Source organism: Cervus canadensis, chromosome 1 (genome assembly GCF_019320065.1).
Source record: "Cervus canadensis isolate Bull #8, Minnesota chromosome 1, ASM1932006v1, whole genome shotgun sequence".
Taxonomy (NCBI): Eukaryota; Metazoa; Chordata; class Mammalia; order Artiodactyla; family Cervidae; genus Cervus; species Cervus canadensis.
Genome location: NC_057386.1, coordinates 113,402,348 through 113,473,774, shown reverse-complemented (window position 1 = coordinate 113,473,774; position 71,427 = coordinate 113,402,348). Strand labels below are relative to the sequence as shown.

General features: G+C 50.1%; 1 long non-coding RNA gene across 6 annotated transcripts; it reads left to right on the top strand.

Moving 5' to 3' along the window:
• The first annotated feature begins 30,019 nt into the window (after window positions 1-30,019).
• Window positions 30,020-51,956, top strand: LOC122421625. Of its 6 annotated transcripts, none has more exons than XR_006263538.1 (4): window positions 30,020-30,212; window positions 30,610-30,789; window positions 37,413-46,640; window positions 50,485-51,956. It is a non-coding gene; the product is annotated as an uncharacterized LOC122421625 (long non-coding RNA). The 6 variants fall into 6 exon arrangements; XR_006263535.1 differs by lacking the exon at window positions 50,485-51,956 and having other exon boundaries at window positions 37,413-45,234; window positions 45,490-47,477; XR_006263539.1 differs by lacking the exon at window positions 50,485-51,956 and having other exon boundaries at window positions 37,413-45,598; window positions 46,060-47,477.
• Window positions 51,957-71,427: the final 19,471 nt, after the last annotated feature.

The following is a 71,427-nucleotide window of genomic DNA, read 5'->3' as shown; positions in this document are numbered from 1 at the left end:
GGCAGAGGTACAAGAGGAAAAGTGGAAACACACATGGTTTCTTAAGGTCTCATCCCAGAACTAGTACCTTGGCCCTTCTATTCCAGTATCATTGGCCAAAGCTAGGCATGCGGTCAAGCTCCGTCAGTGGACAAGGATGTATCCTCTAAGAGGAGAGGTTTCAAAGTGTCAGGGTAGAAGGTATGGATATATCGAAGGGTGAAGGATCAGGGTCCATACATCTGTCTACTCCAGTGACCACCTCCAGCATCTAGCTTTGAGCTCATGGCACACAGATGCCCCTCCCTGTGACTTCAGAGACAAAGTGACCATGGTGACCCGCCTCCATCTTCATGACACTAAAACATCTCTGCACTTTTTGTATCTGACACCCTCTTGCATCTCTCACCCTGCAGTTTTCAGCAGTTTTTCTGGAGGCCACCCTAAACAATCTCTGGGTCTCTGCCCGTCGGCACTGCTGTGCCGGGGCATGTCACAAGCACAGCCCCCAGCTGGCCCTCCTCCCTGTCCTTCTCCCAGCCCACAGCGCTTGTTGTGAGGGTCCCCTGATGTTTAATGCATGAGCGCCTTGTCCTCCCTGCGGCCGTCGCAGACAGATTCTCTCAGCATGGGAACGGCCATGAAATCAGATGACTGTACAGGAAGCAGCCTTCCCATGCCCCCCACCCCCGCCCTGCCTCCCGCCTTCCAATTGTTGTGAGGCTGCCTTGCTTCGACTCACTTCCAGTTTTGTAATCTCTTTTATTAATGTGCCGGAGGCAGAGAAAAATGCATTTGTAATTTCCCCTTAATGGCTGGTGGAACTTCTTTTTGCTTCCTTTCTGAGCATTTGTTTGTGGCGCGCATGCACACACACACACACCCACACACACACACACCCCACTCCAGGTCAGAATGAATTGGGTGGCCAGGCAGTGACTGTCAAAGCACAAACACATCATCTTGGACTATCCCAGCAGGAAGGGGGTCTGAGTCTCATGGCTGCCACGTTGCGTTCCCAGAGCCCTGTTCTTCCTCAAAATAGTATCAGAGGGTGCTGCAGGGTGAGAAAAAGTGTGTGTGTTTGGGGGTGGGGGTGGTGGGATGTTTGGCTCTTCCATGGACCTTGCTTCAATCAGAGCATCTCTGCTTTGCACGATTTGTATACTGTGGTTATACACAGGCTTGTTTGGAGTTAAGGCAGCCACTTCTGTACAAAATATTCAATAACCCCTGCTTTCTCTGCCCCTGGGTTCATAGAAAGGGAAATAAAATCTCAGAGAGCCTGTGACTTATCCAGAGTCGCAGAGTTGGGCGGGAGGGTCCGGGGTTAGACCCCCAGTGTCCTGATTCCAAACTTGATGCTTTGGCTTGCAAACATGTTGTTCCTCACACTGATGAATATTTTCCTCAAAATGGTTCATTATGTCTTCTAAGTACATTGACCATGGAGGCCTGTGCTAAAGGGGAAAAAGCCACGGTGAGGAGGGTCTCCTTTCGCTTGCTGTGCAGGAGCTAACATTTACTGATCACCTAGCCTGTGCCAGGCACTGAACTGTGGGTACTTGACACATGCGTTGTCTAACCAGAATCCCGCACCTGCTGGGAATGATTGTTTCCTAGTGGTAAAGAACTCGCCTGCCAGGGCAAGAGACATAAGAGAAGCAGGTTCGATCCCTGGGTCGGGAAGATCCCCTGAGGAGGGCATGGCAATCCCTCCAGTATTCTTGCCTGGAGAATCCCAAGGACACTGCAACCTGGTGGGCTACAGTCCATCGGGTTACAAAGAGTTGGACACGACCGAGTGGCTAATACTTTTTTCTCCACATGTTAAAGAGATGACAAAGTTTCAGAGTGCTTAGCTTTTTGTGAATCTTAAGAGTCATAATGATTTAGATAATAATGTATGATGACAGTGACCGTAACTGCTACCCAATACTGAGTGCTAGCCCTTGAACCTGGCCTCCTGTGGGAGCTCTCCAAGCCGGGCTGCCAGCTCCAGCTGTGCGGGGTGTGTCCTACAGAAGAGCTCCCAGCCAAAGGGACTAGGGAGAGCTGACCCAGTCTACCCTGCTCCCCAGACCCTGGGGTAAGTTTGCATTCACTTGGAGGAGGGGCTGCTGATCTCTAATCTCTCTGCCAGAAAGGGCTGCTTTTTCCTAATTCCCACAAATGTGCTCTGTGCAAACTGCTACCCAGCCTGCATATGTGATTGCATCCTCCCACAGCCTCCAGGGTAGCTTTAGGGTTGTATCCATTTTAAAGATGAAGAAACAGAGGCACAGGTAAGTTAGATTTCTTGCCCAGCATCCTGCTGCTCTTTCAGTGGCAGAACCAAGATTTGAACCGGAGGTTGTAAAACTCCACGGCTTAGAATTTGCAGTTGGTGGCTCAGATGGTAAAGAATCTGACTGCAGTGCAGGAGATCTGGGTTCACTCCCTGGGTCAGGAAGATCCCCTGGGGAAGGGAATGACAATCCATTCCAGTATTCTTGCCTGGAGAATTTCATGGACAGAAGAGCCTGGCAGGCTACAGTCCACGAGGTTGCAAAGAGTTGGACACAACTGAGCGACTAACACACAGCCACCTGTACTCCTTGTCCCGTCCCCAAAGACTGTTGCGTTTCACAAGATTCTAAGGATGGAATCTGGGGGTGCAAGGTTTGGGGGCTCCTGGGGGCAGGTATTCTCTGCTCTGTGTAATAGGAATGAAGAGAGATTCTGAGATAGCAAATGAAACTCAAAGATCAACCCAGTTGAGCTTTTTCAACTAGTCTCTCTTTGTATCACATGTCTGTGGTCTTCTCTGCCACCCCTCTCCCCAAAAGAGACTCCGCAGAGGGAGTAAAAAGCCCCCAAATCATGTAGGTCTGACCTCCCCCCACCCAGTACTCTCTCTGCTGGAATACCCAAGAGCTGGAAGCAGACTCCCTGGAGATAAATATCTACACAAAGCCAATTGTCACACGATGTCCCAGAGCCCATTAGTCATTCTGAGGGACCCAGAGGTGGCTTGAGGAGTTGACAAATAAAGAGGAAATAATTTGCAATTTGCTGTTTACACATAATCAGAGTGTACTGAGGGGAAAAAAAATAGTGTTACAGCTTATGGCTTCCCAGGTTTTATTTTGATCTTCTTCTAAATCAATACATAAGTGGAAAGGCAGCTGGAGGAGACAAACATTTTAGAAAAAGAAAATGTTTGGGTGTGTTTGGCTAAAGGAAGGACTTTCCTAAGGACATTAAGGACATTTCTTAAGGACATTTCTGAGTTCGTAAAATCAGAGATGTGGCAAAGAAGTTTGAATGAGGCTGTGTCCCCCCTGACCTCCAACAAAAGCCAGGGGGCTGGCAGTGAATGGCCATTACAGTATTCTGACTCTCTGCCACACACTGAGGCAGGCACTTGACAAAAACTATGGCTGTGGATCCTCACGTTCATCCTGAGGAGTAGGTTCTATTTTCAGGCCCATTTGACAGATGGGGAAATTGAGGCTCCAAGAGACGAAAGCTCTGGGCCAAAGATATGTGACCTGCACAAGTTGATCCCAGGACCCAAGCCAGGCTGATGTTGGAGTCCTTCCTTCAGCTTCCAGATTAGTTTCCCTGAGTTTTGATGCTGGTCTTTTGTTTGGGGATCATTAAGGGGCTTAAAAATGGGCTCTCCAGGTGTTGCTAGTGGTAAAGAACCCATCTGCCAATGCAGGACACATGAGAGACCCGGGTTTGATCCCTGGATTGGGAACATCCCCTGGAGGAGGGCATGGCAACTCACTCCAGTATTCTTGCCTGGAGACTCCCACAGACAGAGGAGCCTGGTGGTCTACAGTCCACAGGGTCCCAAGCAGTCAGACATGATGGAAGCGACTTAGCACGCATGCACACAGGGTGCTTAAAGCAGGGGTTCCCCTCTCAAGGGGAGGATCTTGGAGACGGAGATGCTGTCTCTGGTTCCTCTCCCGTTGTCTTTGCTGATCACTTTGACTGCAAGGCTCACATCCCCTCTGCAAGGGGGATGGGTCTCTGGGGACTAAATACTTTCTGGGTAGGAGACCTCAGAGATTGGGGCGTGGTTACAGGTGAAAGACTTGCTACAGATATTCCAAGCTCTAGTACTTTTTTCTCAGTATTTCTTAGAGTTCTTCCTTTTTCTTTCCCCATCTCCTTGAGACATTGGATATTTTTGCCACTGTCTACCTTCTTTCTCTCCCACATCCTCTGATATGGAGGAGCCATGATCCCTTCTTAGAACTTGTTCTTCCTCTCCTGTTTGGACATATCCTCCCCTCTCATTGGCTTTGGATCTGGAGCCACAAGGGACCTCCACGGTAGATATAACCCAGCCCCAGCGTCAAGGCAAAGTGATTTCAGTCTCATTTTATAGACAAGTCCATGGAGGCCAAGTGCCCACTTCTGAGCCACAGTATAAGAGGGGACTGAGATCCGTGTTAAAGCCCCTCAGGGCTCCCACTGGCCTGGCTTCTTGTGTGTGGGGGGAGGTGAGCGCCCGTCCTTTTCTTTTGTTCCCCACCCACCCCTGTGTCTCCGAGCTGTGTGCAATTTACATCCACACACGCCCACATTTGCATGAAACACACAGAAACACACGCAGGACTGCTCCTGGCTTGAACAACGCGCGATGCCAAATGCCGTTCACATCTTTCTGGGGAGAAGCGCATCCATCCCCACTCTGCCTTTGCCAAAGTGCCATACGTACCAGACGTACATATATTCCGCGTGAATTTCCTTAATCTCCTTCACAGCTGTCCCTCTCCACGGCCTCTGCTACAGCATTCCCAAATTACTTGTCTCCTGACTGGGGATAGCAGCCTGATTCTTGATTCCTCCATCCCTTCGACAACAACAACACGACAATAATATTAACAGTGGCCCCCTACTGTGTGCTAGGCACTGGGTAGATGATGTTCCATCCTGTGGAGCTCTGCAATGGGAAGCATCATTAGCCCCATTCTACGGGTGGGAAAAATGAGGCTCCAAGCTTTGGTGCGCTACAGAGAGCTCGGGACTGAGCTTACGATCCGTGGCTGACTCTGAGACTTAGGCTGGTCACCCCTGCCCCCTGATTAACCCATGTAGCCCAGCCCACCACAGCAATGATCACAACACAGGGGAGGGCCCCGGAGGGTGCACTCTTTCAGCCTCTGACGGTGCTGTTTTCTGCCTGTGTGAATTCAGGTGAGTCTCTTCATCTCTCTGAGCCTTACTGTCTACTGTGGTAAAATTGGGGTCATGGTTGTGTGGAGCCATACCGTGCTACTATGGAAGTGGATACCACGATTGCAAGCAGAGCACTCAATGTAGTTCTCAGCACCCAAGAGAAGTTGGGTTATTAGAAGCTTGGGGTATAAAGAGGTGGTTTTGGTGTCTGACACTCAAGGCTTTCTTGAGCCAGGCTCTGCCTTTCTTTCCACCACGAGGGCCCTCAACCAGCATCTTGCTTCCTACTCTTTGACTAGAAGGGAGTCCCCTCTGATCTCCACAGTCTCCCCACCATTTCTCTTTTCTGTTGGTTTGTCCAGATATCTGTCTGCCCATCTGCTTTTCACCTTCCCTGCAGACCCAGAATTGGTTTGTCCTTAATGCCTAGTTTAGAGACTGACCCGACCTGGGATCTTCTCTTTCTTGCCCATTGAAGGCCATCTCTTCTTCCTTCGGACAAGACCTTGGGTCCTAGTACATGTCATTCCTGAGGTCCTACTGTGAGTTGGGGATAAAGATACAGCTACACTTACAGGACATGGTCCTACTTTCTTTAAATGCCACTTGATGAAAGGAGCCCTGGGTTCCTGATTGTGTGGAACAATGGTTTGGATCATGTCAACTCATGTGACTGTGCTGTGAGCAAGACATAAACCTTTGGTGTGCTCAGCCATTGAGAATTGGAGGCTCTTTGTTACAGCAGCTAAATTGCGCTAACATATCTATCTAGTTAAAATCTTTCTTCCTATCCCCATACCGTTCCAGAAAGAATGTATTCACTTAAATATATATATTTTAAAAATAGAAGGAAAGAAAAGCACATGAGAGGACATAAGATAATGCCAGATATAACACTCAGGAATGTGTGCTATGAAAACCAACATCCCTACTATGTGTGGGTCAGAAATACAGCTCAGAGCTTCCTAGCAGCCAGGGTAAAAAGCAAGAGCTGTTCAGTTATATACTATCTGTAGCCTTTGAGATAAATAAAAACACTGTTGCTAAAGACAAATACAATAAGAGTTACAGAATACCTTTTCCCTCAACATCTTTGTTAAAAAGATCATTGAGTGGCTGCTGCTTACCTTGATATTCTCCAGTACTGTTTCTGCATCCAAGCTCTTTCCCATGTTTTACCTTGTTGAAACACATGAAAATATGCATAAATGCCAAAACACAAGCATGTAAATGATGGAGAGGAGTTCTCTTGCTGCATCTCACAGGGAGGTACTAAGGCTTTGTGGTCTTAAGATAGCCTGGAGGAAAGAGACTCGACCCTCTTCCTTTCTGTTTTCATGTCTTATTACAGAGTCTGAAACCTGGTGGATACACAGAGTGTTTTTCCTATTGACACAAAGTGTGTGCATGCATGGTGTGTGTGCTGTGTGTCAGGCTAGAATGCTGGGAACCGTGAGCTCTATTCTGGAATTGTGTGTGTGTGTGTGTGGTGTATGCTCATTGCGTGTGTTCTGTCTTCAGTGTGTGCTGCAGGTATGGAAGTTTTGTGTGCATTGCACGTGTGTTACATGGCTGAGGTGGGTGGGCCCTGTGAACATTGCATATGGCATATGTGTTTTGTGTGATGTTGTGTGGGTGATGTGGCTGGTCTGTGTGCATTGTGTGTGGCTGTAGGGGATTTTAATGGCCCAAGTATTGTGTGTTGTGTGTGCATTTTGTGTGACGTGTGTTCACGCGTGTCCTCTGACAGCCTGCACCCCGAGCGTCTCGCCCAGTCCCTGCAGATTGGGTGCACGTTCTCTGCATGTGACTCTTAACCACTGTGTGTCCCTTTCGTGAGCTCAGGGCATGCTCCTTGGTGCTGCCTGCAGGCCTATCAGCTTGCACCCCCCTCCCCGTGCAGTCTCCATGCGCACATCTTTGTGTGTGCCCCGTGAGTCATTGTGGATACATCTAGAAGGCGGCGACTATTGTCTTCCAACAGAGAACAGCCATTAACACATTCATTAATTAGGATCGTGTTGACACTTCTATTGCCGACTAAAAACATCTGTTTGTTTAATCAGAGTCTCCTTAATGCCTTACACTTACTCTCTCAGCGAGAGAGGATGGGCTTGCTTTCCCCAAGTGTGTACACTGGGGTTTTACGAGGTGGGGGCACAGGCTCTGTCAATATTGTCAGAGGGTGACAGCTCTCGGAACAGCCCACAGGCTTCTTAACAAGTGGGCGTCCCTTTCAATGGTGAACAAGGAGTCATCTCAGGGTCAGTTTGCCAGCGACCAGTGCCTGTGTATCGGCGTTGCCTGAGTGACACATTATAGATCAGATGCAAGAACTCCGCCACGGCACTGGGTCTCAATGCTACTGGCGTGGTGTACTGCTGAGCGTGCCAGCTGCTCCGCTACACTCTTCTCCCAGTCTAGGTTTGTACGCTGAACCTAGCAACAAGCAGCTGGCAACCTCATCAGAGTAAATCCTTTCTCTTCCAAGACCTCAGTTTTTCTCACATGTAAAATGGGAGAATACAAGGACAAAACGAAAGATTCAGGGAAAACACATTGAAAGGAAATAACCCAGCACAGCGTCTGGAACCAAGGAGACGCGTGACCACGTCACTTCTGTCCCCTCACCCTCCCACCCCACAAGAATGCACAGGGTCAGCAGAGGACAACCAAGGAAAAGACTCAAGGTCAGGGACTGACGCTGGTCACAGTCCCCAGCGATCACACCACTGGGCATCCGGAACAGGTCCACTGCCCCCCTCCTCTGTTCCAGGCGGGACTGGGGGCTGGGACAGAGAGGCTGATGAGGATTCCTTTGAAGAATGTGAAAAGAAGGGCATTTCCAGCAGAGGGGCTGGGTGATGAGGAGGGTTTCCCAGGGCTGGAGTGTGGGAGAGGGGTGCAGATGAAACTGACAGGGAGGAGGTGGTGGACCGTGGAGGGGTTTTTGCTTCGGGGTGTTTTGTTGTTGTTCTGCATCTCGTTTCATTTGCTAACATAGCTGGATATCTTTTCATAGTGAATGTGAACAGTTCTACTTCAGTTCTTGGGAACAATTAATAGCTTCTTGTAACATGTATGTCCCTTATTTTAAAATCAGGACCACATTGGTAGACCTGCTAAGCTGTTTTCCAGTTTGAGGACATCAGCTTGATTTTTCTCAGGGTACCTTCCAGCAGTGGGTCAAAGGATGTGTCCATTTGCGCTCTTAAAATGTTATTTTCCTACCATTTTTACATTGTGGTAAAATGTATGTAATACGAAATTGCAATTTACACCAAATTCAGCAGTGGGGTCTTGGATTCCCGCTCTAAGCATACTTGACACCTAGCTCTACTGTTTTTTCCCCCATGAAATGGGTCCCGTGCGGTTTTCAAAAGGATGGTAAGAAGGCTCAATGGGGAGATGCTTAGCGAGGCTTGCTCAGTACATGGTCAGCATCCAAGACCTGGGCTTCATTATAGGAACTGGCTCAGCCCAGTGCCAGAAGGGGCCCAGACTCTGGACTCAGGTTTGCCAGCTGTGTGACCGTAGGACAGTTGCTGCACATCTCTGAACCTTGGTTTCCTCATAGAATTATGAAAATTATGTAAGATAACACAAAGAAAGGAGATGGTGGCATTTGGCTGTTCAACAAAAGTTTTATCTTCACTTTAGCATCATGACTTTCCTGGTGGCTCAGATGATAAAGAATCCACCTGCAGTGCAGGAGGCCCGGGTTTGATCCCTGGTTCAGGAAGATCCCCTGGAGAAGGGAATTGCTTCCCACTCCAGTATTCTTGCCTGGAGAGTTCCAAGGACAGAGGAGCCCGGTGGGCTACAGTCCATGGGGTCACAAAGAGTCGGCCGGGTGACTAACACTTGCACTTTCGCATCATGATTCCCTCCAGCTAATTCGGTACTTGAAGAAAAACTGTTACCTCAATTAAACTTCATAAATTTCTGTTTTGCAGGATGGGGCCAGTTGACGCTGCCACACATCTTTTTTTCTCCACACTGGAGCAGGCTAGCAGATCGTTTGCTCTTGCAAATGGTGATGAAGGTAAGTGATGGGTCTTTGCAATGACATTTAGATACTGTCTTATTTAATCCTCACAACAATTCTTATGGTGGTGGCCCCATACCCACTTTACAGATGAGGAAACTGAGTTTCAAAAAGCTGAGGCAATTTGCCCAAGATCACACAGCCCATAGACAGTGGAGTTGGAAGCTGGACTCTGAATCCATATCCATCTGTGCCTTTTCCCTTTACATTAAGCAACTCACTGATTGGAAGGGTGGACCCAGAAGGACAAAATGAATTTTTCAGGACTCTTTAATATACAAGGAAGAAAATTTCATTCAAAATAATTTAGGCAAAAGAGGGATTTATGAGGTCTTATAATTAAGAGCCTAACCTGGATTTTTGTGTGGCTGTATTCAGAGGCCCACCGATTTTGCCAAGACTTGGTTGACTTCCTTTTTTCCCCCCGCATTTCCATTTCTCAGCTTTGTTTTCCAGCGTGCTGGCTGGAAGTCATTTTTTAAATCCACAGTGACAAGATAGTCCTCAGTAGATTCAGGTTTCTGTCATCCAACCCCAGCTAAGAGAGGAACAGTTGTAGCAAAAGTCCCAGAATTTACCCAGATTGACTTAATTCAGGTCACATGTGCATCCATCAGCCAATCCTTCTGGTCTTGAGAATGAATAGGTTGCTCTTACTGGTCAGATCTGTCCACATGACCACCTCTGGATTGGGGAGGTCATGTTCATCCCATGCTGGACCAAGTGACCCTAAGGTGAAGTTTTTCCCAGAGGAAGAGCTGTAAGCTTAACTTAAGGATGGAGACGGAGCTGGTGGGTAGAGAATAGGAATGGACGTCCACTCCAGCCAGCTTCAGGTAATGAAGAAAGGATTGAGAGGCTCTTAAAGGGCACTTCAGCAAGCCTAAAAATGGCAGCATTTATCCCCCAGCCTGCCTCCAGGCAGGGGGATGGACCACGTGAGTTTACTGAAGTCCTTCCCCAGCCAGCCTTTTGGGGCAGCTCCAAACAGGACTTATTGTTCTAGCAAATCCGCCAGAGCCTTGGGAACCAGAGAGCTAGGGAACAGGCAGGACCATCTGCCAGGGTCCCTGCCTTCCCCACCCCCCTCCTCCTTCTCCTCCTCCCTCTTCCTCCCCTTCTTCTTCATCTTCTTCGTCGTCTACTTTTAATTATGAAATGTCTATTGCTGGACTATTGATCTCCTGCTTGTAAGAGCAGCTGGGGTGATATATGGTGCAAGAGTCCCTTCACGCCACAGCACGACTGAATATTGCCTTCGATGAGGCGCTGATTAGTCATGCATTCCAGGAGGGGTGAAATAGCTTGTGATTCAGAGGGAGGGCTATTGGGAGAGGATTGTCAGTGTTGGGGTGCAGTGAGGAGGTTCCCCTTTGGTATCACTAAGGAGAAGGAAGAACACTGAGCCCAAAGGGACAGATTGTCCCTACTGAAACCTTTTGCTCCTGGGTCAGCCATCACTCCCAGATTTTCACTCAAAAATATACTATCCCCTCTTCTTGATGACGGGCTTCCCTGATGGTTCACTGGGTATAGAATCCGCCTGCAATGCAGGAGACACAGGAGATGTAGGTTCGATCCCTGGGTCGGGAAGTTTCCCTGGAGGAGGAAAATGGCAACCCACTCCACTGTTCTTGCCTGGAAAATTCCATGGACAGAGGAGCCTGGCAGGCTACAGTCCAAATGGCCATGAGGAATCAGACACAACTGAGCAACTAACCACACACTCATGCTTCTTGACAACACGCCTGAAACTCTACCATTAATTTGGTCATCCTTCTTGGGCTTAAGAAGGTATCCATAAGGGCTGACGCAGATATGAGTTCTAAAACTACTATTACTATTCCACTAGTCACCAATTTTTGAGCAATGATTCATTTTTCTTTTTTTGCACATAAAGAAAGAGTTTCACAGAAAACAAGTATAAATAAATTAGAGGTGCTCAGATTGGAATTCGCTTGGGAAAATTGACCTCTTATTCCCCCGGGCTGAACTATAATGTTCCCTTTAAGGTAACGTGTCAATCCCTTAGAACAGAGTTTTAGGGGGTTGGGGGCAAGCCGAGTAACCAAAAGGTGCCTCCAGGGTAGGGATGGAGTAGACAGCTCTTAGTTCACCTAATTGATTGCTTCAACTCCCCATGTCTCAATTTTCTCATCAGAAAAGTGGAAAGGCTCATAGGATTATCATAAGGATTTAGGGAGATAATTCATGTAAAACCCTTAGCAAGGGGACTGGCCCTTAGCAAATGTCCAATAAATGTTAGCAGCTCTTGATGTTAGCATCCATATTAGCTCACTCGGGGGTCTGTTTCTCTCCATTGCTTACAGTAGGCATTCTGTAAGCACTTATGGGATTAAATACACTTGTCCTTGACTTCATGGCAAAAATTTGACCTAGACCTTTAAGGATACTGTGGTTTGCTCCTTGCATGCATCCCTATGTCAGTTAGAGCCCCAGAAGTGAGGATGATGGTGATGGTGACTGTAGTGATGATAGCCACCATACCTGAGGTAGGGCCCTGTGAGGGGGACTAGGTGAGTCAGAATTGCTGAAGCCCTGGTGGGGTGGAGTTGGAGAAGAGAAGGGGAAAGGTACCACTTTTAAATGAACCTCTAAATCCAAGCCACAACTATGAAATGATCTGTGTCCTCATGTCCACTCTTCACCATCCTCCTGCACTCAGGGACCAATGACCATGCAAATAAGATGACAGGCATGCCCCAACCCCAAACCCATGACATAAAAAATAAAATACAAATCCTGTTTTGCCTACTCCAAGGGCATTCAGAGTCTGGTAGTTGATATCTCCAACCTCATCTCTTGATTTTTATTCCTTATTTCTGTTACTCCATTTACATGAGCTTTATTCCTGTTGTTTGACTGTATCAAGTTCTTTCCAGGGGCAGGATCTTTGCATTTGCTGTGCCTTCTGCTTGAAATCTTCTTTTCCTGGCCCTCAGCATGGCCGATTCCTTCTCATCTTGTAGGTCTTAGTTTAAATGTCAGTTCTTTGGAGATATGTTTCTCTGATCTTTCAACCTAAAGTAACCCTGTTCCCCTCCAAGTCATCTTCTATCCTGATATCTTGGCCATTATCTTAGTGACAAAGAATTAAAATCAGTGTCTAAATTCTTTGCTTATTTTTTGTTCCCCTCACTGGAAAGAGGGGAGAAGAGGTCAGGCCACCTTCATGTTTGCTCCGTTCCCAGAATCTTGGACACAGATGCTCAGCAAGAGGCTTTTGATTGAAGGAATGTGTCCCTATTGGGAGGGGCTGCTAGGAAGCCATTGCCCCACTGGATTATGGAAGGCCACTTTCCCCAGTGGTCTTTCTAAGGTGGAGGGTTGAGAAGGAAGGGACATCTCTGGCTCCCAACCTCCTTCTAGAATCATATGGAGTAACTAGATTCTCCAAAGGGCTGGGTAAGGCTAGGGAAGGAGAACTTGGGCTGGAGGTCAGTGTTTGCTGTTGGGGAGGCAGGCAGAGGGACAAGGACTGGCTGAGGAAGAGATTCAAGTCAAGGGTCCTGGGGAGCAGCTGGGAAGATGGAGATTTGAGCCAAGAGAGAGGGAGAGAAAGGGATGGAGGGGGAGGAGGAGAGAGAGGCAAAATGAAGAGAAAATAGAGAGAAATGCAGAAGGAAACAGAGAGGTGGAGAGAAAGATAAAACAAGGAAGAGATGGAGGGAAAGAGAGAGAGAGAGAGAGGGCAGAGGAAGACAGAAAAAGAGAGGAGGAGCAAGAGATCTGTTGTTCAGTTGCTGAGTTGTGTATCTGACTCTGCGATCCCACGGACAGCAGCACACCCCGCTTCCCCAGGGAGGAAGAGATACATCTATGAAAAGATAGAGGTGGGGAACTGAGGGAGAGAGCAAATTATCTGTGGAGAGAAAGGAAGAGAGAAGACAAGAGAAAAATGTCTTTTGTAGGACAAGCAATCTGTGCGAAGGTGAGCGTGAAATCCCAGGAGTGCACGCACTGGACTCAGGCCGGAGTCCCCAGACCGCCCATTTCAGCACGCTGGACAGAGACCCTCGCCTGTGTACCTGTGACCTTGGGCAGCTCATTTCCCTCTCTGGGCCTCCATGTGCTAGCAGTCCAATGCCGCTACTTAACAGCTGCCACTCAGAGGCATTGCTCCAGGGATGGTACAGAGCAGCTACTAGCTAGAGCCACTGGGAGAGTCTTGGAGAATATTGATGGCTGAGCCAATCCCCAAGTACTTTTCTTCAGGTGTTTTGGGACAGGGCCTGGGCATTGACATTTCTTAGATGCCCCGCTGCCCCAGTCTGAGTAATTCTAATGTTCAGATGGTAGAAGTTAGAAGCTCTAACCAGTGGATAGGAACTTTTGAAGAAGTAGCAGTAGCCGGCACCGCTATCTCTCAGCCCCGATGTATATGTTACGCTGATAGAGAAACTCGTGCCCAGAGAGGGACATGGCCTGCCCAAGACCACACAGCTAGTGGAGCAGGCACGTCAGACAGTGAGAAAATCTGGAAGGGACCTTCTGCTGGTGCAAAGGCCTAGCAGTGTCCCCTCCCTTCCCGAGGGCCTCCCCGTCACCAGGCTGGCTGACACCCCCAGCCCCAGGGGAAATCTGTAGATTCAAGTCACTTCCTGCATGGATGATTCCCAGCCACGGAGGAACCCAAACACGCTAAATGCTCCTTCTCCATTTGTTCTCTGACCCATTTCACATCTGACTGCTCCTCAGCAAACCCACCTGCCGTCCTCGGTCCCAGCCAGGGGAAAGGCAGCAAGAATTAAAGCTGGGCCTCCCGGGATGCTGACCAAATGCTTCCTGCTTGGGCTCAAACATGACTGCTCTGGATTGTGAAACCAAAAAGAACACCAGGCGAAGAATCATCACTGGTGTTTGCAGGGTCTCCTCAGCCAAGTTCTTCTGTGTGGGAGGAGGGATGGGCAGGGGTTCAGGTTGCTGACTTTCCTGCCGCCCAGGTCCAAATGCTGGTTGCCTCTCTGGGGACCTTATAGTGACGCAGGAAAAGCAAATAAATCTTTCTGACCCTCAGTCTCATCACCTGGAAAACAGGGTAATGACTTCTTCCTAAGCTTCTTACAAACATTTTTTGAAATATGTCTTGCGTATGGTGCAAATGTTTAGTAAATGAGAGCTGCAAAGAAAAAGAAGAAAGAGGAGGTGGGGGGGGGGGGTGGAAATGATGCTGCGGATGATACTTCATCCTCCTGATCACTTGGATGACTTGTTATGATTCATTGTAGTTGGAACAACTAAAATTCAGAGAGGGAAAGTGACTTCCCTGGGTTCACACAGCAAAGTGTAGACAAACTCACCCTCCTTACTCCATCCACCAGCCTGAGACAATGAGCCCAGCTGGAGGCCCTCAAGAGAGCCTGTTTCCCTTGGAGTTGTCTGCAGCCCTGAGGATGGGCTGGTTCTGACCCACTCACCACTCCCAGTACTGGTGAGGAGGTGAGGGGCGCCGCACTCAGCAGAATCCTGGCTCTTTGCCAGCTGGCTCTGTGTCCCCTCTGTTCAGTAGGAAGGGGGTTAGGCAGCCATAGAGGTTCCTGAGAAACCGATGTTCTGGGGCTCTCTGAGATTCTGCCTGTGATCGACACTTCACAGTGGGTCCCAGGAGCTCCAGGAGTCCCTGGGGGGCCTTTAACAGCTTCTGGATGCTACCAATGGGGGATTTGCTGGTGTCTGGGGAGTGTTCTGGTGGGAAAGCACATTTCAATAGATGCAGACTCAGGAGGGTGGGTTCTCTGGAGACTGCAGAGCCTGGCAGGATGAAGAGGGGGGAAATCTCCAGGGCTGTGTGAGACCCAGAGTCTGCAGAGGGGAAAGCTGGGCAGGCACATGTATCTTGTGAGCCTGCTGGACAGCCCACAGAACACTGGAGCGTCTGCCTGGCTTGTCTTAGGGGATCTGCCTGTCCTGTAGAGCCTGAGAGTGGGGTCCATAAGAAGAGGCATCAACAGCGATGGGGACCCAGGCTCCCATGATGTTAGAGGCAAAGGACCAGGCCAGCAGACACGGACAGCCAAGAAGGCCCAGGGCTGGCCATCGGTGTGCTGTGTTCACGTCCTGGCTCTAACACTGTCTGCCCTTTGACCTTGGGAAGACCCCTGCTCCCTCTGGGGCAGTACTGATTTCTTTAGCACCCCCCCCCCAACCCCCATTCCAGTGCTCCTGGTCTCTCCTGGGCTCTTTATTTGGGAGGGGCACAGGACAGGTAGGAGCTGGGTTTTTTCTTTTTTTTTAGGTGACAGGATGGGTAAAGACTAGTGAAAAAAACAGATTTTCCTGCTGTTCTCTTGTTCCTGTCCTCTGGTGGGCACCATGTTTGCTCCTCAGAGAGAAGGAAGCAATGTACTTATTCACACACACACAAAACAGGGGTGTGGGAAAAAACATGGCAAGAATGGAGGGAGGGAGGTAAGGCTGCGCTTGTTCTGGGCACTTACATTGCAGACTCTGACTTTTGCATGATAATTAGAAGCAGGAGGCTTGGCTTTGCAACTGCAGCTTACCAGCCTCTAGCCGCATGACCGGGGCAAATAATTTGTCTTCTCTGAGCCTCAGTCTCCTCGTCTGTAAAACGGGAACGATCATTTCTGCTCTGTGGATGTCAGGCTCCCCATCTGTATTGAGAATCAGCAAGGATACTGATAATTACTGTTTTATTTATAAACTGTGTCTTTTGTTTGGCTTTTAAAAAATCGCTGTAGTTAATGTGTATAATGTGCCAGGCATTTTCCTAGGCAACTTTGCACGTATGAAGTCACTGGCTATTCTAGCACCCTGCGGGTTATTGTTATTATTATGGCGGCTCCCTGATAAATGAGGAAATGAAGGCTCTGAGAGGTCAGTCTCTTGGCCAGAGCCACCTTGACCAGTTTTTGACCTTGGTCAAGGCCACCTGTCCTTAGAGGGGCAGAGCTGGAGTTGAACCCAGGTTTTGTCCACTTCAGGGTCATGTCTAAGGTCTCGCGACACCCAGGCCATGGCTGCTGTGGGTACCCCAGCTGTCTGCCATCCCCACATGGGTTTGTTAGTCCAGCTCAAGGATCTGTTCCCCTTCACGCACTCTGCCCTCCTCTCCCCCTACTGTGGAGTGATCTTGCTGAGCCCTCCCTCCGTGGGGCACTGGCCAAGGTCCCGACTGATTATTGACAAATTAAAAATATAAGCTATTGACCAGACACTGGGATGGAGTCCCAGAGCAGAGGACCTGAATCTCAATGAGGCAGCTGAGCGTGGAGATCGATTCTGCAGGTGGAGGAGAAGGCGGATAAATTGCCCCCTGCCTAATGCAGAGTCTGATGCTCTGGTTAATAGCTGCCCAGTGGGAAGTGGGCGGGCCTCTGCCTGAGTCAGCTCCCTTCCCTCCCAGCAGGGGCCCCACAGCCTACACTTCTGATCCAGCCCTCAGCAGCCCACTGGTGTAGGAGCCACTAGCCCTGCTTCGTAGGTGCATCCACATTCAGTGATACACAGGTGTCGCCCAAGGTCAAAGGCTAATAAGTGGAGGGGTGGGGATTTGAACCCAGATTTCTCCTAACAATAAAACCTGGAGCTCAGAGACCCAGGCAAACTGTGCTTTCAGTCCTGGCTCCATCCCCTTTAGCTGTGTGACTTTGGGAAAATCACTATACCTCTCTGAACCTTATGTAAAAGGCAGATAACAAAATCTACCTTGCAGGACTGTTGTGGCGGTGGAACGAGAAGACGAGAGACAGTGCTTTCTGCCCTTGACTTCTTCCGTACGCCGCTCTCGATCTCCTTTACCTTCTCTGTCTGTGGTTTGACTCACGTGACTGACCCACACCTGTATCCTCAGGCTCCCTTGCTCTCGGGTGCCCTATAGGGTCTGGCCAGTGGGAGGTGATGTCAGGAAACTGGAGGGCAGGAGGAGGGTCACACTGAGATATTCCTTCCCCTTGCTCCCTCTGTTTCTGCAGGGTGGCTGTCTCCCCGGGGGCAGCCACAACTCTCCCCAGGAGCCAGCACCATCCCGTGGCTCCTTTAGGCCGAGGGATGGACGGGCTCTTGGCTGTTGGTCACCCTCAAGTGCTGCTGCGTCATCCCTGACGGCTTTTCCTCTCCCTCCCCTTGCTTTCAAAGTACCCCATTCATAAACTCTCGTAGGTAACTCCACCAAATGCTCTATTGGTTTCCTGCCAAGACCCTGAGGATCTCCTTTTATTGTTGCTGTCCAGTCACTCAGTCGTGTCCGACTCTTTGCGACCCTACAGACTATAGCACGCCAGGCTTCCCTGTCCTTCACTGTCTTCTGGAGTTTTGCTCCAACTCATGTCCATCGAGTTGGTGATGCCATGCAACCATCTCACCCTCTGTCACTGCCTTTTCCTCCTGCCCTCAATCTTTCCCAGCATCAGGGTCTTTTCTAATGAGTCAGCTCTTCACATCAGGTGGCCAAAGTATTGGAGCTTCAGCTTTAGCATCAGTCCTTCCAATGAATATTCAGTACTGATTTCCTTTAGGATGGACTGATTGGATCTCCTTGCAGTCCAAGGGACTCTCAACAGTCTTCTCCAACACCACGGTTGAAAAGTATCAGTTCTTTGGTGCTCAGCCTTCTTTATAGTCCAACTCTCACACCCATACATGACCACTGGAAAAACCATAGCTTTGACTATACAGACCTTTGTCGGCAAAGTGATGTTTCTGCCTTTTATTACACTGTCTCACTTTATAAACTGTAAAGTGGGGTGCACATGTAAAGGGCTCTCTTTAAAGGCGTGGGCACCATTGTTACACTCCCTGACAGTCTCTCTTCCATTCATCCGTCACCACTGACATCACCTGTTGACACCCATCCCTCTCCACAAACATAACTGTTTTGTGTAGTGGACTCGTGGCCGTCTCTGCCAGACTGTGACCTCCGGCGAGCAGAGCCTGGAGTCCCATGGCACTGTCCCTGGCTGCGTGCTCCTCGTGGCTGGACTAGGGGCTCAGGAAGGGCTCAGGGACGCTTTTACTAATACAGAATCCTTAGGTGACTTTCCTGAGTCCACACCGTGAGACTATGATGTGGCACCAGCACGGTGGTCCCCCGGCACTCAGAGCTAGGATATGAAAATGTCCCTTAAGTGAATGAATGAGTGAACACAGGGTTGCGTGAGTGTCGTCCCCAGAACCAAGAGATGATAAGTGCTCCTTCCTGGGCTTCCCTGGTGGCTCAGTGGTAAAGAATCCTCCTGCCAATGCAGGAGACACGGGTTCGATCCCCAGTCCGGGAAGATTCCACATCCTGTGGAGCAACAAACGGAGCCTGTGTGCCACAACTACTGAGTCTGTGCCCCAGAGCCCTGCAACAAGAGAGGCCACCATGATGAGAAATTTCCACACCACAAGGAAGAGTAGCCTGCACTCGCTGCAGCTAGAGAAAAGCCTGCGTAGCAATGAAGACCCAGCACAGCCAAAAAGAAATAAATACCTTAAAAACAAACTGCTCCTTCCTTACTCCTGGCTGCAGTGGTTCTCACCCAGAGGTGATTTTTGGCCCTCCTCCACGCCCCACCCCCCCCCACCATTTGGCCATGTCTGGAGACATATTTGCTTGTTACAGCTTGGGAAGTTTGCTGCTTGCATCTGATGGGTAGAGGCCAGGGCTGCTGCTTCACATCCCATAATGCACAGCGCAGCCTCCACCACAAAGAATTATTTGGCCTGGGATTCCACCAGCCCCAAGGCCGAGAAACCCTTCCTTACCTTACACATCTTTTGAGGTCCCTACCTGCCCAGATGGCCCCAAGTAGAGGGCAGCTTTTCTAATTTTACTGGATTGGCTGAAAATTTTTCCCTATTACAAAAATAATATGTGCTTGTAATAGAACATTGTAACATATAAAAATATAAGGAAGACAATTAAACATCATCCCCAATTCCCAAACCCGCTGTTAATTTTATGGTGTTTCATGGTGAATATCCTTCCACTAGTATTTCTGCATTTACACAGGTCCGTACAGCCACAGGCTCACACCGACTTCAAGGTCATTTTGAAAATGCAGTTTTTGTGTACGAGATATTTTACCATGTTTTGTCTTAATTGTGAGTCTTTAACTACTTTCTAAAGAGGCATACAGAATCCCATCATATGTACAATCCGTAGTGTGGAGTGAATACTTGGGATGGTTCCGAGCTTTATACACATGATTTTCCCTGAGGATAGGTTCTTGGAAGGGGTTTTAATAGGCCAGAAATTGAAGGTTTAGGTCTCTTGATTTGCAACCCTCTCTGTAGCCCACCAGGCTCCTCTGTCCACGTGATTCTCCAGGCAAGAATACTGGAGTGGGTTGCCGTGCCCCACTCCAGGGGATCTTCCCAACCCAGGGATCGAACCCACGGCTCTTCTGTCTCCTGAATTGGCAGGTGGGTTCTTTACCACTAGCTCCTCCTGGGAAGCCACATAAGTAGATGCCTTTTAGAAGGGTGAGTCCCCGCTCCAGCAGTGGTCCAGGGCCCTCGCTCAGCTGCCTCTCACCAGTACAGAATCCACTTCTTCAAATCTTTGCCCAACCAACAATTTGTTCCTCGTGAGATTGGCTAGATACATTTTTTTCCCATGGGTTCATCTGTCAATTACATTTCTTCTTCTCGGAACTGTCTGTTTATTTCCTTTGACTTTTTTTCTCTTAGGGTTTTAGTGTTTTCTATTTGATATGCAAGAGCCTGGTTTAAAAAAAAAAAAAAATGGGGCACTAACCGTTTGTTTATCATGGGGGTTGCAAATATTTTTCATCCATTTGTCAGCCGGATTTTAATTTCACTTATGATGTCTTTAGTTGCACCTTTTTTTCTCCTTCTGTTTCATTTCAGGTACACAAATCTATCCAATTTTCCCTTCCTTTGTGATTCATTTCTTTGTTTTTTTCTGCTTAAGAAATACCTTCCCTTCCCTAGTGTCATTAACTTTCCATTTTTGTCTTCAAATTTTTATTAATTTTTACATTTGGCTCTGCAGTCACAAGATCCATCTGGAATTAATTTTGTCATATAAAGGGAGAATCTATGTTGATATTCTTCCCTCCCCCCGCCCCCAAATAAGGCCACTCTTATTGGGGGAGGGTGTCAAAGCACAGGATGGGTCTTCTCTGGGCCATCCACTGGGACCCCTCCCCGTCTTCTCAGAAGACAGAGAGGGCTCAGCATCCCAGGGGCCCCAGGGGGTGAGGAGCATGCTCACTGGCCTCTCTCCTCCAGGGGATCGTGAGGTTCACGTCGTAGCAGATCAGGCCAACGAAAGATCGGGTGCTCGGCACTCCTCAGCTGGTATGCGCCGTAGTCCTGCCTATGTTCATTTACTTTTGGAATGCTTTGCCCTCAAAATCAGATCAAGCGGGATGCAAGGTGGTGCTTTGGTGAGGCACCTTCTGAGCTTTTCTGTAAAAAAATGCACTGACCACGTTCTTCATTACAGTGTCGGGTATCCTCAGGGTGAGCGGCCATGTTCATCTCCAGGCAGCTTGGTGGCCAGAAGGGGATCGGGGTGGGTTTGGCTGTCAGGCCGACTTGCCTTCACCCTCAGATGCCTGTGTGTGACCTCAGGCCGGGCTCTCCTGCACCTTGCTGAGGGCTGCATATCTCCCTGAAGGAGTCGCCAGCATCCGATGACAGGACAGGTGTGGATCGCACTCTGCCGAGATGCGACACCATCGCCCAGGAGATGGTAGCTGCAAAGAAAACCACACCACTATTTTCCATTTTCAAAGCAGGAACATTCCCGTCTCACTCAAGGACCTGATTTGTGTCTGTTTATGAGGTAGAATTGGGGCTCCACCGATGTCTTAGAGGGTGAAGAATCCACCTGCAATGCAGGAGACACATAAGACGTGGGTGCCATCCCTGGGTCTTCCCTCCAGGGAAGATCCCCTGGAGGAGGGCATGGCAACCCACTCCAGTAGTCTTGCCTGAAAAATCCCATGGACAGAGGAACCTGGCGGGCTACAGTCCATGGGGTCGCACAGAGTCGGATAAGCACATGAGATAGAATTATGGAACTCTGTGCGTGTGACTTCCTGGGTGGTTACAATTACAGAACTCCCTGCGTGTGACTTTCTGGGTTGGTTTCCAGGAGCACGTCGCCTGGGGAAGCGGTCAGTGAAGACGCTGAGATAATGTCTCACCAGGAGCTCAGGGTTTAGAGGCTCTCCCTGGGTTCAGGTGCCCTGCCTGCACTCCCTGGCTGAGGCACCAGTCTCTCCAAGCCTCAGTTTTGTCATTTGGAATTTAAAGGCAATAATCCTACTTTCCCTGAGTGACTGCCTCCTGTATTGTTTTGGAGAAGATCTAGACACCCTGTCATGACATCTTTGGATTGCCCTGCATCTACCTCTGAGAGACAAGGACTCTAAAACATGTCTTAAATTAAATTTTAAGCCACCATGTTACTCTCATGTTGGGTGGTTCTAATGCACACCCAGGTCTGAGACGCTGCCCTAGATGGTGTGTTGGCTCCGTGAGGGGAGGGCCTGTCCTCGTCACTGGGAGTATTTTGCCGAATCCTGCTGCATGTCAGCAGTTTGGGCTAGGACCTGGAGTAAACAAGGAAACAAATGGGAGATAGAAAGAGTTAAACACTTCAGTGAAGGAAGGAGCCAGACTTCACTGGCAAAAGGAATTTTTTTTTTTTCTTCCCTTTTTGCTTCTGCGGCCCCAAGCTTGGAGTTTGGCACTCTGGGGAAGGCACCAATCAGACTGTTGCCTGCATGTTGGAAAATATTTATGTCACCTCCCAAGCTGGGAGCGCACTCAGCGGGTTTTCCCGGGGCGGCCTGATAGACAAGGTCGCATCCCAGCAGCTGTGTGGAAGGAGGCGTGCCGGCCTGGCAGCTGTGCTCGGCGCTGGAGGCTGCCAGCAGCCTGGCATCGTACGTTAGAGGGAGACACGCTTCTGTGACCACGAGCTTGAGGGGAGTGGGGGCTGGGGAGGGACCCCTGCTGCCTGAGACATCTCAGGGAGCCGCAGGCCAGCTGGGGGCTTGTGGGAGCTGGGACAGGGTGAGGAAAGGGTATGGACAAGGGGATGGGGCCAGAGGAGGAATCTAGCATTTATGAGGTGCTGGCATTGTGAAAAGTGCTTTAAAAGTGTTATCTCCATGGGTCTTTGTCACATCCCCTGAGAGGGATAAGGTCACGACCATTTTACAGATGAGGAAACTGAGGCCCTGAGAGAGTTGGTGAAACATGGAGCTGGGACTGCATCTCTCATTTGTCCTTCTCAGATCCTGGAGAATGAGCCTTGTCATTAAGCTATAACTCCTATATATATAAAAAGCAGAGGCATCACTTTGCTGACAAAGGTCTGTCTAGTCAAGGCTATGGTTTTTCCAGTAGTCATGTATGGATGTGAGAATTGGACTATAAAGAAAGCTGAGTGCTGAAGAATTGATGCTTTTGAACTGTGGTGTTGGAGAAGACTCTTGAGAACCCCTTGGACTGCAAGGAGATCCAACCAGTCCATCCTGAAGGAGATCAGTCCTGGGTGTTCATTGGAAGGACTGATGTTGAAGCTGAAGCTCCAATACTTTGGCTACCTGATGTGAAGAACTGCCTCATTTGAAAAGACCCTGATGCTGGGAAAGATTGAAGGTGGGAGGAGAAGGGGACAACAGAGGATGAGATAGTTGGATGGCATCACTGACTCAACGGACATGAGTCTGAGAAAACTCTGGGAGTTGGTGATGGACAGGAAGGCCTGGCATGCTGCAGTCCATGGGGTCACAAAGAGTCAGGCACAACTGAGTTAACTGAACTGAACTGAATGTAAAAACCCACAAAAAATAAACTACTCACCACCGACTACCATTATCTATCTATCCATGCATCCATCCATTATCCTTCCACTCATCCATCTATTCATTTATCCACCCATCCACCCATTCATTCATTCATCCATCCATCCATCCATTTACCCATCTGTCCATTTATCCATCCATTCATCCATCCATCCATCTATCTATCCACTCATCCATTCATCTCTCTATCCATTCAGTCATCCACTCATCCATTCATCTATTCATTTATCCATCTGTCCATTTATCCATCCATCCGTCCATCCATCCATTCATCTATCTATCCATTTATCCATCAATTCATCGATATATTCATTTATCCTTCCATCCATCTGTTCATTTATCCATCCACTGATGCATCCATTCATCCATCCATCTATCCATTTATCCATCCATCCATTCACTCATCCCTACTTTTCTAGATTCTATTTATCAACTTGCATTCAACAGTGAAGTCTTATCCTGTAGAGTTGGAAAGATCTCCAGTTTTGATCACAAGAGACAGCATCTCCCTGAGGTTGTGCATCCACAAGGTGGAACTCCATTGATCACCTTTAAATTTCTACTACTTCCCTAAGGTTGAAAATTGCATTAGGCTGCCCTGGCCAGTCATTAAGAGTATGAGACCTGGAGTCAAACTGCTTGGGTTCAGGTCCAGTTCAACCTCTATTCCGTGGCCTTGGGCAAGTTACTTTACGTCTCTGTGCCTCAGGTCCTCACCTGTAAAATGGAGATGTGAATAGGACTTCTAGGAGACACCTTGAAGACTAAGTGAGTGAATATTTGCAAAATGCTTAGCACAGTGATTGGCCCACCGGGAGCTATAGTCTATGTACTTGCTTTCCCAGTTAACCTGGCTGTGTTAAAAAGAAAAAATCTCCCCCAAACTCAGTGGCATACAGTACTGGACATTTATTATGCTCACAGTGTCTGTAGGTCAGGACTTCAGAGAGGCCACAGTGGGGATGGCTTATCTAGGACTTCAACTGGAAGACCTGAAGGCCAGGAACTGAAGTCATCTGAAATCTCACTTACTTGCCTATTTGATGGCCGATGAGAGTTGTAAGCTGAGACCTTAGCTGGGGCCACAGGCCAGCACATCCGTCCACAGCCTCTCCATGGAGCCGGGGCTTCCTCACAACATGGCGGCCTGGGCATCCCAAGCAAAAGAGGACTGGGTAGAAGCGGTGTCTTTTTTGGTGTCACTGTTATTGTTGTTCAGTTGCTGAGTCGTGTCCGACTCTTTGCGACCCCATGGACTGCAGCATGTTGGGCTCTTTTACATCTACCCTCCCCCTCTGCTCCCATCAAGTCACATGTTATCACTATTAATGCACTTTACTTATCAGGGCAGTCACAAGCCCTCCCAGGGTCAAGGGGAAGGGGAATAGACTCTGCTTCTTGGTGGGGTGTGGCAAGGCTGTTGAAGAACAGAGAGGACTAGAAATGTTGCCATGGCTCTTTTGGAGGAATATGAGCTGCTACAGCCATGACTCCCCATCCTCAAGCTGCAGGCATGGGGATCTTGGGGAAGGAGGTCAGGGAGCTTCTGTGGCTGAGATCACACCTCCCTTGGTGCACCCACAATTGTGCCTTCTGAGGTCTGGTAACATCTTTAATACCCTCAGGTCCCCACCTTCCCCACCATCTAGCCCCAACCTCATTTTGGTCTTGGGGTGCTCCTCCTGCATACCTGTTGTCACCAAAGGTGGGCTTCAGTCCCTTCACCCTTCAGGCAACCCAGGATCACATTTAGGGGGACTCAGACACTGTCCCAGGTGGCTCAGAGAGTAAAAAATCTGCCCGCAATGAAGAAGACCCGGGTTCAATCCCTGGGTCAGGAAGATGCCCCGGAGAAGAGAATGGCTACTCACTCCAGTATTCTCTCCTGGAGAATCCCGATGACAGAGGAGCCTGGCCGGCTACAGTCACAAAGACTCACAAAGGGTCAGACGTGACTGAGCGACTAATGCAAGCAGACACTTCATGAAACATGGGAAGGGCCCCTGGCTTATTCAAACACCTCTTCCCTGGGGCAGGGCAGCACCGCGGGCCTGGCTCCTGCCTTGGGTGGAAGAAGGGAAAAGAGGGAGAAAACCCAATCGTATCCACACTCTAAGCCAGGCCCAGGACCAACTCAGAGAGGCAGGAGCAGCCTCCCCGTCCCTCTGTGTCCTGTTTCCTTGCTGACGGAGGGTCTGGAGCAACAGAGACCAGCCTTGAGAAGAGCAGGTTCTAATTTCAACCAGCATCTACATGGGTGATGTGGGCAGATAGGATGCCATGGGTGTGAGCCAAAAAAAAAAAAAAAGAAGAAATACAACTCAGTTCAGTTCAGTTCAGTTGCTCAGTCATGTCCGACTCTTTGCGACCCCATGAATTGCAGCACGCCAGGCCCCCCTGTCCATCACCAACTCCCGGAGTTTACTCAAACTCATGCCCATCGAGTTGGTGATGCCATCCAGCCATCTCATCCTCTGTCGTCCCCTTCTCCTCCTGCCCCCAATCCTTCCCAGCATCAGGGTCTTTTCCAATGAGTCAACTCTTCGCATGAGGTGGTCAAAGTACTGGAGTTTCAGCTTCAGCAAACAACCTAAACATGCTTATAGACCCCATGTGACTTTCATCAAGGCCGTTAGCCCAGAAGGGGTTTTACAATCACGTGCGTGGTTGTTTGGCTCAGTCTCTTCTTCCATCCTGTGTTTCTGGGGAGCTGGTGTCCTGTAGGGGGAAGGACTCTGCCTGGTTTCGTTGACCATTCATTTCAGGGCTTCATATGTGACAGAAGTAATGGAACGTGTGTTAGCTAATGAAATAACTGATTCAATAAATCAACTGTCCTGAGTACTGATTACAGACCAAGCACGGTTCTAGGATGCAGGATGCCGTGGCCAGGAGAACTGGGACAGCCCTTATCTTCATGGATCTTCCTTCCAGTGGAGGACCGGAGACACTGAACAAGATAAAGTAATTTATTGTGTAATGTCAGAGGGCAAGGAGAACTCTGTGGAAATTTAAAGGGGGCTCAGAGGGTAAAGAATCCGCTTGCAATGCAGGAGACACAGGAGACGTGGGTTCGATCCCTGGGTTGGGGAGACTCTCTGGAGGAGGAAATAGCAACCCACTCCAATGTTCTTGCCTGGAAAATTCCATGGACAATAGAGCCTGGTGGGGTCACAAAGAGTGACCCCACCAGGGTCACATGTTCATGGGGTCACAAAGAGTTGGGCACACCTGAGCACATGTGGCACAAAGGATAAAGAGCAACATATTGGGTGATAATGTTTGAGCAGAGGCCTAGTTGAGGGAGGGCGTAAGCCACGGGGGTGTCCAGGAAAGACGGCTTCTGTAGAGAGGAGAGCAGATACATAGGGCCTGCAGCATCAATGTCAGAGAGACTGGAGTGGGGGAAGAGGGGAGAGCAGAGGGAGATAGCTTGAGGGGCCGTTCTCTGTTACCCTGCAGACCACCATAAGGACCTTGGGTTTCATAATAAGCATGCATAAAGTCAAATGAACGAAGAAAGAAGTGAAACAGTGGAGAGATGAATGGGTTTATGGATGGATGGATGGATAGGTGGATGGATGGATGGATGAATGGAAGAGTGGATGTGCAGGTGGTTTGGTGAATGAATGAATAGATGTATGGTTAGATGAAGGAATGGATGAATGGATTGAAAGATAAGTGGATGAGTGGATGCCTAAATGGATGGATAGATAGTTAAGTGAATGGATGGATGGATGAAAGGTGGATGGGTGGATAGATGGATGAGTGAGTGGACACGTGGATAGATGAATGGGTGGGTTAATTCATGGAAGGATGTATGGATGGATGGTTGGATGAGTAGGTGGATAAATGTATGGATAGATGAAGGAATGTTTGGATGGATTGCAGGACAGGTGAATGGATGGACGTATGGATGCATGAATGGATGGGTGAATAGATAAACAGATGGCTGGGTGGGTGGATGAATGGTTGGGTGGACAGGTAGATAAACATGTGAATAAGTGGAGAGATGAATGGATGGATGGATGTACAGATGGGCCATTGGTCCCTAGGCACATGTGTACTAACCTCTGCAATTGCCTTTCCATTCCTAACCCATGTTAGAGCCTCACCCCAGGACAGGAAACACCCGGGAAGGATGAGACATGGCACAGTTGATGCCCGGATGCTCTCGGGGCAGGAGGCTGAGCCTTAAATAACGCCTTTTCTTTCGTAGGAAGAGCGGTTCTGGAGGCTCAGGCATTGGGAGGCATTTGGGGCAGGCAGCCGTCACTAACAGATTCATTAAGCTCGCTCCAGAGCAACGATAAAAAATCAATTTAGTTCACCAGGCAGCTTGAACGGGCGCCAGGAGCAGGGGAGCCCTCCCATCCGTGAGCTCAGGGCGTGCAGAAAGGTGCTGCAGAATTGGGGCTGCCGGAGCATGGCCGCATCCCATTGTCGGGGATGCCCCTCCCCACCACAGGGCTGCAGGGGTTCTGACAGGACGCCTGGGAAGGGGAGGGACAGCCCCAGAGTGGACACCTCTGAGCATCCCACGCAGTGCTGCAGACACACCTCACTTGCTGGTGTGCTGGCCACAGTCTTGCCCCTCCACTGCCCAGACTCATTCGGCGATACGTTAACAGCCTCTGAGAGCTGCCTAGATGCAGGGCCCTGGGCAGGGGCGCCCTGGAGGTCTAGACAAAGTCTGCCCCTTGCGGCACTCCCAGTATGTCTGGGAAGTGGATCTGGGCCCTGTGCAGGAGGATGGGTGAGAGCACAGGGGTGGAGGGGTGGTGAAGGAGAGAAGAGGAGGAGAAGATGGCAGGAGGGGTTTGGCAGAAGGGGGAAATTTGCATCCATCTTGGTCGCATCATGAAACAAGTGGCAATTCAGCCTGAGGTGACCCAGGGGACACGTAATGAAGGCGAGAGTGGTCAGAGTGTGGCCAGGGTTAGGGGAGCCAAAGGCAAGGCACGGCGCCTCTGGGCTGGCAACAGTGGGGAGCCGTCGGGGCCCCATGCTTGGGAAAGAGGAGGCGGAGCGCCTGGGTCCTGGAGACAGGCGTGGCTGCAGGAGTCGGGCGCCCACTAGGACCTGGACCCTGGGGTGGAGTCAAGACCACAGAGTCTCCAGCCGACCTTGCCTTTTGCACCCCGAGCCCCTTCGGGACCTGAGTCCGGAAGCCAGGGTGGAGCGAACCAGTGATGATGCCTACAGAAGGTCCATTCTCGGAGCAGAGGGCGGGCTTGGGGAGAAGCTGGAGGGGGCAGACGGGGAACAAACAGTGCAGCCCTGCAGCAAGCAGTCTGACAGAGCTCAGAGACTCAGTGGGGAGAGAAATCACTCACGGGAGCCTCATCAGGCAACGCTGGGGCTCCCGACAGAGTCCTGGCGGCTTCTGGGATGAATGGGCTTCTGTGGATGAAACGGATGGAAGTAGGCAGGAGGCAGTGGGTGGGGGGGAGAGGCAGAGAGGTGTGGAGGGGCAGGGAACAAAGTGATGGAGTGGAGGGCAGGAGGCAGAGAGAGGGAGAGAGAGAGGGGGGAGAGAAAGAGAAGGAGGGAGGGAGGGAGGGAGGCCCAGACAGGAAGGAAGGACAGGCAGAGAGAGAGACACTCAAGGAGACAGAGAGACAGAAACACACGGGGATTGAGGGGAGGGATGGAGAGAGAGAGAGGAGCAAAGGAAACTCACGAGAAGATGTAACCAAAGGAGCAGAAGAGAGAGAACAAGGAAACAGGGAGAAATGAGAGAAAGTGACGGAGGGAGGACTGGGAGAGAGGAAGATGTGAGGGCCTTTGGAAGGCCATCCGGGCGAGGGTCATGCTGGGAGCCCCCGAGGTGGGCAGGGTGCCCACCTGGGAAAGTCAGGGTGCCAGAGCTGGAAGACTGGGGAGACGGTGGCAGGAGAAGGGGAAGTGGCTTTGTCAAGAGCATCCGGCAGTCTGGGGACCTCACTGCTGCACCAGGCTCTCACTTAATCCACCTTCCTGTTTTCTTAGTCACATCAGCAAGCAACCTTGAAATGAGAACAGGAAAGACATAGGATTTCTCCATCACCTACTATGCGTCGGGCATTTAATTGACATCGAATGGTGGGTTCTTCGCAGTAAGGCTAGGGAATCTTCATGCCGGGATGACTTCCATGTACAGATGGGGAAACTGAGGCTCAGAGCCGGGGCTCCATCAGGACCTGGCCAAGTCTGGGCGGAGACCCGAGTCCTCCTCCTGGCGTCGGTTCCTGCCCGCCCCGCTCTGGGTCTGCTGCGCGCCGCCCCGGACCCTCATATGAAGAGGACCATGTGTGGACGGGGTGGAGAGGAGACAGCTCTCTCCACCATTCCTCCTGGATCTCCTTCTGCCAAGGAACGCAGCCAAAATTCCTTGGAATCTGTTGCTTTAAGCTACGCACTGGGGGGAACAGTCAGACGGGGATGTTCGTAATGGTTTCCAAATGTCTGGCTGCAGCTGCCTCCTCGGCAGGGAGAGACAAGGAGGCCTGGGGAGCGGGGAGACCTGCTCCCCACCTCCCTCTGCCCCGCATGCATTTCAGGGGTGCTGACACCCCGGGAGACCTGGGGAGAGGGGTGTGCTGCTCCGGTCAACAAGCTAAGGGGTGAAAGAGGGAATGAATGAATGAGTGAACAGATGGCTGAGTGAGGGAGTGAGGACGGCCCAGGGTCCCGTTCTCCTTATCTGTAAAATGGGGATAGCTACACCACAGTCTGTCACTCCCTCTGTTCCGTGAGGTCCTTACACGCATTAACCGTCTTAATGAAATCTCATGAGGATCCCAAGGGCATGCCCATTGGACAGACCATAAAACTGAGGCTTGGAGGGGAAGGCGCTGGCCTGAGCTGTAGAGTGATGATGGGGGGAATTGCTTGAATCCGGTCTGTTTCCAGAATTCCTGCTCTTGTTTTACACTGGCATGCAGGAGACATTCCGGATGACCTCAGTTTAAAAGCCACGTAGACCAGATGCTCCTAGCGGGAGGGGGCGGTGGTCAGAGCTAGCGAGTCCTCTGTGAGTCACACAGACCTGATCTCCGTGGGGATGGTCATCCTTGATGGACCCCCCCTCCTTTACCAAGGCTCAGTTTCCCCTACTTAGAGTGGGGCAAAGTGGCCTCAGACTTGCTGGGTTGTCAAGGGAGGCTGACTGGAGATGAGTGAGAACCTTTCCCATCACTGGCAGGCACACGGTAGGTGTTTTTTAAAAAAAAAAAAATAGCATCGATAGTATAACGTAAATGCATACAGGCTCATTGATAACCTATAATTATTTTTGACTGTCTACTGCTCTTTATATGGTTTTCTTCCCTTACTTAATCTGCTCTGCAAGCCTACGAGGTTCATTTGATCCCTATTTTATAGAAAGAATGAGGCTCAGAGAGGTTAAGTGGCCTGCATGAGGCCACACAGCTAGGAGGACATGGAGTTGAGAGCCTAGTTTAGCAACCCCTAGGCTCTTTAGTTAACACACAAATGTGAAATCGTGTCCATCTGTGTGCCTACTGCTTAGGATCTTAAGAAAAAAAAAAGGCTAGCCTCCCCTTTTCCCTCCTCTGAGGAATTCACTTTGTTCCTCTGCCTTCATAGATGGGACTCTGCAGTCTGGGGCTGAAACCACATGCCTCAGCTATCTGACAGCATTGGCTTCGGTGCCAGGTTCCAGATCCTGGAGGAAAGGGCTCAGAAATGCCCAACAAAGCCCTCCCACCAGGCTCCAGGCCCTGCCTCCAACAGGAGTTCTTCCCGCGGACTCGCATCTCTGTTAAGGTGAGTGAACCACGATTTGCTTTGAAGTTTACGCGTACCTGGCCTGTAGTTGCCTGAGCAGAATTAAGAGAGGGCTGTGTGGTGGAAGAGAGAGACGGTGATTCCAGTTGCCCCCGACTCCCCTGTTTGGAGAAGAGCGCGGTTTGGCATTTTGTTGTTTGTTCCTTCTCGGTAACGATGGCCATCATTGTGAGCAAACAGAGCACTCGGCTCTGCATATATTGATTTTTTTTCCCCTAAAGCCAAGTCTATTGTTTTCTATTGATGAGGATAGTAAGTACAAAAGGATGAGACGATCAAGTCCCATTTAAGGAAAGGCACTTGTGTTAATATTTGGCATGGACTTACCCAGGGTGTAGCACTCACACACACACCATCCACGCATATATATGTATTTAAAAAAAATTTTTTTGGATTCGCCAAGTGGAACGTGGGGTCTTAATTCCCTGACCAGGAATCAAACCTACACCTCCCTCATTGGAGGCACAGAGTCTTCACCAATGGACTGCCAGGGAAGTCCTACACATTTATATTTTGATATCCTTCGGTTCTGACTTCAACTCAGGGTCTCAAACTTGACAGCCCCCGGCAGCTCACAGGAAAGAGTGCAGGGGCCCTACGGGGGCCGAGCAAGCCGGGCTCCCCGTGTCCCACCCGCGGGGACAGCTGCTATCGCTCTGCCTGGCTGCTGCCTCGCAGGAATGCAAGCTCAGCGTTACTACATGTTCCCATTTTCCAAGAAATGCCAGAAATCTAGACTTTTATATGAAAGCTCCCATTTAAACATATTGCAGCAAATTCCTTTTAAATAAAGCATATGTGGGACCAAAAAAAAAAAAAAAAGAAAACAAACAAACCTCCCTGTGGGACTGCCCTGCATTTGTGACCTGTGTCCTTTGTGTGATGCAGATGTCTGCCCCTCACTTTTAATTCAGCAGACGCGTGTGGCTGGCCTTGTCTCATGGAACTATCCCACGTGCCTCTGCGATGCGGGTTTTGAACCGCAGGGCACTTTTTCTCCCAGCTTTCTTCCTTGTGTGTTAGCTTTTTCCCAGCTCCCTCCCTCCAGCTCCCCCCTCATCCTCTTTACCTTCCCCCTGCCCCCCAACCATTCAATTTTATTAATGGTTGATTTTCTTTTTAAACTGTCCGGAGGCTGCTGTAAGCTCCACGGTTGCCAGTGGCTGATCGATATCGTGGCGGGAGGTGGAGGGGGGGCGGTGGGGTGGGGGGAAGTGTGTTATTTCATCAGCTAAGTGCCAGGTAATCTACTTGGTAAATCCCATAGCCTCTTTTTAAGCTGGCCAGAGACGGGGCAAAGGAAACTGACCAAAGACCCAAATACGCCGCCCGGATGGAATCGGGAAGAGATGCGTGGAGACCCCCTCGGAGGTTTGATCTGCGTGTCCCTGGTCCCCCACGTTGCTAGTTAATCCCAGCGATGTCTCCAAAGCTCATAACCATAGTTAGAACTGCTCCACGTGTACTAGAGGAGACTTCATCTCACCGAACTGTCACAAAAATGCTACCTTGGGAGCAAGATGCTGTGTTTGAAGGCAGAAACGAGGCAAGAAGAGGTTTCAGGGCATCTCAAGGGCCCCCGGCAGGCAGAGCCGGATCCGAACCCAGGACTGGCTGACCGACCCCTAGTCCCGAGTTCTTCCTGCACGGGAGCTGGCTCAGGGGCGGCCATGGAAAGGGGCCCGCGTGGAGCGGCAGGGGACCCCCTGGCCCAGCCACAGCAGAAGTCCCCGTGGCCTTGTGAACGGTTTTACCACATTCTTCTGGTTCCTCTTTATGGAGACTGGTAGTCCCAGACATTGTTCAATTATGGATTTACGGCCGCCGCCAGGGCCGGCCAGCACTCTCCTCTGCGCGGCTGGAAGGCATTAGAGCTGCAAGAGGAGGCGAGCGGCTTTCCTGGCGACAGAGGCTCTGTGAGAACTTGAGCTCCAGCCCAGGGACAGGGTTTTCCTGTTTTTGGAGGGTCAGTTTCAGCACGGAAGCCGGGGGGGTGGTGAAGGTGTGAGCAACCCGATATGTACAACACATGATTTCCATTGGTTTTCTTAGCAGGACACCCGGGGACAAGGTTCCAGATTGCAGCGACCCCGCTGGGATGGGGGGACGCATGTGGAAGGGCTGGGGGTCCAAGAGGCTCCCAGAAGGAGGAGAGGGGAGTCCAGGTGGTGAAGAAGGTGGGCTTCGGAGCTGGGCAGCAGGGGGGAGCAGGGTTCAAGTCTCAGCCAGTCCAGTCCATCACCTGAGCACCCTGGACTCTTGACCGCATCCCTCCGAGCCTCTGTGTTCTCACCTGTGAAGTGGGGATGCCAGCGGTACCCGCTGCACAGAGGTGTTGCCAGGATGCAGTGAGATGCTGCCATTCACGTGCTTGGCACGGGGCTCGGCGCGGATCTTCAGCGGACTAGATTTTCTCACGAGTGATAAAGGGAGGAAATGACAACTCAGTGGTTGCTGTGAGCCAGGGTGGGGGCCGAGTCTTTGGTATATACTGTCCCGCACCATCCTCACAGCAGCCCATTTGAAAGATGAGGACGTGGAGGCTGAGAAGCGCAGGGTGGCCCGTTCCACCAGCAGCCCAGGACTGAGGCCTGATGCCTCTGGTCCTTCCGGTTGTTCCACGTGTCCCGCCTTGGGCACCTGGACTCTGGCGGGTGTAGCAGGTGGAGAATGACAGTATCCAGAGTAGGAAATGAGAAAGCCTGATCCTGGGGCGAAGACTGGATGTCTCCACCTGGGTGCCCTGGTTCCCTAAAGCCTGAAAGCAATGGTGAATCTCCCTCAGGTTGTCTCCGAAGGGCAGAGACAGCAAGAGCCAGCATCCTGACTCACTGTCCTGACCCCCTGTGGAGGAATCGCAGCCCAGACCTGCTCAGGACTTCCGAGACCTGTCAGGCGGCCTCTCTGAGCCTCGGGCTCCTGACCCTTGAATCAGGGCTGTGCCAGGCAGAGATGCCACCGAGATTAAATAGGCAAATGTGGGAGTTTGGCTCCTCCGGACACAGACCCTGGGACTCTAGGACTTTGCATGCCCAGGGATTGTTGGGATGCAATCAGGGAGACCCTCAGGATCAACACCTCTGGGAGAAGGGGAACAAGCAGAGCGAGGCAGAGAGAAGTTGGGGTGCAATTCAGGCTCCCCCAGGGTCTCAGCTGATCCCATGGGTGCTCCAGAGCTGAGAAGGCTCTTCAAGTCATGCTGCCCAGAGGCAAGGAGGCCAGGCCCTTGGACCCCCGTCACTGAGCAGACGCTGGAAGGAGGCTTGACCTTGGACAAGGCAGCGCTCGCTCCAGCAAAAGGGCAGTGGCCGGGGGCCGGGGCTCAGCTGGGCACCGTCTGCCCTTGCGGCAGCGGGGACGATGTCTCGGTGGCCACCGCAGCAGAGCGCCACTTGACACCGGGATGGGTCCAAGCACATCGCTCACCTTTTCCTCTGCCAGGGAGCCCACCGTGAAGGCACCGAGGGGCAGAGGCAGGTGGGGACAGGAGGCTGCATTCCACGGGAGCGGGAAGCCGGGCTGGGGGGAAGGGGTGGTGGATGCCAGGAGGGAATTCTGCCCTGCCCATGATGTCTCACGGGGCTGGGGTCTTAGGTGAGATGGTTGCCCGGTGGTGTTGGGGGGGCATCAGGGAGGTGGTATATGCACCCTGAATCACACAGCTGGCCGCATCTGGGGCGAGCCAGGCAGGAAGCGCTGCCCCCAGGATGGAGGAGAAATGGTCGTGCCATCCCAGTGCTGCCCACCACCCCCCTAACCCCCCTGCCTCCCCTGTCACCCTGCAGGGCTCTGCCTTACAGCCGGCGCTCGACCCTGGAAAAAATTGACTGCCTGTTTCTGCCTGACTGCTCGAGAGTTACAGGCTGCAGAGACGGGGGGCGGAGGGGGGCCAGGGGTGGGCGGCCTCCTCCTCATCAGGATGGATTTTTCTGCTTCTCTGCTTGTAGGAAGAGCAGGAACAGGATACGGGAGGCTGCTCAAGGAGTAATCACCATGCGGGCGAGGGCATGTCAGGGGCTGGCTGTGTGACGGAGGCAGGGTGGGGGGCGGGCGGTGAGGGCCGAGGGGGCACGGGGGAGGCTGGGCGCTGTGGCCTTCTGGGAGAGTGGAACCTGGGACTGCGCCCACTGCACACATGGGCACGCACCCACCGTCCGTCCTGCGGTCTCTCCCTTTTTCCTTCCTCCCTCCCATCCCTCCATCCTCCCATCCTTCTTCCCTTGTTTCCTCCCTTCATCCCCTGCCCCCCGCCTCCCACCTTCCCTCCCTCCCATCCATTTATCTGTCCCTACATCCTTTAATTTGCATACTCCCGTTTGCTCAAATATCTGGGGATCTGCTAAAAGCCCAGAGTGGTACCGGACCCCACTGATGACCGGGTCAACGATTCCGCCCTCAGGGACTTCGCAGTCAGTCGAAAGAGGCTCTGACTCTGAGTGGGTTAGCTACACTTGAAAGGGTCAGAGCGGGCTTCCTGGAGGAGGAAGGATTTGAAATCAGCCTTGGGAAAAGGCCAGGTTGAGAAGAGGGATGGCGTCACAGAGGAGCCCTAAGTTTCTGTATAGGCATAGCCGGAGGCTGGGGTGCCTGGCGGTGAGAGGCAGGGGGTGGGAAATGGTTAAGCTGAGCCTGGAGACATGGATTTGGTCTGGATCATGAAAGCTTGGGGAAGAATCTGGACTTTGCTCTGCTTAAAGTGGGAGTCATTCTTATTTAAGCAACAGAATCCCTTTCTACAAGAAATCTTTTGTGGAATTTCAAACCACAAAAAAAATGACACAGGTGGGGCTGATCTGGCTTAAGCAGGGGAGGTTCCAGAACATTGCCCGCCTAAACCTCACACTTACTCTCCAGCATGGATCTCCCAGAACCTCCGTGTGCCATGAAACACAGTTTTAAAAACCACAGGAAGGCTATGGACTGGTTACCCCGTCTGGACTTCGATGAGACACACAGACTGCAGGTTCCACCTCTTGTATGTCCAAGAATCAGAGTTTTGAGGGGAGGCAGTGAAGGCCGTGTTTCCTCCAAGTGGGAATCAAGTCCCAGCTCCTTGGGGAGATGCAGCAGTTCCTCCAGTATGTCGTAACCCCCCGGGGCTCTTCGCCACCTCACTCAGCCCCCACTTGCCAGCCACTTCCAACTACATGTGGTTTCCAGGCTGGATAGAATCCAGCCTGCCTCTGCCTGGAGCAGCTCCCCATCCCTCCAGTCTTGTCTTGGGTTCCTGCCGACCTCCCATGACCGGCTCTGAGAGCTGAGGTCGGGGGCCATGCTGTATGCAGTTGGTGCTCCATATATGCTTGTTGCATGTACCTCCCCCGCCCCCCTCCCCCCGGCCCCCACAACAAACCAAGAAAGACGTGAATGGCAATGTGGACCCAAAGTTCACAAACATCTGCCTTCATCTTCCAGGATGGTCGAGTTCATGTGGGGTGAACTGGGAGAGGGCAGGGTGTTGCTCCCTGCCTGCACACAGTAGGTGCTCAGAACGTGCTGACTGAGGGGCACAGAGCCGCACCCACATCTCCGGGAGGTGCTAAAGAATGATTCGGAGTATGAGACAGTGGTCATGGGTGGTCTGAAAATGTCCTTCAGACCTCAGGGCGCACGCTCCCCCCACCCGCTTTGCCTGGCACATGGAGGAGCCTGGAGCAGGGCAGTCTGTGGATGCGCGCCCTCATCCCAACTGTTTACATCATTAATTCACACGGCCCGATTTGCATTTGCACTCCAACTCAATACTTTTTATGATGCAATTACTACTCAGAGATGAATTTTTTATGAGTTTTCCTTTTAATGTCTCCGGGGCCCTTTATACTTAAGGAAATCTCCTTGTGGAAGAGGGCTGATTCTCTTAAAGTGTGGGGGAAGGTTTAGAGCCCTCTGGCCCCCCCAGACACCACACAAATAGCACCTCTTCCAGGCAGCCCTCCCTGGCCTCGATGCCTGGGAAGGAAGGGCCCCCTCATGAATGGGCAGCAATGCAGGTTGGCTGTAAAGGGAACGAACTCTGGGGTCAACATAACCTGGATTCAGACTCCCTCTGTAGCCTGGAACAAATAACTAAGCTTCTCTGAGCCCTAGGATTGTCATCTCACGAACAGGGATCAATAGCCACGTGGCTACCGATCTCATGGACTTGCCTGGGGGACACAGTGGGCTCTTGTGTGCTCAAGTCCCTGACTTTCATGAAATATGTGCTGTTACTATTATCATATGCCCATACAAGGAGCAGCCAACATCCATCCACTCAGATAAACTAAGCTTCTTGACCTCTGTATTTCACTAGGTTGGCGTGGGGGTAGGGGGTGGGGTGGGGGCGGCGGGGGCAAGGAATCACCCACCCACTAGAGAGATGCAAAGAGCGTCTTTAGAGTTTAGAGACCTCAAAGTTTGATACACAGGCAGACTTCCTTTCTTCTTCTTGCTTGTCCCAGTGCTGCCCAGTTCTATCTACTCGAATAGGAGGAGGCAGGAGGGGGTCCCGGGGAAGCAGGTTACTGCCTACAGAGGTTAAGACAGCCTGGATTCGTGTGTGCCTCTGTTGATTCCTAGAATCTCCCAGACCTTGACTGAGAGGTGTCTTCTTTTCTTTGCAGACGCAGCACTTGAGGTCCGGCGGTGGGGAGAGGATGGGCCTGAGGACCTATAGCTCCTTTCAGTGTTGAGAGGTCTTTGCCCATCTCTGTACCCATCCTTAGAAAGTGAAAGTGAAAGTTGCTCAGTCATGTCCGATTCTTTGCGACCCCATGGACTGTATAGCCCCTGGAATTCTCCAGGCCAGAATACTGGAGTGGGTAGCCGTTCCCTTCTCCAGGGGATCTTCCCAACCTAGGGACTGAACCCAGGTCTCCCGCATTGCAGGCGGGTTCTTTACCAGCTGAGCCACCAGGAAGGTACCCATCATTAGGCAACTCCTATTCATCCACAGTGTGCTGGGCCAAGCACCCCATCGGCGGGGAAGCGTGGCAGCGTGGACTTCCTGTCCAGCTCCGCATCAAACCACCAAACTTGTGAAGAGTCTTTCTTTTCTCCTGGCTCCCCTTTCTTCCTCCTCCCCATCTTTCTTCCCATTCCTCTTCCCTCTCTCTCTTCTCATGCATCTGTGAATCTATCCATCCACCTACCTTACATTTCCCAGCCGTTTTTAGTGGGGAGAAAAAAGCTACACATTCAGAGAAGCAAATGTTTACACCTCACCGAAGCTCTCACACCTCCTTGTATCCTAGCACCTAGCTTTATCCCCGAGGCATCTGTTGTCCCCGACTCCTCGTGGATTCCCTCAGAGATTTTTTTGGCAAGTCCAAGTTCACGGAAGCCCAGCCAAGGACTCTGTCCTTTAAGGATGGACACACCGTAATCACTATCCAAGCCCTGGATTTTTTCACCTAGAGGATGCTCTGTGTCACTATATAGGCACCGACTTCCTTTAAGGGGCTGCAAGGTGTCCCATTCTGGGATGAGCCAAACTAGATCTATCCAGGACCCTTTTCCTACTCTTCATCTGTCACTACCTTTTGGATGCCTGTCTCTCTGAAGTGAATGTAGGCTTTGTGTGGACGGAGCTGTTTTTGTGTTTTGTCTATTTCTCTATCTTGGGAGTATAGCATGGAAGGTCTAGAGTACATCAAGTTCTCAGAGTCCTCGAATGGGTGGATGGAGGAAGGAAGGAAAAAAAGAAGGAAGGAAGGAAGGAAGGGAGGAAGGGTGAATGGACGGGTGGATAGATGAATGCATAGATGGCTTATAGAAGCTGGCCTAGGTCTCTGGTTCTCCTGCCTCCCCCTGTCTCTCATGACCCCTTGACCTTGATCCCCCCCAGGGAGGACCCAGTGGGGAGTCCCTGTCTTCCAGGGAGGGGGCGCCGGCTTGCAGATAAGCACATGCTGTCCCACTGTGAAGCTTGTGAACCCAGGAGCCACAGCAGGCTGCCAACCCCAGCTCTGCCTTGGACGCTCGCAAACAGCAGTGACTCCCCAGGCCTGCCAGGGCTGGGTGGAGTCACACCACGCTGTGGAAACTTCTATTTCTGCTTTACAAAAACAAAGCAGGGGAGGAGAGCTGGCTCTGCACGAGGCCCACGCCGGCCCCCTGAGTCATCTCTCTCTCGAGTGAGGACAAGAAAGCCCTCCCAGGCCTGGGCCTCTCTCTGAGCCGTCAGCCCGCGAGGTCGTGCCCCTGTCTCCAGCATCCCACAGTCCTGTCCTCTAGGAGATGCAAACTCAGATGTCCCTGGGGTGGGGGCGGGGCGGGGGGGTGTGGCAGGCCAGAAACATCCAATAAAAAATGTGGCCAGCACAGAGCCAAAGGGAGAACAATTTTCCACACCAGGAATATGGATTTTTTTTTTAATATGAAATCTCCCATTGTTTAAATTCTGGAAACCATTTCAGATATTTCTTTAAACATTCTACGCAGGCCACGCCACCGTGCAGAGGGCCGGCCTGAGTGAGAGAACCACTGGTGGGGGCCTCTGCCAGATGCGTCTCCCGGAGAGTCGCCGACTCTCTGGGTCCCAACTGGGGTGTCTCTGTTCCCTGTGGTCGGGGCCCTCTCTGCATCCCTGAATGCCGGAGACGCTGCTCGCTGCTCGCAGATGGGAAGCAGAAGCGACAGTCAGATGCTTTCTCTGCTTTTAGTGAAAGCACAGGCTTTGCAGATACAGATGGCCCCTCAGGGGTGTGCCACTCGGAGCGATCGGCACGTCCCCCGCACCTCTGGACCCCTGCTTCCTCTTCAGCTGAGGCCCAGTGTTTATAAGCTCAGGCTCTAGTTTCAGATCGTCTGGGTTCAAGTCCTGGGTCGGCCACTTAGCAGTTGGGCGAACTCGGAGAAGCAATTCAGTTTTTTTTTTCTTCTTGCCTAGTCTCAGGGTGCTCACCTGTGAGACAAGGGTCATGATGGTCACCATAAAAATTAAAGGAACTGATATATGGGAAGGCTTTAGAACAGTGGCGGGCTTCTTGTTAAGCTCTTGATCCATGTGCTGTTAATAGGCACCCATTTGCCACCAGCTTGCTAAGCCTGCCTTTGGCGTGAAGCTTTGTGCTTGGCACTAAGGGGTTAGCTCTACGCAAAGCATGACCCACCGGGAGGAAGCCCATCCCATTAAATTCTCAAGGAAGCCCCAAAGGCAACCGAGGCTCAGAGAGGTGAAGGGGCTTGGCTGGGATCACACAGCTGGTCAGCGGCCGTGATGGGATTCTAATCGGGTATGTCTGTCCTCCCCTCCAGAGCAGACGCTTCTCCCAGGGGGAAGGGGTGGGGAGCCCCCTTTTCCCCAGAAGCTTCTATTGACAAGCAGAGAGCTGGCCTCCACGTCCTGGGAGAACCTGGAGACAGCTCTGACCACTTGCCAGTGGGCCTGAGGAAAGAAGGGTCAGCACGTGCTTGTGGCCCCAAGCCCAGGCGTTTGGATGCCGCTGGTCCTCATTTGTGGGCACCAGGCAGACATTTGCAGAAGCCTCTGACTTGTTTCTGCCTTTGGATCTGGGCACAGGACGTCACCACAGTGCTCATTCACCACTCGTACCTGAGAATGACCACACGTCCATGGAGTCCATGACCGAGGGTCATGCACCTTGCATTCCTGTGTGCTAGCCTCAGAAGGGAGTGGCATCACCCCCTTGCCTGAGTTGTGACATCTAGGCGACTTAGTGGGCCATGTTTATTACTACGTGCCAGAGGCTGTGCTAAGAGCTTTAAATTAATGGACTCATTTAATCTGAAAGAGGACCGCCAGTGTGGTAGACACTGTGGGTCTCCCGTTTTACAGATGAGAACACTGAGGCCCAAAGAGCAGAAGGTCAAGGTCAGTCATTGCTAGACACCAAAATATAAGGTCGTGTGGGTCTTGGGAGGAGAGGGCTCTTCCTGCCTGGAGGACCCTATGTGATGTGCAGGGGACTCAGCTCCGTCCACCAACCCAGCCGGCCACTTACATACCACCCTGGGTCAAGCAGCACACTTGTGGAGACCCCACTTTGAAACTACTGATCGGTATGCCAGTGCTCATCTCTCGAAAGGACAAGGACCAGACCACCTGCTTGCCTGTAAACATGCTGGGTGCGTGGAAGGTGGTGACCATTACCCCTGGTCTCCATCAAGCATGGCCAGCCAGTCACTCACGTCTGCTGAGAGCATAGGCTGACATTGTGTCAGAAGAACTAGACTGAGTTAATTAATTCAGGAAAGAGAAGGCCAGTCTTTGCCCATCTGCTGCTATGTGACCTTGGGCATGTCCCTTCCCCTCTCTGGTCCTCAGCATCTCCAGGGGCTTAAACTCTGTGACCTCTAGGAATCTTCTAGGCTCAAGCAGTGGACGGATAATTGTAAAGACCCGGGAGCATCTGCTTCAACTCATCCCTCTTTGCTCCCTGGTCTGGAAAAGCCAGTGGCAAAAGCGCCACTGTCTCCTGTCTGATTTGCATGCATCCTTGGCAAGAAGAAACCTCAGGACTAGTTTACTGTTTCCACAGCTAACGTTATGACGGTTATTGTTGTTCTATTAGCTGCATTAACTGAACTGGGAGAGAAGGATGCACTGAGTATTTCCTCTGAACTCTCTCTCGAATCCTTGAAACAACCTCGGAGCCACCATGCCTTTCGCCTAACAGACGAGGAAAGTAAAGCTCAGAGGGGTTGATTAAGTAGCTCGAGGTCATTCTCCATGCCCAGTCAGGGAGAAACCACAGTTTGAACCTCGGAACTCCCAGTTCAGCATCTCGGCTCTCAGCCATAAGACGTCCTGCCCTAAGGGTCAGGAAGCAGATCCTCCTCCTCCTCCTCTTGCCCAAAAGCTCCTCTCACCTTGGCCACCCCGCATGGAAATATTCTGAGTCCAGACAGCCAAGAAAAGAGAAGAAAAGGGGGAAGAAAAGAAAAATGAAGAACGCTTTGTTCCTTGAAATGTTCTCCACAAACACAGTCTCCGCCAGGTACACGACTTAACTGTGGGGGTGACCCCCGAACCCCCGGCCGCCTCCAGCCCCCCTGGCAGCCGGGGGTGGTGGTCATGTGACGCCCAGACAGCCCTGGTGGCTGTTCAAGCATATCCATGTGAAGCGGCTCTGGTGAGCTCGGCTCCCATGAGGGGGACAGGCGGGGGCTGGAGTCAGCCTTGGACACGGTCCCTCACGCCAGACCAGAGGAGCCCCTGGCAGCCCGCTGCCCTGGCAAGGATGCTGGATGCTAAGACTGCTTCTGAGCTCCCTGAGCAGGAAGCAGCTGCTCTCGAGAGTTGAACTGGCCACCACGGGTTAGCAGCATCAGTAGGCTTCTGCTCACAAGGGTCGAGCCTGACCTTCCAGCTTCATTCATTCATTTCATACTCATTGAAAAAAATGTGACATGCCTGCCGTGCTTCTCGGTAGCTGGGATATAGCAGTGAGCAAAACAGGTGACCTCTTCGTGGAATCTCCAGTCTAGCAGGGTAGATAGCCATTAAAAAATTAAATACTCAAGTATTCAGTTGCCATTGTGCTAAGCTTCAGAAAGAAGGAGTAAGCATCTGATCACATAGAAAAAGGGCCCGGGTCTTGACAAACAGTCAATTATGAAAATACAACTCTCTCTTTCTTTCTCTCTCTCTCCATATTGCAAAGCAGATATTTGCAAGCCCTTCGAGTCCTACAGGCCTAAGAAATGTCAGGCATTGGAAGAAATATCAAAGATCATCCTGATCTCCATGGCCAAAGGCCATGAAGTGGTGTGATCTGGGGCTCCGACCTCTGAGCTGGATTTCTGGGTTTGAAACCAACTCTACTGTCCACGGTAGATGCTGGGACACGTTGCGGATGCAGTTTCCCCGGGAAGAATGAGGACTAACAGAGCTCTAGGGATACAGGGGCGGATTAAATGAGATGCTGCCAGTGGAACCTCCTAGTGTGGGTCCAGCGCAGGTCGGCAAGTGGTTCGCGTCACCCTCAATGATGGTTTGTCTGTTGAGAAGAGGGGAACCGTCTGCCCCAAGGTCACTCACCAAGAGTCCGCACTTGAACCCAGGTCTCCCAGCTGTTACTGAAGCACTTTGTCCCAGCTCTGATGAACTTTGCATGTCCCGGGGAGAGCTACCCTCCTCCTGCTGTTTACCAGCCTGTCAGAGACACACCAGAAATCAAGCTCAAGGTCAAGTCTTGAGACCCACGTGCCCTGGGTGGCGGCACGGCTCTCTTCCGGGGCACCCTGGCTGGGGGGAGGCGGCAGAGGAGAAAGCAGCCAACACAGCATCACCCTGGCGGGAGCGGTAACTTCTCCTAATTATTTCCCAGCTCCCAGATTCATTAGCGACCCCGGTATTAATTCAGATTGTCGCATTTATCCCCATCTGTCCCAGATTCATCACTGAGACACCGACAATGCTAATGTGGAGGGTTTCAGCTATGAGGCCTCACAGGTTAAAGTTGTTGCTCGGGAGGAGGAAGGACCCCAGGAATTTTTGCTTGAGAAGGAGGAAGGAGAGCCCCTTTACCCAACCCAGACGCACCACTCCCTAAATCCTCCAAACCAGGCAGCCCACGGGCCCACGGGCAGATAACCTTCCACCCTGGCCTCCGCATCAGAGAAATTCCTTTTAAATGACGCTGCAGACCTTCCCACCCACCGAGCTCCCCTCTTTGGTTAACAGATGGGCTCGGCTAACCATTCCCAGCTTTCCGATAAAGCAGTGTCAGGCAGCGAGGCACCCTCAGGAAGGCATGCTTGGATAATAAAATCCAGGGCACCCCCGCCATCTGCAGGCCGCCAATCACAGGGCACAGGGCTCACCAGGGCTCCCAGCCCGCCACTGCAGAGGAGCGGGGGGCAGGACCCCGGCGGGCGGGGTGGCAGCCAGCCCCTGCCCACACTTGCCCGCCCCTGCTGCCCTGTCCTGCTCAAGCCTGTGACCCGTCCCAGCCGAAGCGGGACCCAGGCCATTCCTGCAGAGCCCCCTCCATCGATGCACGCGAGACCCAGCAGGCAGGCAGCACTTGGAATCAATGCCGTGATCACGAGCCTCAAAGGCAGACAGGTTGGACGTGCTGCCAACATTTTGGCTCAGTAACATTTCACGGCTTCGTCTCAGGCAAGCCTTTCCCATTGGAGCCTTGGTTTCTCCATCTACAAAATGAGAGTTAAAGGGACTTCCCTGGTGGCCAGTGGTTAAGGATCCACCTTCTAATGCAGGGGATGTGGGTTCAATCCCTGGTTGGGGAACTAAGATCCCACATGCTGTGGGACAGCCCAAGAGTCACAACTAAGATGCAATGAAGCCAAATAAATGAACAAACACATTTTTAAAAAAAGGAACAAGAGTTAAAGACATCTCTTCTCTCACAGGTTTCATTTAATGATGTAAGTAAAATGCATGGCACAATGTCCAGTCCGTGAATGTAAGTGGTATGAAGATGTCATAATACAGAAAGCCATTTAGTCTGGAAAACAGATTTGGTGATTTCTGCTTTGTGTGATTCTTGTGTTGGAGATGTGATAGTAGGTATGCAGTGTCTTAACCTGTTAATACAGTAGGTGCCTCTGTTGAATCTCCACTTCATTTATTCATTTATTAACATCAGAGGCATTCACTAAACACTATGCCAACCTCTGTTAGGCCTGGAGAAACAAAGTCACGGTTTCTACCGTCAAGTTGTTCATGGTCTGGAGGGCTGACGGAGCAGTCTCTGCAAAGGTACAGATTCTGAAGGTCCCAGAAGTTTGCCACCTGTCTAGACAGAGGCCAGGCTTCCCAGATGAGGCCTCTCCATAATAATAGAGGCTATTTGTGCCACATTGCTTGAGCTCTTTCTAATTGCTGAGGTTTCCTGAGAACAGGGATGCAAAATGTGCAGTATGTGTTCTCTTGAATCCCACACTGGGCCAAGACAGACATCACTAAGTGAGCACTATCCTCTTTTGTACTGAGCCCGAGAAAGATTCTTTGCTCCTGGCACTTACACACATGTAATTGAAACTGGCACCCAAGTTATAAACAGACACCATCCCAGCCTTAGTTTAGGGATCAATCATCCAACTATGTGAGCTGTGCCTGGCCCTCTACTTCTTTTTGTTAATAAAGTTTTATTAGAACACATCCATGCTCCTTCATTTACATATCATCTCTGGCTGTTTTTGCACCGCATGGGCAGAGTTGAGCAGCTGTAGCAGAGACCGAATGGCTTGCAGAGCCCAAAATATTTACATTCTATCCCTTTACAGGAAAACTTCTTTGCTGTTGGGGATTTACTATAAGAAAGTGAGCAGGGTCACTGCGAACTGAAATTGTCAGCACCTCCCCAAGTCCTGTCCACTCTCATACTCCTTGCTGTGAATGCCCATGATTCTCTGCTTCTGACTGCTGCCCTGGCCTTGGCAGCCTGCATTGCCCGACAGAGGACAGGCTGGAGGTGCCAGCGAGTTAAGTCCCTGCCTGGAGACAAGGCTGAGGTGGGTAAATGCCGCAGTCCCTCCAGCTCTGAGGCCACCACTGAACATGACAGAACTGTGTGCCAAACTATCAGAGAAGTGGTTTCCAGCCTTTGCTCTTGCTTCTGCTTGGTCGTGTCGCACAAGCTGCTGTTAGCTAAACTCTTAGCCTTGTCTCGAAAAGCAAATCTCCACCCTGAAATGCCCTACTTTCCTGCCCACGGCAGACATCATTAATCAATCACAGCCTGACTACCCTCTTTGCGTCTTTTCCAGTAAAGCACGCCAGCCAGATACTATCGGCAGATGGGAACTGGCACATCAGACTGAATGCATTACATGAGGAAATGCTCATGATATAAACTGAGCAGAAAGAAACATGATGGTAAGTGCAGCATAAACTAGTTCTTCAAAAGAGAAAGTAAGTTTGCCAGTGCAAATGATAAATGCAGGAAAGTGATATCTCATAGGGGTGTGGGAAGGGGAGGGGCAAGGTTGCAAAGTTCTTTTTTCTCTTTTGTGTTGCCTCTACACTGAGTATCTACTCATTTGGTGCTTGTGTTTTTGAGCGCCTATTATGTGCCAGTCCTGTGCTGAGGGTGCAAGGATGATCAAGACATGTGTTGTTGCCTAGTTGAAAAGGCAATTACTATGCAAAGTGACAAGGTTGGGACAAGGCCCATGGGGACATGCTCAGACCTCACTGCCCCTGTGCTTCTTTTCCATGCGATTCTTCACAGTTAGGATGCTGGAGTGACTTGTGAGATTACGTGAATTACTCTCAATATCACGCAATGAGTGTCCCTTCTGGAATCTTCTTTTTCACTCTCTCTCTTTCCCTCTTAGATTACAGACTCTACGAGGGCAGATCCTGCATCTTTTTTTTTGCTTCCTGCCACAACCCCGGTGCCTAGAACAGTGGCTGTCATAGGGCCTGGGCTCAATTGGTATTTCATAAGGAAGAAGATCCAATTATAAAAAAGCAGGAGGTGGGCATGGGGTGTAGACTGTGATAAGAGATAAAGGTGGATGACTGACTTGTAATTACACACAAGAGTTTTCACTTTGTCCTGGAGGTTTTTAATGTAATCAAATGAAAGGAAAAAAAGTAACAATTTAGTCTTTGCAGATGAACACAAGGGTGAACCACCCATACTAGTATCCAATTATTAGCTAATCTGTTCTGAACGGGATTTAATTTTCAGTTCACATATAGGCTCTGGTCTCTGAGAACTTCATCTCAAAGCACAGAACAGGCAACACAGACTTGAATATTGATGGATGTGTTTGCACCTCTGGAGTATCAATATGTAACATGTAATTTGTCTTAAGTTGTAGAGTCACTCGGATTCCTCCTCTTAAAGTGTTTCCTACCCGTTGTGGCAGAGAAGAGTTTCCAAGACAGGCAGTGGAGAGGGAAACAAAAGGTACCACTTTCTGCTGTGATGCCAGGGTTCCTGAAACCCCCGGAGTCTCAGTTCCTCATCTGTAAAACAGGGTCAGTGAGAGGGATTCCCTCAGAGTGATCGTGAGGAGGAAGTTTCCTGACACACACTGAGAGCTCATCATTAAAGGTTACCCTGATGATGGTGATGATGGTGAGGGGATGTTGGTGATGATGATGAGGTACTGGAGCTGGTAGAGGTCTGGTTTTGCAGGGAAGGAGGGTAACTGAAGTCCAAATGGGAAGTGACTGGCTCAAGATCACACAGGGAATCACTAGCAGAGCTAAAATCCCAGGGAAATTACCAAAAACCAATTCCCCTACTCTTTTCTCTGGGACTGCAGTTCCCAAACAGTGAACTGAGGCACCCTAGGTGCCCCTGCTGTCTCCCAACCATGCTGCAAGATATGCTGCATGACATCTTTAATTGTCTAGGTCATCCTTGCAATACTTGGCACCTCTCCAATGTCATGTAGACTACTAGCTTGAGGTCATTCCCAGTTCCAGCATTAGAGCAAGCCACATTCCTTTTGATGATGTCATATCTCTGTGACCCTGGGTTTTCGGTGGTTGCTGTGATAAAAAGCAAAGTCTGGGCCAAAATCAGCATGGAACAGGAAATGAGGTTGCCAGAGTCCAATCTGATTCCGAGGATTCAGAAGCTGTGCAGAGCCCAACAGGCATATACATTTCAATAGTAAGTAACTGTGCTTATGTAAGACTGAAATAAAAATATTATTCTTCTATCAACTTATATGAATTGTTTTTTCAAACTGCTGCTAAGTAGTTAGGACATACATGCTCATTAAGTTTGCACCTAAATACCTAATAAACAGAAGGTGGAGGGTTTTCTTTTGGTGAAACAATTTGGAACACTCAGACTGCTGGAAACCCAGAAAGTCTAAGAACCTCTGCTCCACGAGAGAAGGCTCTAAGCTTGGAGGGAAGGAGGCAGGCAGCTCTGAGCCTCCATCCAGGACTGAGACATGCATGAGGGAGGTTAATGCTTTGCGAACAAGACAGCAGGAGCAGGAAGCCCGGTCTCTCAGCTGCCACCAAGTCTATGTTTATTTAGAACCAGTGGTGTGAGTAAAGTGGAAACCGTGTCCTCCCACTTCCCCAGCACGAGGGAGGACTGGCTCACTCTGTGAAAGAGCCCTCGGTGTTTACTCTGTCAGACACTGAGCTGATACAGTGATAAATGAGGCAGAGACTCTGCCTCCGGAGGTGGGAGAGGGAAGGGAGGAAGAGGGATGAGAGGCAGGAAGGAAGCTGGCACTATTCTTATTTTTACAAACAAAGCTCGGCGAAACACAGTTTCAGAGAGGTTAGGGAAACGACCCAGAGTCACCCAGCATCTGAGAAGCTAGATCATGACTCACGACCAAGACAATCATACTCCTGCATGGGGGCAACCAGTGAAGTTGCTCAGTCGTGTCCGACTCTTTGCGATCCCATGGACTGTAGCTTACTAAGGCTCCTCCACCCATGGAATTTTCCAGGTAAGAGTACTGGAGTGGGTTGCCATTTCCTTCTCCAGGGGATCTTCCCGACCCAGGGATCGAACCCAGGTCTCCCACGTTGCAGGCAACCAGGGAAGCCCGTTCATGGTCTAATTTGAGTGCTCAAATCCTGGCATGCAAAATAGTGTTTGGAGGTAGGATCTGACACCACTTAAAAAGGGTGGAGCCTTTCCCGATGGTTCGCTGGTTAAGACTCTGTACTTCCAATGCAGGGAGCACAGGTTTGATCCCTGGTTGGGAAATGAAGATCCCACGTGCTGTGCGGTGTGGCCAAAGGAAAAAAAAAAAAGAGATATGAAAAGTATGGTACTGGCACAAGGATGCATATATTGATCAATGGAATAGAAATGAGAGCCCTGAAATAAACATTGACGGTCAATTTATATCTGACAAAGATGCCAAGAAAACTAAATGTGGAAAGGAGTCTTTTCGGACAAATGGATATATACATGCAAAAGAATAAAACTTAACTCAAAATGGATCATAGACCTAAATTTAAGATTCAAAATTATAAAATGCCTAGGAGAAAATATAGAAGTAAGTCTTGATAACCCTGGACAAGGCAGTTGTTTCTTAGGATGCTAAAAGCACAAGAGATAAAATTAAAAATAGACAAATTAAACTTCATCAAGACTGGAACCTTTATACTACAAATGTAGTATATACTACATAAGACCTTTATACTATCAAGAAAGATGGTGATGGATGTTAACTAAACTTACTGTCATGATCATTTTGCAATCTATACCAACATTGAACCACTCCGTTTTACACCTGAAACTAACATAATGCTATGTCAATGATACCTCAATTAAAAAAAAGAAATGCAACAGAAAAAAAATAAAGTGAAAATGTAATTCATAGAGGGAAGAAGTTCGTTGCAAATCATATGTCTGATAAGGAATCTATATCTAGCATATGTAAAAATGCTTAAAACTTCCATGAGAAAAAGACAATCTAATTGAAAAATGAGCAAAAGATTTGAATAGGCATTTTCCCAAAGAACATAGCCAAATGGCCAGTGAGACCATGAAAAGATACTCAGCATTATTAGTCAGTAGGAAAATACAAATCAAAACCATGAAGATGGCCGTGATCCAAGAGGCAGACAATCCTAAGTGCTGGTGAGGATGCAGAGAAATCGGAACACGCATATGCGGCTGGTGGGAATGTAGAATGGCACAGCCCTTTGTAAGGCAGCCTGGCATTTCCTCAGGATATCAACCTTAACCTTACCACATGGCCCAGCAATTCCACTTCTGGGAATCCACCCAACAGAAATGACGACACAGATCCATCTCCAGACGTCGACGGGAGTGTTCGCAGCGGCACTCTTCACTGTAGCCAAAAGGTGGAAACAGCTCACATGTCCGTCAGCTGATGAATGGATAAACAAACCGTGGTCTTTTCGTACAACGGAATGTTGTTTAATGATAAAAAGGAATGGGTCACACTCATGAATGAGTGAAATGGCATCTCCCACTGAACGTCCTTAACGATCATATAAAGTGAACACTAAAACCACCGTTTTGACAACGGGGAAATTGAGGCACAAAGAGGCTGAAAGACGTCCCCAAGGGCCCAAAGGTGGGGACTTCTAGGAGTCAGCGCTGCCAAAGATAAGTTAACTAGGTGCGGTAGTGTTGGATTGTCCCAAACTCACAGGGTGTTCACTTATTCCCGTCCCCTCATTTAATTTAATACTGTTTATTAGGCTATGTTGGAGCTGCAGCTGCTGTCCTGCCTGGGTCTCTGTGGCTTGACCTTTCCAGGGCATTCCAGCCCAATTTCCAACTGCCAACATGTGTGTCTCTTTGCTCAAGGGTTTCTCTGGGCACTGAGGCTTTCTCTGCCCGTGAATGTGGGGATGAGGGATTAACAAGCCCTCCTCCTCTGCCCCTGCCTTCACCCCACAGTTTGAGAATTACTCTCTTCTTCACCCAGTTCTGTGCTGTCTCCCAGAGGTCCCCAGCATGGTTGGGCTCCCGGGGTAACCCCCTTGTGGGGTCCTTTTCATCCTGTTCCATCTCCCCACTCCCAGGCAGGTGCCTCCTGGAATCACCCACGTGCACTCGGGCCATTGTCTCAGGGCTGTCTCTAGGGATACTCAAACTCAGGCATGCCCCCTGTGCCAGGCACTAGGCACCAACACAGGCTGGTGAGCAAACTGGTGAGATCTGGTCCTCTTAGGGCGCCCGGGCTCCAGGGCTGGACCACTGGCAACTGCGACACATGATGATCTAAAGAGCCTGTTCCTGATGTCCTACTGCATTGGGACCAGCATCTTTTTCCTTCTCTTCTCAGCCCAGAACCTGACATCTCACTCAACTCCAAGAAGCCCCAGGGCAGCAGCCTTTTGACAAGGTCACCAGGACCAAGGCAGCAGTGACCCCCGTTGGACAGGGGCTCCCCCAGAAACCAGGGCCACACCCAGGACCCCCTGGGGGGTGCGGGGGGGGGAAGTAGAGACTGGAAGATTGCTCCGCCCATCCTGCTTGCCCTCCTGCTGCTCCCCACGCCCCAGCTCCAGCCTAAAGCAATTAAGTCATTTGCTGCCGGGACCTGGAGGTGGCAGTAACATATAATCACAAACATAAACAGTTTCACATGGTAATTATGAATTCTGCCTAGTTTTTTTTTTTTTATCAGTGCAACCCAGACCGAAGATTATTTTCTGCTTGATATAATTCTAATTTTGATCCACCCTCCCCTCACCTCCACCCAACTTCACGAAGGATTAAGATGGGGCCACAGCTGATCGTTGGGGCTGTGACAGAATCGAGGTTTCTACTTGCAGATCTTGTACTGCACAGATTGGACTGCAGACCTTCCAGCCCGTGTTAGGTTAAATCTCCAAGTGGTGAAAACCCACCATTCCACACTGGGCCCGGCCCACCCTGCCCTCTCTTCTCGTCTGCATCTCAGCGATATTTCTCCCCTGGTCTCCTGGACTCCGGTATATTTCCTTTGGCTGGGACCAAATGAATCTTTCGGAAAACATGAATCTTTCTGCCTGACCGCTCCTTCCCAGGTGTTCAGTGTCTAGCTAAATGGCACCACCGGTATCCCAAAGTGAAAGTGAAGTTGCTCAGTCGTATCTGACTCTTTGCGATCCCATGGACTGTAGCCCACCAGGCTCCTCCGTCCATGGGTTTCTCCAGGCAAGAATACTGGAGTGGATTGCCATTTCTTCCTCCACCAGTATCCCAAGGCATCAGCTAAAATCCCCGGAGGCTCTGTGTATTCCAAACCCAGTCCCAGACATCCCTTCCCACAAACAGCCTCGGTTCTCCTTTGACTGCAGTCTGTCCTGCTTCCAAGTCGTCTTCTGTCACCTGGGGAGCTGAAGATGCTCTCCCGCTGGCTGCCAGCTTCCTTTCTGGTCCTTCCTCTTCCCTTTTTGCCTCTCCCTGCCCCGGCTCATAATCCACCCTTCACCCCAGCAGCCAGAGGGAACGTTTAAGACATAAATCACGCGATGCCCTTCCGTTGCACTTAGAAAAAAAAATCCAAATTCCTTGCTATGACCCCGCATGCCTGGCCTCTGCCTCCGTCTCCGCTTCTCGCCTGTGCCAGGCTCACCTTCACACGCTGGGCTCCAGGCAGGCGGGCCTCACTTCTAGTCCTCAGGCAAGATAAGCCCCTTCCAACCTCAGGGTCTTTGCTCTCACTGACCCCCCCCAAACCCGCCTCCAGCACTGTTGCCACGTGTCTTGATAAAGCATCTACTTCTCGTTTATGTCTTAGCCAAACTTAGCAAGACTTTCTTTGACCACCCTCACTCAAGCAGTCTTTCCTGGCTCATCCGACCCCATCATTTGGTTTTATTTTCTTCCTGTGTGCTCGGGCTAAGTTGCTTCGGTCGTGTCCAGCTCTTTGCGACCCCGTGGACGGTAGCCCACCAGGCTTCTCTGTCTTTGGGGATTCTCCAGGTAAGAATACTGGAGTGGGTTGCCATGCCCTCCTCCAGGGGATCTTCCCGACCCAGGGGTTGAACCTGGATCTCCTGCATTGCCGGCAGGGAAGCGCAGAATTATTGTAGGTGTGTACGTATTTACTTGGTTACTCCATGTGTCCTCCTGCTGAAATGTATACCCAGTGAGGGCAGTGGTTTTGTCTGGTTTGCTCAGGACTCCACCTCCTGGGCCTCGCGGAGGAGTCGGCACACAGTAGGTGCTCAATAAGTACCTGTCAAGTGAGTGAAAGAAGAGTGCCCTCCTTGGTTCCCTGAAGAGCCTTTCATGCAAGGCTGCCAGACTGCCTCCATCCTACAAGCACATTATATATTTATGGGGTAATCAGCAACAGAAAAGTTCCCCATAATAGTAACTAGAGCTTAACATACAAATAAACTGAGCGGCATTAACGGCGTTTTGTGGCCACTGGGGTGGATCAAGTGAGCTAATCGCCCAGCTCCCAGCAATTAAGTCAATTAACCATTTAGACATATGCTGAGCCATTTCCCAGCTCGAGTTTCCTGGGGGGGCGTCTGTGAAATTTGTGCGACTTATTTATGGTGTAAGCTTCTGGTGGTCGTTCCTGACTGGGATGACCGGGGGAGCACGAGAGAAGTGGCTGGTTAAAGAAGAAAAAAGTCAAGGCCGCGGCCAGCATGTGATAAGGTGCGTGTTTCTCTCCACAGGCACTTTGCTCTCCCTCCCTGTCTGCAGAAAGGATGGGAGATGCAGCTACTTCTTGCCTGGATTGACTCACTCAGCATGTTGGGTGCTGTGTTAACAGCTGGTGAGTCAGTAGGGGCAGGAGAAGTAGAGGAGAGAAATGAATACAGGGTGACCTTTCTGGACACAGACTCAGACCTGGGTTCAAATCCTGCCCCTCCTCAGAGGCTGAGCCTCCATGTCCTTATCTAGGAAGTGGGGAAACACAGAGACTGACTCACAGGCTTGTGGCAATGAAAGAAGATGAACAAAGTCTTTTAAAACAACGCTGAACACAGGTAAAGTGCTATCAGCATGGTAGAGATGATTGTCATCATCCCTGAAAGATGGAAGGGACGGAGGTTCAAAGAGCGAGGATGAAAGATGACTCCTGACCCTGATGACACTCCCGGGCGGAATCCCAGTTGCTTCTGGTGTCACCTCGCTTTACGCGACTAACTTCGCCTCTGAGGCTCAGGGCACCCATCTGGGAAGTGGGGCTAAAATGCCAGGAGGGGGTTTAAAAGCAAGTAGATCTGACCCTTGAAAGACACTGGCCTGTGGTCCTCCTTGCCACACTGGATTCTTCCTTGCGTTTACAGAAGGAGGAATGGAAAGCACTTGCCGCGGGTGGCAGCGCACGTCCAGAGTCGGAGCCCAGGTCTCTGATTCCGCCTTCAGAGCTGCTTCCGCGTTGTCTTGCTTGGGCATTTCACCGTCTTGTAAGACAAAGCCGTGCTTTCAAGGAGAGAGATGCTCCCGAAGATAATTAGCATGTATCGATCTGGCTGTTTTCTTTTTCTTTTTTTTCCCCCAAGCACTGCACAAAACCTTTCACCGATATTTTGTAATTTAAACCTTACAAAGAAATTCTGCGCGGTGTATTTCATGGACAAAGAGAGGACTCGGGGGGCAGGTTAGTCACCCCAGATAACACAGCCAGGAAGTGGTACAGCTGGGATCCGAACCCGATCCTGCCTGGGTCCGATGCTCTTATGCACGATGCCCTCCTGCCCACGTTGTGCATGCCGAAGTTCCCTATACATGGAGCCCCAGTTTGCAGCGAAACGAAAGCATCCCAGTTTCAAGATGAATCAGTGGCTCTTGGAGAGGGGCCCCATCTCCACCCCCCGCCCCGGCCCATTCCCAGCTGTCACCTTCCTCTGCTTCTCTGACTCGTACCCCGAAGGCCCCCAGAAGGCAGCGGGTCCTTGGCTGAGGGTGGAGAGCAGCCAGATGGACAGGCTCCTGAGATGGAGAGTGAGCCTCCACATCAGAGACAGTCCCGGTCCCTCTGCCCAGGGAGCCACGCCGGATCTGCCAACATCCCGGGCCTCCAGGCTCAGCTCAGCCGCATCCCTGCATGGGATTTTGGAAAGCAGTGAAAGCAGACGCCCCCACACCTAAGGCATAGCTCTGATCTTCTGGAGCCAGGGCCGCGGGGTTGCCCGAGACCGTTTCTTCCTGGCAACAGGCATCACCATCCGGTGCCAGGGAGAGGGAGGAACACATCTCAGCTGAGAGTGTGTCTCAGGTTTCTGAGAGGGCCGAGGCACTGGTTGCTGGCTCCAGGCTCACTTTGACAGTGGGGTAAGAGGCAGCGGCATTTTTCCTGCCTCCTCCTTCTACCTGGATAGAGCTTTATAGTTTGCGAAACTTGTTATTATGGGGATCCAGTACGGTGTACTCAGTATCGTCATAATAACCCTTGCGCGTGTGTGTGCTCAGTCACTCAGCCGTGTCTGACTCTTTGCAGCCCCATAGACTGCAGCCCGACAGGCCCCTCTGTCCATGGGATTTCCCAGTTCTGGCAAGAATACTGGAGTGGGTTGCCAGTTCCTTCCGCAGGGGATCCTCCAGACCCAGGGATCAAACCCACATCTTCTCCATTGCAGGAGGCTTCTTTGCTACTGAGACACCACAGAAGCCCTCATAATAATAATTACATATACATATTTTTTTCAACACATATCTACACATATATCTGTCTATTGCTCTATCGACATCCTTATGCAGATTCTCAGTTTCTGGCTTATAAATTAACAGGCAGGAAAACAAACAGTCCTTTGCTGATAGGAGGACAGCACGACAGTGGTTATTAAACTTCGAGGTGTGCAAGAATTATCTGGGAACTTTATTAAAAATATAGATTGCTGGTGCCAACACCAGAGCTTTCAATGTGGACAGTTTAGGTCAAGGCTTGGGAATCTAGATGTTACAAATGCTACTGAACCAGACACTTTAACCTGGTTAATTTTATGCTACGTAAATTTCATCTTGATTAAAGAAAATAAATCACTCCGGTGGGTTACACACCACAGACTAGAACATTAAGCAAGACTTCCCATTAAAGATGCTACCCGAGTCTCCATGGAGATTTCCAGGTGGGCAAGGCAAGGGAGGGCATTCCAGGTAGAGGGTACAGCGTGGGGACAGTTTGGAGCCACAGACAACGTGAAAATGTGGAAAACTATTGATATGGGGCTCGGCCGGAGGCAGAGGCACAGGTGAGACGTAGGGGCCAGCACACAGGCGGCCTCACCAGCAGGCTGAGCTGTGCAGTGATGCCCTGATGACCCCTCATGTCCTCAAAGGGTGTTTGCTGAGGTTGTGTTCAGAAACACAGGCTGACCCACAGGAACTTGGCTGGGCAGGCAGGCGCACAAGACACTGTAGCTAATGCTAATGAAATGAAGCCTGAAGTTAAATACTGCAGAGATCCAGAGTCAAAGGAGACGCCTCCCTAAGCCACCCTGTCTGAGGCCTTTGTAACGTACATCAGTAAGGTAGCCACATAGCTTAGAGCACGATGTTATACGCTTTCTAGAAATAACTTTTTTCTCTTGACAATTTACAACAAACGCTTCCCTGTGATACCACACCCGTTACACTGTCTCATTCTTTTTAATGGCTGCATTATGTTCTATTAGAAGAATATTAGATGAATTCAGTTGAAATTGTAGACATGCCACCATTTTTGCCTTCCATGAATAGCCATTCTGGCTTACTGAACCTTTCTTGATGGGTAATCAGGCTTTCCCCCAGTTTTCTTCCAGGCTGCACTTAACAATATTGCAGTGGACCTCACTGAAGACGAGCCTCTTAGCATCTGTGCGAGTATTGCTCACAGGGTGGACCTTATTTAAAAATTCGATGTGTGCTGCCAAGTGTTCTCTGAGAAAAGCGAAGTCATCCATGTATACTCCCAGTGAGAATAAATTGATACAGGGAAACTGTGTCAAAACCATGTCTCTCAGCACTCACACACAGATACTGCATAATAAATGACCACAGAATCCTAAGGCTTCCCAACAAAAGTATTTACTCTTATGCACTATAAAGATGATACCCAGAGTGTTCAAAAGTGCCTGTTTTGCAACATCCTCACAGGCAATGGGTGTTATCATTAAGGAAAAATGTGCTGATCATACCATTTAAAATTGTCTCTGTTCTTGTAAATTTTATTTTATTGTGAGTGAAGTTTAGCTTGTGTTATGTGCCTATTTGGCCATCGCTGTGCCTTCTTTGATTAATTTCACATTTACATACGTAGCTCCATTTTTCCCCCTATTTACTTTTGTTCTTTGTTTCCTTAATAGCATCCAAGAACTCTTTGTAAAATCTGTCTATTAACCCTTTGCCCAGTGTATATGAAGCAAGTAATTTTTCCCAGTGTATTTTATGTCTTGTATTTTTTGAAACTGTAAATATTTTCATTTTTATGGAGTTTAATCAATCTATGTTTTCTATTATAGCTCATTATTTTGTTTTTAATACTTAAAAGCATTCTCTCTGCTTAAGGTCACAGATTGCTAATCCACATTTTTATTTGGGGGGTCATAGAGTTTTATGTTTTACTATTAACTTCAATCCATCAGGGATTGATTTTGCTGAATGGCTGTGAAGCAACAATTTAACTCTAATTTTGTCCTCTTATGGTCAAACAATCATACAAACACTGTTTGTGGGACAGTCTTTTCCCAACTGAGTTGTAAAGCTACCTGTAGTACATGTGTGAGGAGAAGAGGGTGACAGAGAATGAGATGGTTGGATGGCATCACCGACTCAACGGACACAAGTTTGAGCAAACTCTAGGAGATGGTGAAGGACAGGGAAGCCTGGTTGCGCTGTAGTCCATGGGGTCACAAAGAGCTGGACCCAACTTAGCAACTGCATGACAAGTATGTGCACATTTTTTACAAATCCTCGTGTGTTCCTAGATCGTCTTGTCTTTTAGATCAATAAGCAGAAATGCCTCTAACCTTCCCTCGGTTACATTTCCTGGTCTCAGCTCTGCTTCTGAGGAAGGCCCTTCCCTCTTCACTCACTCGTTCATCCATCTGGACGTACACTCACACACTTTCACTCTTTCCCATGAGTTCTAAACAGGTGTGTCAGTCCCAGGATTCATGACACACAGTCATACGAAGCTCTGCAGGCTACCTGCTCCAATGCACTGACTTCTCCCAACAATCCTGTGAAGCAGTTCAGTTCAGTTCAGTCACTCAGTCGTGTCCGACTCTTTGTGACCCCATGAACCACAGCACGCCAGGCCCCCTGTCCATCACCAACTCCCAGAGTCCATCCAAACCCATGTCCATCAAGTCGGTGATGCCATCCAACCATCTCGTCCTCTGTCGTCCCCTTCTCCTGCCTTCGATCTTTCCCAGCATCAGGGTCTTTTCCAATGAGTCAACTCTTCGCATCAGGTGGCCAAAGATTTGGCATTTCAGCTTCAACTTCAGTCCTTCCAGTGAACACCCAGGACTGATCTCCTTTAGGATGGACTGGTTGGATCTCCTTGCAGTTCAAGGGACTCTCAAGAGTCTTCTCCAACACCACAGTTCAAAAGCATCAATTCTTCGGTGCTGTTTTTCTTTATAGTCCAACTCTCACATCCATACGTGACTACTTTGAAGTAGGCGCTCCTTTTATTTTTTAATTTTTTAAAATATTTTCATTTATTTGTTTATTTGCTGCATCAGGTCTTGGTTGCATCATGTGAGTACTTTAGTTGTGGCACACAGACTCTTTAGCTGTGGCTCACTGGCTCCTGAGGTTATTGATATTTCTCCCAGCAATACTGATTCCAGCTTGTGCTTCATCCAGCCTGGCATTTTGCATGATGCACTCTGCATAGAAGATGAGATGGTTGGATGGCATCACTGACTCAATGGACATGAGTTTTAGTAATCTCTGAGGACAGGGAAGGACAGGGAAAGACAGGTAAAATGTGCTGCAGTCCATGGGATCACAAACAGATGGACTTGACTGAGCAACTGAACTGAAGTCTGCATAGAAGTTAAATAAGCAGGGTGATAATATACAGCCCTGACGTACTTCTTTCCCAATTTGGAACCAGTCTATTAGTAACCTCAGATACGCAGATGACACCACCATTATGGCAGAAAGTGAAGAAGAACTAAAGAGCCTCATGATGAAAGTGAAAGAGGAGAGTGAAAAAGTTGGCTTAAAGCTCAGCATTCAGAAAACTAAGATCATGGCATCTGGTCCCATTGCTTCATGGCAAATAGATGGGGAAACAATGGAAACAGTGACAGAATTTAATTTCTTGGGCTCTAAAATCACTGCAGATGGTGACTGCAGCCTTGAAATTAAAAGGTGCTTGCTCCTTGGAAGAAAAGCTATGACCAACATAGATAGCATATTAAAAAGCAGAGACATTACCTTGCTGACAAAGGTCCGTCTAGTCAAAGCTATGATTTTTTCAGTAGTCAAATATGGATGTGAGAGTTGGACTATAAAGAAAGCTGAGCACCAAAGAATTGATGCTTTTGAACTATGGTGTTGGAGAAGACTCTTGAGAGTCCCTTGAACTGCAAGGAGATCCAACTAGTCCATCCTAAAGGAGATCAGTCCTGAATATATTCATTGGAAAGACTGATGCTGAAGCTGAAACGCCAAACTTTGGCCACCTGATGTGAAGAACTGACTCATTGGAAAAGACCCTGATGCTGGGAAAGATTGAAGGTGGCAGGAGAAGGGGCTGACAGAGGATGAGATGGTTGGATGGCATCACTGACTCTATGGACATGAGTTTGAGTAAGCTCTGGGAGTTGGTGATGGACAGGGAAGCCTGGCGTGTTGCAGTCCATGGGGTTGCAAAGAGTTGGGCATGACTGAGTGACTGAACTGAACTGAATACCTGCTCCTGGGCGCAAGGGCTTAGTTGCTCCATGGCATGTGGGATCTTAGTTCCCCAACCTGGGATCAAACCCACGTCCTCCCCATTGCAAGTGGATTCTTGACCACTGGACCACAGGGAAGTCCCTAGGCACTCTTTTTAGCCCCACATTACAGATGAAGAAACTGAGGCTCAGAGAGGCTGATTAACTTGCCCCAAATCCCCTAGGTAGTTAAGTTTCAGAGAAGACATTCAACCCGGGTTAGCCTAGTGGTGCTTTCAGCTCTAACTTGGCTGCTTCTCTTGCGTGGCAATTGCTCACATTTCTTCTGCTCTACTCTGTGCTGGAAATTGTGCTAGGGTGTGGGGATCCCCAGGTGGCCCTGACTCTGTCTCTGCCCAGAGGAGATGGCAGTCTAATGGAGGAGGCAGGTCGTTGAACAGAAGATTATAATCCGGTATTTAGCAAAGGCTAAAATATGATGGTGAAGTCCAAACCCTGGTGAGGGTTTCCCTGGCAAAGCAAAGGCTTCCAGTTTCTGGAAAGATGGCTTTGCTGTCAGCCCGGGAAATTAAAAAACCCGTTTACAGGTAAGACCTGGAGGTCCAGGGCCAGGATTTTCCAGCTCCCCTTATTTCCTTTCCTTTTGCACCCTGGATGCGGCTACCAAGCTGGGGATGGAGGACTCTGAGCAGCCTGCATGGGAAAGAGCATAGGCAATGAGAAAAGAAGCAAAAAAAAAAAAAAAAAATCAACACCCTTCAAATCGGCCTTCTGGGCCCCATAGCTTCTGAAAACCTCACCATCTGTCCACATAAGCATGTTCCAAAGTTTTAAGTACCTCTTTTCATGAAGTCCGTTAAAGTTAACCTGGCTTCGTAATATATGGGGGAAATCTGCTATAAATAGAGGTAAATAGAGATTGTAAAGATAAATAACAATACCAGCATGGGAGGACCGATAATGTACTCTATTTATGGCCCGACTCTAAAAAGGGATGTCCAGCCACGTTGCGTCTTTAATGACTTACTCTTGCCGTGGCAGCCTGTGTTCCCCGTTAGGGTGCTAAAGATTCAGTGACACAAAAAGCTTACAGATAATTAAATATTGATTTTTGTTTTCTAATCCTATATAAAAATTGTCCTGGGTCTCCCAATGGTGGTTTTATCTCACCAGGACACAGAGAGAGGGGAGGTGCCTGTTAACCCTCTTTGCACCCCTGCTGTGTAACACTGGGGCATCCCTTGGATGAGGGGGGAGGTGTCCAGGGCACGTGACCTCTGCAGCCACACCGGACCCTGTGCTCAGAAGGGCCCCGCGCTTGGCTTTATGCTTGACTCGTACCCTCTGAAAATCCTTAATAATTTTTGCCCAAGGGGTCCTGCCTTTTTATTGCGTATCTGCGTTGCAATCATGCAGCTTGTCCTTGGGGGCGGGTCTGACGGAGAAGTTGGGGCAGCCCGCTCTGGACCCTTAGCCACCCTGCTGCCAGCCAGCAGTCTCTCCTCTCCTGCTCCCGATTTTGCCAGCCGTGCCAGAATCTTCAATTCTGGGAAGAGGGCCAGAGAGAAATTTGTGATGAGAACAGTTTTCTCCCACCCTCTGCTCTCTTCTCTCTCTCTCTTTCTTTTTTTTTTTAAACCCCACTTCATTGTCATCTTGCGTCTGGAGTGTGGCAAGGGACATCTGGCAATGTAGCAGAGTGGCTGGCTGGTTGGGAGGGGGTGGCATCCACGGCCAGGCCAGGCCAGGCCTTGGGCTCCGACGGCAGACAGTGTCACAGGCGATAAAGTCAGAATCAGAGAGCTGGTTCCTGAGCCAGATCCTGTCGTGTGTTTGCTGTGTGTGGGCCTTGGGGCAAGTGAGTAGGACCCTTCTCTGCCTCAGTTTTCTCATCTGCAAAATGGAGATATTAATGCCAGCCTCATTCCCTGCTTCTCCTGTCCTGGCAAGACTTCTGGGGAAGACCTAAGTTTTAAGAAAAATGAGGATCTGCAAAACACTGAGAATAATAAATGAGCTTCCCAGATGGCGCTAATGGTAAAGAACCCACCTGCCAATGCAGGAGGCATAAGAGATGGGGGTTCAATCCCTGGGTTGGGAAGATCCCCTGGAGGAGGGCACGGTGACCCACTGCAGTATTCTTGCCTGGAGAATCCCATAGACAGAGGAGCCTGGCGGGCTATGGTCCACGGGGCGGCAAAGAGCTGGACATGACTGAAGTGACCTAACACAGCCCAGCAAGAATAACAGATAAGACTTGCCTATTGCTTGCGTGTATCAGGCTCTTTACATAAGTTCTTTATCAAAACTAATGTATGCTTACCAAAGGCTTTGCATATTCTCATTCATTTAAACCTCACAATAACCTCATGAGGGACGTACTACTATAGACACCCCCATTTTACAGATGGGAGAAATAAGAAGCCCAGAGAGGCCAAGCAACTTGGCCAAGGTTGCACAGCCAGAACACAGCAGAGAAAGAGTTTGAACTTCACCTTCTGGCTGCTGAGTCCTGGCTCCTAAACTCTGCCCAGGCTGTGTCTAGTTCTTTGATGTCTCCTTCTAGAGGAAGTACAACATCAAGGGCAGGCCAAAATCAGCCCACAGAGCATTTTTGACTGGTATTTCTACACAGGGTCAGGCTGCCCTGTGTTTGAAATGGAATCAGTTGCCAATGCTGAAAAAGAACCTCGGGAATTCTACAGGAAAACATAGAGTTCCAACATCTGGCAGATGCTTTGGTGAAGACAAGCTCTTGTACCTACATGACAAAGATCCCCCATCCACTCCAGTCCGCACCGCTCCCTATTGTCTTCCTGACACAGACGTTCAGAGTCCATTTCCGTATTGTTTTACTACATCCACCCATTGCCCTCACAAACATCACCTGCCTAGCCCCTGGGGAATCTCAACCTTTGGCCCCTTCCTGTGGGTGGTACTTCCCTGGTGGTCCAGTGGCTAAGACTCCTTCCTCCCGATGTAGGGGACCCAGGCAGGATCCCTGGTCAGGGAACTAGGTCCTGTGTGCTGCAACTAAGCGTTCACATGTGTAACTAAAAAAAAAAGAAAAGAAAATGGGGGGGCTTCCCTGGTGACTCAGTTGGTAAAGAATCTGCCTGCAGTGCAGGAGACCCAGGTTTGATCCCTGGATTGGGAAGATCCCCAAGGGAGAAGGGCACAGCAACCCACTCCAGTGTTCTTGCCTGGAGAACTCCACGGACAGAGGAGCTTGGTGGGCTATAGTCCATGGGATCTCCAAGAGTTGGACACAACTGAATGACTAACACTGGGGCTGGCAAGGATTTGTTTATGGAGGCAGAAGTCTTCCTTCTTGTGGTTTTCTAGGCAGGGTCCCCTCTGTGGGTAGCACCATAGGTGGAAGGAACAATTAATTTTATGGGAGGGGATAGAACAAAGGAATCTAGAGGTAAGTCAGGCCCTTGAGATGAGCTTAGAGTAAGCTTCTGTCAGCTTTGGATTTCCACGGTCCTCCACTGATAATTCAAAAAAGCTGTGATTGAAAAATATCAAATTTGAAAGCAAATTTATAATTATGAAATTCTGAGATTTTGCGATCCAAGTAGATGATAGTTCTAAGACCTCTTCTAAATTCTAGTATTTCATGCCTTTCAAACTCAAACTATTGCAATGTTTCTGTGATCCCAAAATCTCATGATTCAAGTGTACTCACTTTCTAGAAAATGGGATGCAGTGGTCCCTTCTTATCTGTGGTTTGGTTTCCCGAGTTTCAGTTACCCATGGTCAGCCACCATGTGAAAACATTAAATGGGAAGTTTCAGAAAGAAACAATTCGTAAGTTTTAAACTGTGTGCCTTTCTGAAGAGTGTGATGAAAATTTACTTCATCCCGGATGTGGTTATCTCTTTGTCCAGCGTGTCTATGCAACACATGCTACCTGCCCCGCCTGTTTTTTAGGAAAACCATAGCATATGTAGGGCTCAGTGCTACCTGTGGTTTCAGACGTTCTCTGGCTGTCTGTCCCTCATGGATAAGCGAGGGGAGGACAAGTCTGCTGAGAAGGAAGAGCACTGGAATGCTATGGCTCCCTAGTGCCAAGACCTCGTGATTCCATGATCCGGTCACTATCTACCCTGCAAAGTCAGGGAGAAGCTAATCAACAGTTAACCGAACAATAGTTGACTAATGAGGCGGTCTGGTTGTCGTCCTGTTACAAGGCGGGTTGGGGCTTTTCCTTCCACCAGTTAATCTGATGTGACTGCTGCTTCGTTTTCCTAATAAGATCGGTGCCACCAAGAAGGAGATGTGGAAGTCTCCGTCTCATTTTGAACAAAGCCAATATGTAAATACCCCGAGTTTAGAAACAAACTGTAGGGATTGTGTGTTTGTTAACCTTATACTCATCCTTTCTTCGGGTTGTATTTAATGAAAGAGAACCTGTGTTGAACAGAAAGTCTGAATAGATTACAGGCAGTGTGACCTCAGGATGAGGGATGTGGAAGGAAGGATTTGGGGCATGAGAGGATTTCATTTCACCTTTGAGCATGACATTGGAAAGGTCATGGTATCCATGAGTCAGGCCACCAGGAGACAGATTTCCAGTTCAGTCTGAAGTTGGAGGTGACTCTCCCCAGTGCCTTTAGGCCTGGCATGGATGGGCCACAGAAGCAGCTGGCTAGGGACAGAGTGCCAAGCTGGAGAGAGAGAAGGTGGTGGGGCTGAGAGTGAAAGTACGCCCTCGGGCACCGAGGGGCAGACATTCTGCACAGTGCATTGGAGGGAACACTTCCTATCAGCTTTGTCACTGCAAATACTCTGTGCCAACTTTTGGCCATTGCATCCATAAATAGGGAAGTTTCCCTATAGATACACAAAAAGGGGGGATCCTGACACCAGGAAGCCACAGCCAGAACATGGGTCAAAATTGGAGGGAAGTCCTCACTGTCAGCACTGTTGACATTTGGGGCCAGATAATTCTTTGCTGTAGACTGGCCTCTACATTGTGGGCAATATCCCTGGATCCCTGGTCTCTAGCCGCTAGATGCTAAAAGCACTCCACCCTCGATTTCAACAATCAAAAATGTCCTCAAACATTGCCAAATGCAGAACCTGGGGAAAAGACTCCAGGTTACCCAAAAGAGAGCCTGTGACCCTTAGCCACAAACAGATAAGGATTTCCATCTATGCCCTAATGTGGACACAATTAGCAATTCATATCAGAATTCTACTGTATGTGACTTACAGTTTGTTATGTGTAATTATGAAATTGTCAGTAGAGTTCCCCTTCCAGGGAGGAGATTCAGTCATTCTCAAAGAATTCTTTGTGGTGACTTTATTAAGTCTCAGTTAAAGATTTGTCTGGCTATTACAGTGGATCCAAGTATGCAAGGTGGGTCCTTCTGGATTAAAAACAGATATAAAACTACTCTTATCAGAGATTACATTAACTGGATGAATTTCTCTTTGAAGAATCTACATGGCGATGGAGAATGCCTGATAACAAGCACTCTATAAATGTGAGATAAAGTAACACGTTATTCATATGGCTCATATCTCAGAGATGGGACGTACCCTTCAAGGTCAGATTTCATGTTACATGCCAGTTTTGAGCCGTGAAGGGGCTTCCCTAGTGGCTCAGACAGTAAAGAATCTACCTGTAATGCAGGAGGCCCAAATTCAAGCCCTGGGTTGGGAAGATTCCCTGGAGAAGGGCATGGAGACCCACTCCACCTTCCTACCTGGAGAATTCCATGGACAGAGGAGCCTAGAGGGCTACAGTCCACGAGGTCACAAAGAGTCGGACACGGCTGAGCGACTAACACCTTCACTTCCACACACTTTGAACCATGATTAGTACTGTCCTGACGCGAACTGTTAAGAAGGATTCTGAGGGTGTGTCCATGCTCAGGAGAAATGTGATTGGCAGAGGGTTTCTGCTGTGGATCGAGTATAGCCTCTGACAGCCTCAAGGCCAGGAATTCACCCCCTCCAAGCAGTATCCTGATCAAAGTCATGGGAAGAGAGTTCATTTGGACGACCAAACGGAGGCTGGATTTAGGAAGGGCAAGATCTAAAGCTAGAGACAAAAACCGTACCAGGTATTGTAGCAGAGAGAACCGAGTATAGAAAATCAGTCAATCTGGCATTGATAAACTGGAAAGGCAGAAAGGGGACCCTGAAGAAATGCAGAGGCAGTGATTGCAGGAAGCGGCTGTCAATCATCCTTGAGCTCAGGGAGCAAGGGGAAAAGTTGGGGGAAAAAAAACCCCAAAAACTTGGAGGAGGGACCAGAACTCTGCTCTTGGGAGGGACCAGGCAGAGCGTGGGCACAGACTTAGCTGCCTAAGGGGATAAGAAGCTGGTGGTTATCACTGTGAGGAAGACCTGCCCTGGAACCACCACTGAGGTGAGGGCTTCCCTGGTAGCTCAGCTGGTAAAGAATCCACCTGCAATGCAGGCGACCCCGGGTGGATCCCTGGGTCAGGAAGATCCCCTGGAGAAGGGACAGGCTACCCGCTGCAGTATTCTTGGGCTTCCCTGGTGGCTCAGCTGGTGAAGAATCCACCCACAATGTGGGAGACCTGGGTTCGAACCCTGGCTTGGGAAGATCCCCTGGAAAAGGGAATGGCTACCCACTCCAGTATTCTGGCCTGGAGAATTTTGGACTGTATAGTCAATGGGGTCGCAAAGAGTCAGATGCGACTGAGCGACTTTCACTTTCCCGCTGACCATTTCTCACTGGCGCCCCTTATGGGCAGAGGCTATCATCAGTCCACCAGGCAAAGCAGAAGTGCGGCGTGCAGCCTCCAGCTCTGGCCCCAGAAGGCAGAGGACGGACGGGCAGGTGTGGAGGGGAGAGATGATAGTTTAATAGCCTGTACCCTGTGGGCTGCTCAGAGAGAAGAACCAAGTCACCAAGCGACTTGTCCGGAGCTGGACGAGCGCCCCCTGCCTTCTAACTCTGGTGCCCTGTTCCTGGACTCCCAATTACAGAGAGATTTGCAAGCTCCTGGGGGACAGTGCGGATGGTTTTCAAGTTGCGTCTCTCCTAGAAGAAGAATTCCCCTTCTGTCACATCTCAGAGCCTGTAGAGAGAGAAGGGGCTTCTTCTAATGCACTGGGCAAAACTCCTCATGTACCGGCTGTATTCTCTTCCAGAACCTGCGCACACATTATGCAGAAACATTAAATATTGTACCCAGGGGAATAAAATAGAGAGAGATTTCTTGCAAAGTGAGTTTTCATCTCCTCTTTAAGGCTTCATCTGTGGTGAATCCTACACACCCTTTTGTGAAGGCAGAGCTAGTGAAAACCCTGAGAATAAAAGTGGGGCTTGATTTTATGCTAATATATGTAAAGAACATGACTATAGAGTCATAGGTAACACAATGAAGTTAACTTTTTCCCCCTCCCTTTTTATTGAATTATAATGACTAGTTTCCATAGCAATTACTGCATCACCTTGTACATTACCAGGAAGATCTACTGCACTTCTTCCCAGCCATCCTTGTAAACATTTCTACTTAAAAAAAAATTTTTTTTTACGATGTTCTTGGGGAAAACATGAGCCCTTTTGGCTCAGCAGCAATTGGAGAACATATTTCAGGAGATTAATAAAGCCGACCAGGGTGTTTTTATTTTCTAAGTTCGGTGATTGGTTTCCCATCTTCACCCCCACAACCAGCTACTTGTCAGGCAGACAAAGAGGGAAGGGGATGAGAGGGAGAGAGCAGAGGCAATGGAGATGAAAAGGAGGCACACAAGTCACCAGTCAGGGCAGGAGGGACTCCCCAGGAGCAGCCTTGAGATCCCACACTGGCGTCTCTGTTGACTCTGGAGATTTGAGACCATTCCCTTGGGCGCACCCTCTTCACAATGGGGCTCGGAGGAGGACGGAGGATGTTTCTAAGCTCACAGGAGATCAGACCTGGGGGATACACAGAGATATCTCTTTGGTAGCTTTGAAACTGTGGTGTCTGAGATCCCCCGTGGCTTCCGGAGCTTCCCAGCAGAGACTGGAATTGGGAAGGCCCTCCCTGGTGGTTCAGTGGTAAAGAATCCGCCCGCCAGTGCAGGAGACCCAGGTTCGATCCCTGAGTCGGGAAGATCCCCTGGAGAAGGAAATGGCAACCCACTCCAGTCTTCTTGCCAGGAGCCTGGCGGGCTACAGTCCATGGGGTTGCAAAGAGCGACTAATACTTTCACTTTTTTTTCCTCTTCAAAACCCCCACTTCCACCAACAGCTCCCAGTTAGGCTTTTCACCTTGGCTTCTCACATTATTCGCCTCTTCCAGAAAGGCCTCTGCAGCTGGCCCTGTTGGCGGACACCTCCAGTTGAGAGGTGAAGGAGGCGGGGGCTCTGCTGTGAGTGAGTCTGGGGTGTCGCCGGGGCTGGCTGGCCCGGCTGTGAGATGCCCAGCGGGTCTCATGGCTCCCGGATGGCAGTTGGTAGCAGAGGCTGCTGTCATGGGCCCTCGTGACAAGAAGACCCCAGGCTGGGCTGTGGGGACCCCACACCGGTGAATGCTCTGAGCTCCTAAACCAAGAGAGTGGCAACAGCCACACCTTGAGTGCCTGAGCACTTGGTACCTTTATTTCACTTGGTAAGGGGCCTGCTTCACCCCGCGTGTGCCCCAGCCCGCTGTCCCTGAAGGGGTGGAGGACAGAGGGGTACCCAGACATCGTGAGAAGGCCCAGCGCTTGGGAGCTCAGGCTCTGAAGTCCGGCAGCCTGGGGTCCAGTCTCCGGGCCGTGCCTCCCTCACAGTGTGTCCAGGACCTACTGATTTCCCTGGCTCTGCCTCACTTTCCTCATCTCTAAAATGGGCTCAACGGTAGAACCTACCCAAGAGGTGTTTGTGAGGATCAAAGGCAAGAGGCTGGGTAGGTGCTTATGCCTGTAAGATGTGTTGTTGTTCCTGAGGGGTACAAATACCTGCTTGTGCCCATGGTGTGACCTTGAATGAGTTCTCTAGCATCTCTGAGCCCTGACTTTCCAGCTGTAAAATGCAAAATGTCTGCTGGAGATTCTGAAAGTTCCCTCTTAGCTCTGAAATTCAAGGGCTCTTGGATTCTAACAAGATAGCTGGAGGGGGGAGAGAAGGAAGGGAGACGGAGGGCAGGAGGGAGAGAGAGAGAAGAGAAAGGAGAGAGAGAGAGGGTGTGTGTGTGTAAGAACAGGTGCCTTAAGCTGATGGGAAAATTCCCTAAGTGACAAGAAGCTCTGAGTTCACCAAAATGCTTAACCCAGATAAGAAGGATGTAACCGATGTTGGAAAGATTGTTATGAGATTAATAAAAGTGATTAAGGGATTAAGGCTTCTCAAAAAAGATAGTGAAGGGACCACCAATGGGAAAATCCTCCCACACCCTCTATACTCGGCCTCTCTCCTTGATTTGAAGTCCTCAGTCATGCCAGCGTCTAACAACACAGTCTCAGCAGGTGCTCAAATGGAATCCTGGCTTAAGCTCATCTTAGATAATGGAGAAGGTCCCCTGTGTCATACACACAAACACACACACACACATATTTATGCATATGTATGTGGTCAAATGACAGTTTCTTTCTGGGAATGCCCAGAGGAGTCTAAGGAATGCCCTGAGGGCCTGAATTTTGGGTCAAGATTCATCAGCGAAAGCTCCCTGGTGGTGGCTCAGAAGACAAAGAATTTGCCCGCAGTGTGGGAGACCCAGGTTCGATCCCTGGGTCGGGAAGATCCCCTAGAGAAGGGAATGGCTACCCACTCCAGTATTCTGGCCTGGAGAATTCCATGGACAGAGGAGCCTGGTGGGCTACAGTCCATGGAGTTGAAAAGAGTCAGACAGGACTGAGCAACGTTCACTTTTACTTTCATTGCGAGTTCAGTCATCTTGTGCTGGATGGGAATTGGGCATCGTAAGGAAGTCAGAGCGTGTTGGAGGGTGGGGCGGGGAGGTTAAGTAGGAACCGAACAATCCTGACGATGTCAACCTGCTCGCAGAGCTCAGTTTTCCCACCTGTATGCTGGGGACGCCGATGTTCCCTGTAATGGGGCTGAAAGAGGCCGTGAGTGGGGAAGCACTTGGCCGAGAAATTACTGGGATTCCCACGCAAGATGCTTTCCAGCATACCTTTCCTGGAAGACTCCAGGCTGCTCTGGGGTTCTAGAGTAACAGACAGGAGCCTGGACTGGCTGCGCCTCCTCTTTCAGCAGTGGGCTCCGAGGGAGACATGTGGTCCACCCCAGGGCTATGGAGGCCATCACTCCTCAGGCGAGCTTGGCTTCCAGGGCACGTGGTGAAGGATGCTGTGTACCAATTCTGGGGCCAGCTGGGTGCCCCTAACTGTGTTCAGGTGACAGGAGACAAAGGAGGCTGGATGTGGAGGCTCTTTGCAATGGGAGGAAGTGTACCAGACCCCCAGGTTCCATCGTGAGCCCCCAGGGCCTGGTCAAGTCTGGGAAGGGCTAGCTCAGATGGATAAGGAGGCTGAGTCTGGCACCAAGAGACTAACCCAGTGTAAAGACAAGGAAGCTGAGGCTGGAGGGTGGCGGGACTTGTCCGAGGCATCCTGGCCTTTAGTTTTGAGCCAGGGTCACCAGACCTCCCTGGCTGCTCCTTTGCCTGGAGCAAACTGGTTCCCTGAGGCCCCAGGGAAGACTGGGGCCCTGGTATGTTATCCCCAGGGGCTCTCCTGGAACTCTGAGTTAAGACAGACAGAGCAACTCAGAAAGTGGGAAGCTTTCGAGTCCCCTCCAGTCCCTGGCATCTGCAGCTGGGTGTCTGGGCCACGCTGAGTCAGGCAGCAGCTCCCGAGAGGGTTGCCATGTGGGAAAAACAAGGTCCCGCCAGCCCCGGGGAGGTCCCTGGCACAGCTCTGCCCTGACATGAAGCAAATGTGCCCAGACTGGGCAGCCGGGCCAGAGTCCTGCCACTTAGAGGGAGGTTTTGAGGGAGCAACTGGGAAGGCCAGACACATTGGCTGCTGAATTTACCGGTCTTTTCAGCAAGGTCGGCAGGAGGGCCCTTTGGCGGCAGGCTTTGTCTGTAGCCGAGAGCCCCGAGTTGGTGGCCGTATCCAAGGCCTCCCTAGCTCCCCACATGATGAGCCAGGGCTGGGGAAGCCAACCAACTTTGTGTCCTGGAGACTCTGGGGGCGATTCATGGCTATTACGCCACGGAATTTCAGAGCATGGCCGTCTGCCAGGGATTCGGCTTTGCACGTCAAAAGCGCAGGGGAGTCCTCATCCAAGTGTGTCCTGAGTCCTCACTAGATACCAGGCATAAACAGCCAACTCACCGGCTGCAAAGGTGTTGGCGTTATTCTGTTTCACTGTTGCGGACGTCTCAGAGATGGGCTGGGTTTTGTATTCTGTGCACTACTGTATGTAAGTATATGTACAGGTTACTAAACTCATCTCTTTAAATAACTGAGATTCACAGAGATGAGCTGACTTGCAAAAAGCCTCCCGTTTCACCCCTATAAATGCCTGTATTTTCTCCTCTGGAAAATGGGTATATTACCATTACTTACCTCACAGGCTGCTGCTGCTGCTGATGTTCGGCCAGGATAATGTGTGTATAATGATGATTAGTGGTCCAAGCACATGACAAGTCCTCCATAAATGCCGGCAGGTTCTGTTACTCTTGTTTTTATTTATTCGGTTGTGCAGGGTCTTAGTTGCGGCATGCAGGATCTAGTTCCCTGACTAGAGATCTAACCTGGGCTCCCTGCATTGGGAGCACAGAGTCTTAACCAATGAACCACTGGAGAAGTCCCTGTTATTCCTGTTTTAATCAGAATAAAGAAACCAAACCATGAGAACAGACTTTTCCAGCATCACGCTGTTAAAACAATTTGTTCTTTCACTAGGCAGCAAATATTTATGGAATGATCACTCTGTGCTAGGCTGTGTCCTAAGATGTAGGATTAGAGAAATGAATAAGGCATGGGGTTGCTTTCATGACTTCGCTCAATGAATTACAAAGTGAACTGATAGGTTAACAAGACTATCCTACAAAATGTGGAAGGACAGGTTCTGTGCAGATAAATGATCAGAGGCTTTTCCTGGGGAGTCAAGGAGTGAACCCCACAGGAAGTGATTAAATTTGAGACCTGGGAGGTGAGAAGGTGTAATACTGGTAGAAATAAAGTGTGTGCATGTGGGTGTGTGTGTTTAAGGATAGGTCTGAGCCTTCCATACTCAGCAGCATGTGCAAAGGTCCTGAGGTAGGAAGGAATTTGGTGCATCTCAGAAATTCAAAAGCCTGAATAACGGAGCTAAGAGAGAGGGAGACAAAGGTGTGGCTAAGCCCTGCATGTCCTCGCCCACCCCGTCCCCACCCCACCTTCCCTTCCTGGCGCCCATGGAGTGGGACCCCATCCTCCACAGTCAGTACGTCTCTCTGCTTCCATGCCCCTCGTACCCTCAGTCTGCACCTCTGCCCAGAATAGGACCAACCGAAGGGCAGAGTGGCATGTGT